This window comes from Cupressus sempervirens, chromosome 8 (genome assembly GCF_028749045.1).
Source record: "Cupressus sempervirens isolate cs-2001-9-10 chromosome 8, ASM2874904v1, whole genome shotgun sequence".
Lineage (NCBI taxonomy): Eukaryota > Viridiplantae > Streptophyta > Pinopsida > Cupressales > Cupressaceae > Cupressus > Cupressus sempervirens.
This window is the reverse complement of record NC_143125.1, coordinates 748,921,596-748,993,684: the sequence shown is the minus strand read 5'-3', so window position 1 is coordinate 748,993,684 and position 72,089 is coordinate 748,921,596.

Sequence of the window (72,089 nt, the reverse complement as noted above, 5' to 3'; positions counted from 1 at the left end):
TCAACCATTTGATTATCAATAACCTTTCCAAATTTATAAGCCTCCATCTCCAAGATCTCAACTCTCAGGTGCTTTAACTCCTTCTAAGAGAACAAATTTCTAATAACAATTTTTGGAAGTTTACTAGGAAACTGAGACATTAAGAGGGGTGGGGGGTGAATCAGTATCACTAAAAATTTTAACCTTCAAAGCAACCTAACTGCATTCACCACATTATCCATCTCATATCTAGAATATGAATAACAAAACTCATAATTTCAAATGTTGAAATAGATCTAACTATGTATCACACTAGTACATTTGGGGGTAATTTTTTATGTTAATTTTTGATGGTAGGCCAATTTGGCTTGTCAAATTCATTTAAAAAAAAAAATTGATCCCGATAACATCAAAATTTTGATGATAGTTAAGTTTGGCATCTCACTTTTGATGTTGTCGGGGATATTAAAAAAAAAAGAAAAAAGAAAAGTGAAACTTCATTTTATATGACATGAAACAGTGCGGGTAGGAGGCTTCAGGCATGACCAATTAAGATATTTTTAGTGCCATCAAGGTAAGGTTGATGGATTCATTTTCATTGTCCATGTCCTCTTCTGTTTGGAACTTTCTTTCAAGGTAAGTTTTCATCCTCTTCTGTTTGGTTGCTTAATTTCAATGTAAGGGTTGAAGGTACTTTTCATTTTCATTGTAAGGGTTCAAGGTAAAATTTATTTTTCTAATTTTAGGGTAAGGATTCAAGGTAATTTTTATGTTGGCCATCAATTATGGCAATTTAAACATTGTTCATATTTCCCAATTTCTCCATTGGATTTTGTAAAGACTTAGCCATCTAATATTTTTAGGTGTTTACTAAACCAAAAAAGTGGCCTTGACTATGATAATAAAATGGGTCTATGCCTTCATGGTATAAAACAATGTCATATTCTCTACACAAGACTCTCACTGGTTGCCATGTAATGTTATTATTGTCAGTGGTTCCCATGACTCTACTACTTTGGCAAATACCAAAATGTTAGAAAATAGAAAGAATTAAAAATGCAAATCAAGAACATAATAATCCAATTAAGAGAAATATTGATTGAGAAAAGATGATAAACATAGGATACAAGACCTTAGAAACATCTCAAATATACTTGATATTGGGATACACTTGATATTGGTTTGCATGTAAAATTGGACTTGAACGTCCTACACCTTTTAATATTCATTCGTGACTTTCTTTTGCATCTTCATTATATCTGAAAGTTTTAATTGATTGAACCTATTAGACTATAGAGATTGGTTCTAATTTGGATGCTTCCTCAACTATGTGTTGAACCATAGGAGTATCGTCGTTCTCTTTTTCCTTTGCATATCTATCATTGCTTCGTTTCCAACATTGGCTTGGTCTATCTCCATTTCTCTCTATTTCAATTTGGTTATCATGTTTCCATCTTCCATTAATGAGCCCTCTTTATGATAAATATTTGTATAGGAATGACAAAGATGGATTTTTTTTGGATAATGATTTATTTCAGAATCTTCAAGGATGTTTTCTATTTAGGAATTTGTAATGGATGTATTTGAAGTTCTCTTGCTTGCATTAATAAATTAAGGAAAACAAATCATGTTGTTTTTGGGTTTTGATATTGATGTGACCTTTATTTGAAACAACTTTTGTTGGAATTCTTTAGAATAACTAAGCGGGGGAGGATGGATCAATTATTGAAGGTCCAGATGTACAAATAAAATTTTTCACAACTTAGTGAATCCATATCCATAAAATATTTCATCATGCATGCATCCATTAGATTATGCAATCACTTAAAATTGTAGGTTACTATCAAATCAATTTCTAGAAATGTAAACATAAAACATAGCAAATTCAATAACACATTTGACACAATGATTTAATGTGTAAACCCAATTTTGGAAAAACCACCAATAACATGCTACTCATTCTCACTCTTCGGAAGTGATGCCCTATGAAAGGCCAACCTTGTTAAAGGTTACAATGCACACTATTAAATGTGACCTAGTTAAAGCATTTCAATCACCCTATTAAGAGTGAGCCTTATTAGAGGACTTTAGATCATTCACTTGGAATGTCACCTAGTTAAAGGATTTACAAATGACTGTTAGGTCAACCTTAATCTAAAGGATTTACCCTAGACCGATACAATTATTAGAGAGTAAAAGTAAGGCTTGATCTAATAACAACTTACGACACACTTGGAGATTATAGATCTCTTTTTTAGTCCTCCATTCTACTTGGCTTTCATACACTTCAACTTTCATAGCTTTTTCACCCTTCCAGCATCCATACCCTTAAGCCTTCTTGCTTTGTTTGCCAATGCAACCTCTTCTCTTAGGTTACTAAATGAAGCAATATTCTAGACTCCTTATCTTCCTTGGGTTCTCGCGCATGAAAAACTTTTCTTCTGACCAACCATCTCTATAAATAGATAATTAAAATCTTTTGTTGTTCATCCTCCATCATCCATAATAGGGTTAGGTCAAATTAGGTAGGATTCAATGAATCTACCTCTCTTTTCATTTCATTCCCTTCTAGAAACTTCTCCTTCAATATTCTTTGAATTAGTTTATCTTGAATTTTGAGCCACCAACTCATCAATCTTTCTTCCACACAGTTCACACAATCCAACAAATCAAACTTGTCAACTAAGATTCATCAAATTATTGATATTTCTCATAATGTTGACACTCGACATTAACTGGCTTCTAATGCTTGGCACATACTACATTGATCAACATCCTCTATCAAAACACTCAACATGAACTAAAGTTTACTAGTACTAGGCATCAACTAAACTTTACTCAGTTTACACTATTTCACTCAGCTTACATTGAAATTGACTTTGCCTGGCTCCAACTAATTTTTTTCTTGGCTTGCACTAACTTTGCTTGGCACCCAGTATCCACTTGGTCAAGCTTGGTAGAAAAAATTCATCTAATTTATTCTTCTAAACTTACTTAGTGTAACCAACCTTTGCAACCTTAAGTAGATTATCAATGTACTATGTACTATAATATCACTATCTTAACTGATTCTTGTACTCCTTTTCATATCATAACTCAACCTTTCCTCTAGCTACTATTGCTACTATTGTTACCTCATTTGATCAAATCCTCTTCATCAATCAAACAAATGATAGTACTTAAATCATATAAGCAATTGTCTTAGTAGCAAGTAGCATGTTTGACATTAGTGACAAAACAATGATTGAAACACATTTATCATACTTCTATCAATCTGTTTTCAACACTTTTAGCTCTAAAACTCATTAATTTCATCTATTTCCTCCATAAGATGCACATCTGATCATTTTCTTGAATCAAGTTTGAAAGTCCTCTTGGCATTTTGCTATAGCATCTTTAGATTTATGGTTATGAGTTATGACCGTTGGGAGAAATCTAGTCTTAATTTCTACCAATTCTGACTCCAAATTTTGCAGTTTTGCATTAGAATAATTGCATACTATTTCATATAACATTATAGTCTAAGCCCTAATCCATCCTCCTTGTGACTAGAGGTTTGGTGTATTTTCAATAGAAGCAACAACATGATCATTCAATGCTATAAATTTTCTTTATACTATTTTCAATCATTTCAAAATCTCTATAGAATTTAATTCCAGCAATAAACACATTCATATCTACTAAGAAAATTTTTCAGTTTATAAGTAGTTCAGGAACAAATCCTTGTGTAATACATTAAGAAAGTCCTTCAGCAATTGAAATTTTTACAACACTAGTCTCACCAGTAATAATAAATTTATTTAAGTTCTTTTTGAAAGAATCTTTCCAAAGCTGCATATTCTTTCTCAAGATTTTGGATAGTATTTCTTTATGAGATCAAGTGACATTAATGATTGCCCATTTTCAAGTTTCCAACATCATAAATGGAGGACCTGAATTTTGAAGAAAAAAACCACTACTCCATCTTGCCTTAGATTATTCCATTGAATCATACACAAACTAGTGAATGTATCTTCCCACTCATTGTGGAAGATGAATAGTCTCTTCCCAAGTTTCTCATATCACTTCCCTCCATTATTACTCTAACTAGATAACTTCCTTATTGCATGTTCATATCATTCAAACCAAAATTACAATCATGTTTGTTGTTTAGATAAAAGATAACCATATATCTCCTTTGATAAAAAACAATTGAAAATAAGAGTACGTTGTATATAATTTCTCAAACCATGAACAATAGTGTGAAGGTAACGACTACTTTCCATCATTAACATAGCAATTACAAAGCAAGAACCATCAAATTCCATAAATGTTCACGATGCTTGGTGCTTCCTATCATTAACATCTATACCTTCCAATATTCATTTGCTCACCTATTTGACTTTCCTCCATGATTCCTTTGTATGATTCCAATATTTTAGTTCCTAAATTTTCATTTGAAAGTAAAGTTAGTTAAATGAGCTAATAAAATTGCATATGCAGATGTATGTATGTATGTATGTGTATATATGTGTGTATGTATGCATATGTATGGATGTATATATGTATGTATGTATATATGTATGTGTGTATATGTTATGGTGGTATGAAGACCAAATTAGCAAGAGTAAGGATTTTCCCACCAAAAGGATTGTTATTTCATTCCAAATTCATACGTACTATTCCAACCCTAGACTGGGTTGAAGATAATCAATTTATAGGTCACAACTCTTGACCTTACAACTTCATCCTTCCATGTTCGATCAAAATAATGATCTGACTGTTACACTTCCAAATTCCAAGAAAAATTGCAAACAGTTGCATGACAACTTTTATTGCATTTTTTGCAATTTTTAAAAATTTTGCACAAACTTCAAATAAAAGATTCCACATGCCTTTAGAACTGTATGACAATATTCAAAAATATTATAAAACATAAAAATGAAGATTTTTGGTCAACTCACAATGTTTGACCAATTGTTGATGAACCTTTAACTTGCTTATAACCTTATTATGACATGTAAACAACTTGCCTAAATGCATGTTTGAGATTGTCTAAACTATCTTTTGTCAACTTGGACACTTATTGATCACCTTCTATACTATCCTACCTAGTGTTTGAACACCTTATTTAGGACCTAGGGCTCCTGTACCAAGATCTAGGATTTCATTCCCATACCCTTTTGACCAATGTATATGTATGTATGTATGTATGCATGTCTATATTTATATAAACAATAAAACTCACTCAATAGGTAGCATGGCCACAAGCTTTTAAACTATATAAGGAATGAGTTATCAAATTATCTAGGTTGATTACAAATTCATGTACAATTTTCATTAGATTAGGTACAATAAAATGAACAATTAGCTATTCCCAGCTACCATTAACTTGACTAGTCTATTTAGAACCATTGATTACTATCACAATATTTAAAACATAACTATATAAGGAGTGAGTTAGGACATATATAGGTTAACCTTACATTAACCATAACCTACAACACAAAGGTTACACTAGGGTAATACAGGATTGTAATTATAGAAAATCACCTAATTCGCCCTAGTGGGTGTATGATGACAATGAGTTGTATTAGGTGAGTAAAGCTCACCAATGGTTATAGGAATACAGCTACATCAAAAAAAAATAGAAACCAAAACTATATATTTGTTAAAGTGAGTAGTTCAAGGATCTTAATCCCATGTATATGAGTATGTAGGAAGCCAGGCAGGTGGAGTATGCCTCCAGTGTATAGACAACTTGGACATAGTTAGGTAGCATGGATCATCACAATGTGGTATGCACTTTCTCCCTTACCTCATGGGTGTAATAATTCAAAAGCTTTCTACCAAGTTGAATGAAGTCTAGAATCAATGTTAATGCTATATTGTTCAAAATCAATGCCAATATTTATATTGTATAATTCATTTGATTTTTTAAGATGCCATCTATACTGAAGAGATAGTAATATTTTATTATTTTATTATTATCAAAAGTGTCTACCTTCAACTTTTTTCAATGCACAAGAACACTACCTCATACATCTATTTGAGGAGATTGAACTGTGTGGACCTATACCAACTAGGTCAATGTAGATGGTTGAGAGGCACTTAAATTTTTTGAAAGGCTTGGTTCAATAGGGAGCATGTCCTAAGGGTTCCATGGTCAAGGGATATATGATCTACCAATCCATGGTTTACATTAGAGAATATCTTCCCAAGTTTGCATCAAAGATCCTTGTAAATCGCATTTGGAATCCCAACTCCATAAACATATTCGAAGGGGAGTACTTGATGGGGAAAAAAAGACTGAGGAAAGTGAGAGGTAATTATAAGATGTCATTGTAGTTAATTAATTATTATCCATCATCAATATAAGTTGTTTCTAACTGGTCTATTTATTTTATACAATTGCTTGTGAGTGGGATGCATTTCATTTGTATATTAAAAATAATATTGATTGGATGATTCTATGGATTGAACGATCTCAACAAAATGGTCACTCATTAACATGAGAAGGTGTTACTTCATTGGTTAAAAAAGCTCATCATAATGGAGATCCCAATGTTACGCCAATGGTAATTGATCTAGCAACTGGTTTAAGAGGTGGAATGGTACGTATGAGTTAATCTATCATGACCCATTTTATTAATATCAACTCAAGGATGGATGCATAATTTTGACATGTTTGAAAAATAACAAGTCAAGCACCATAGAGCTATGTACTACAATGGCAATAAATTTTGCATAAAAAAGGTGGATGATACTAAGAGAACTTTCAATTCTGGGATAATTGCAATGTTTGAGGTCACCAATATTTCATCTACAAATGACTTGCATCCTCAACAATCTAAAAATAAATACTATGGAATTTTGGATGATGTAATTGAGTGTGACTTTAATTCCTTCAAACAAGTTCTATTTGGTGTTAAATGACATAGGCAATGAATGAATCAAAATGATCCTGATAGAACTATTATTGAATATGATAATGGATGTAAAATGATTAATACAAGCTCATTTGAGCCAGTTGGAAATGAGCCGTATGTTCTTCCAAGCCAATGTGAGCAAGTGTTTTACTTTGATGTTCCACATAAACTAAGTTGGTCATTTTTCATTAGACATGATCCAAGAGGAAGACTGGTAAATTACAATGTGATTGAAGAAGAAGATGGAGGAGATGATGATGATGATGGTGAAGATGGAGGAAAGATGATGCTAATGATGGTGAAGATGAAGAAGGGGATGATGATGATGATGATGGAAAAGATGTTCATGATGATGGTGATGGCATTGATGATGATGATGGTGGCAAAGATGATGATGGTGGTGATGGTGATGGTGATGATGATGGTGATGATGATGATGACGACAATGACAATGATGGTCATAGTGACAATCATGATGTTGACGATGGTCATTCTAACGAATTGGATGATGATGGTGATAATGATGATGTTCATGATGATGAGATGGATGAAGAAGATGATCAATGGAAATGTATCAGGTGTTGATTACTTATAATATTATTTTTGTAGAGGTAACCATTTGAAAAATATACAATGTTATGTTTTTTACAATGTATGCATATTGTTCATATTATGTTGTATGTATAATTTGTAGTATAAGTATTAGGTAATTTGTAAATAACTTAAGACAAATGATTTACATATGCAAGAAACTATACCCCTTTAACAAGGATCATACAAAGTGACATGGATCAGGAGGTATAAGTTAATTACATGATTGCTTTCTCTTTACCTTTGACATTAACTTTAGGCAAACTTTATCAATATTAGCCTCATTTTATATCTTGATATTTTGTTCCTTCAACTATATCTCTCATTTGATGGGCTCCAGGTACCACCAAATAGGTATTAGTTAGATTTGTCTTCCTCAAGTGAGGGAAATGTGGTAATAGAAGAGGACAATGATACATGTAGTAGGTCTACGAAAGAGAGACAAACTAGAGAGAAAAACGTTAGAAGAAAATTCAATAAATGCATGAAATTTTTCCTTGCTCAAGGGGGGGGTCATGTTCTTATGATGATGAGACAAAGGGTGACATCAAGGTTCCCTTGAGCTACACATATCTTGAGAAAGAATGCATACCCAAGGAATTACCTCCAATTAACACTAATTTTTGTATTAACGAGAGGATATATCGCATAGCTTCATCATCATTACATGGTTTGGGCCTATTTTCCATGGATGGAATAAAGGTCAGTTATAACAAGGTTTTTGAATTGATGGAGTATGTAGGACCTTGTTACAATTGCAAAAACTAGATGCAAATAGTTCAATATAAGAAAAGTATGCATAGGTATGCACTGTCAGCAAATTATCTACAATGGAAAGAAAATGATAAAAGTAAAAGACTTGCTATGTACATTGATGGAAGGCCAAAAGAAATAGGGCACATTTTAGGTTTTATAAATAGTACACATCCTGGGTTAACTAATAAGCAACCCAATTTCATTTTCAAGGCACGTGAGGGAAATCATGTTTTTGTATGTGTGATAAAATAAATAAGTTTAGAAGTGTTGCTAATAGATTACAATTTGAATTGCATAGATACAAAGAAAGTTACTATCATAGGACTTGTAAGAACTATATATGTAAAATTTAAACTAATTACTTCCAAATAGAACTCTAATATACAATATAGCATTTTAATAATAAGTTTTTTTGCTAAGTGGACTATATAGGGCAACATGGTTGAGCCATTAGATGACAAAGGCTGTGATGTTGCTCTCACCCCTTCTCCAACTCAAGTAAACATTCTGTATAAAAATTAATGCAATTTTAATTTAAAAAAATGCTAGATTATTATGTTACTTTCATGAAAGTTTGGGACTTGTTTTGATTTTTTTACTAGTATTTTTTGTCCCAATTTGATTCATAGGGAAAGGGAAAGGGAAAGGAACAAATTGGACAACAACAATTACTTGCTAATATGGGAGCCACTGTATTATGTGATGATGACATCAGATATAGAAGTGATCCTATTAGTCTATGTAAAAAGACCCTAAAGAACGTCAATCTACAAATTATTGGGCTTATGATGGACCCAAATCCAACATAAGAAAAAGAGGCCACAAGAAATGAATTATGTTGTAGAACATGTTGTCTAGAAGTAAGCAACAATGAGTCTTTTGCTAGGATAATAGTTTAATAAAGATTTATGTTTTATACTAATTTATGGATCATGAACCACAATATGTATGTTTTGTTACAGGATTTTTTGAGACCACATTGAGTTCTTCCACTTGATGAGGGTACCAGTATACGTCCTACAGGTATGTGATTTCAATTCTCAATCATTAGAAGGGACATTATTTCCTTCATGATTATTATTTATGGTTTTATATTATTGTTGTGATGTTCACTCTTCTCCTTTACTTAACCACTTGTATTCATTCTTCAATACTTAAGATAATTGTTATATGTGTAAAACTCATATATTTTCTAATTATAATTGTTGAACCTTTTTGATGATATAGTCTTAAATGTATATCCTCTTGACTAGTTCCATGTCCATGAGCTTGTGATGATATGACTTTGATATCTTTGTTGTACATAACAATCAATTTGAAACTTTATATCATTGCCTCTGATATGATTTCGTTATCATTATCATAAAATATGCCTCTAAACTTTCTATATGCCTTTGGTATATGTGTTGCTCCTCATTGATAATGCCCTTGATGTAATGTCTCATTTTATTAAAATGTGGGAAATAGGTACAAATAACTTACAAAACTCAATTGCAAGAGACTTCTTTCCTTAAGGTCTCAAATAACACTTAAAACTAATAATGATTGATGTAAGAAAATTAGTCTATTGTACTACATTTTAAATGATTGTTCTTATGTTATACATTTGATATGATATATGATACTAATGCCACTACTATCTTTGATAAAATAATTAGGTATATGTAAGATGATTTTGGCCTATATATTTGCACTTAGTCCAATGCAATAATGTTAAGATTATCTTTGTTGTTTCTAATATGATTGATAATAATTATGCAAGGATGGTATTTGATTTGAACTATTTAACTAATGAGATTAGTAGATGTCTTTGATATGATAGTGTAAGCTACAATCTATTCCTACTCTTACTATAATTACTATCACTCATAGTGATGCATTTTCTATTCTTCATCTATTCATGAAAACTTGCAAGTGTTCTCAATGATGTTATCATTGTGTTTGATTTTGATCCTCAAACATATGCAATTATCTTTCAAATATTGCTTATTGTGATATGATGATCTATTGCTCCTAAAATAATGCTATAGGATTGATTCCACTTATAGTGGTACAATTCTTACCCTCCACTTGATAATATTTATTTGGAATGACTCATGGGTAGAGAGTTTCTCCAATAGCAATGCCATTGTTATTTATTATTTATTATTAAATTCTATTAGAGGGAAATAGAGGACATGAAAAATGCATTATATATATGATTATTTTTTAGGTGCTGATGATTTCCATGTGCCTACTTCCATGAGGTCGACCGACACTCTAAGATTGTCGACTATAGGATTGGCAATAAGGAGCATGCAAACATCCACTCCTCCTACAACTAGAGATGGTAAATCCTTGTTTGCTATATTTTGTTATGTGTTAAATTTCATTTGAGTATATACAACATTGATTAACTTTGTTATGTGATAGGTACACCTTGTCATGCTGACGATAGAACTGATACCAGTTTTGCTGATAATTTACCATCCTTTCTTGGAGCAACTCCTATTACTTGTACTGGATCGTTGGAGGCATAATTGTTAATGGCTAAGAAAGATATGATTCCCTTAAAATTTCCTAAGCTTCCAGCTACTTTAAAATTGTAATTATTCAGAGCCTAATTATAGTTTACTTATTCATAACTCATTTTCAGCTAATGATGTGGTGATGATTTTATAGGAAAAAAATATTTTTAATGAAACTTTTTATGATTTGACATTGAAGATATTTGGGCCCACATTACATAAAAGGTATGTAGCTTGATAGAATTGGTTGCTACATTTTTCCATTCATCCTTGAACTAATTTCTTTATCTAACAATTTTGTTTTTTGTTAAAAGCTATACTGACCAAGCCCTTGAATTAAAAGATCATCTCATAAAAACTATGGAGTTCTTTGGTCAAATTATTTTGAACAGAGCCCAACTTCTAAAAAGGCTTGGAAACATCTAAAGACTATGAGAGACTCAACCCAAAGTACAAGAATCCTCCTATGGTGCCATAGTTGGAGTGGAATGAAATCATTAAAGATGCAAAAGAGAAGAGACTAAGGGATAAAGGAATTGACCCACCACCCGAAAAAAATAGGTATGTGTCTCATAAACTTCAATCTCTCATCTATTCCATCTTTCCAAGAGAATCTTCAACATCTCATAAATGCATACCAACCTTCAAACACACATGTACAAGGAGAAATGGTTATGATTCAAACCCATAAGATAACTATCAAGACAACCAAGAAACAATTAACACCTTCCCTAATCCCCATACTGTGAGAATCATATAATCAATGTATTCTTCATTCTAAATTTGCGTAGTATTTAGTATCTAAGCATGAGTAGTGATACCTTTTACCATTACATGTTAGTTATAAGAAGGTTAGTGCATTTTCCTAAATGAAGTGTCATGATGAACGTATGTAATTACAAGGATTTGGAGACATTTGGAGTTAGAAAATATTGTGGTGATAGAAATGCCTATCCAAAAACTTCTCCAACATCCCAAGGAGGTTCTTGATCATTTTTTATGCCTTTTCACATGACCCATAAGCGTGTTTGAGGAATGTTGCAATAGTAAAAGGTATGGAATGAAGGAAAAAGCAATAGATTCAATGAGAAAAGTGAACAATCATTGAAGTTTCAGTGGTAGAATATAACATAGGAGAGAAAGATCATGTATCATAGCCAATCATTAAGGCATGGAATAGTATCATGGTGATTTCATACTAAGAGAGGACAGTTGAGCCATTACTTATTCTTTTTTACAATTTACATGTTTAATTCATTTGTGGATTTATATAATCCAACATATTTCTAAAGGTGCGATTGTGGATTTAAATAATCTAACATATTTCAAATTTTACATATACAGGCTATAGGACACATCGAAGAGAACACAAGCTAGGAAAGAGAAGGTTGATCAACACCATCTTGGCTCTAGTGGATATATGAAAATTCGCTCATGCCTTGTAAGTAGCAGTAAATGAAATTTCATATAATTTTTTTAATATAAAGTTTACAAATAAGAAAAACATCAATTATTGACAATATTATGCAAAAAATGCAGGGTATTGAATTTAATCTAGCACCCACAGAAGAGGACAAAAAAATTAGCTTCAAGCAAGGCTATAAAGTAGTGGTTCCCCACCACTGCATAGATTCCAATGGTCAAATAGGTGTAGAAGATTTGGGTGCAGTTGTTAACACACAAGTTGTGAGGAAACTTGGCAACAAAGAATATAACCGTTTCCACATAACCCATAATAGATCTAAAATAAATACAGAATTAAAATCCACATGCAAGAGAATAGACAACATACCCACAAAATTGTGACACAAGATATACCCTGGGAAAACCATCATTGAGGGAAAAACCCAGCCTCCAAAAGCATCCATCACCATGTATTATTCAGCAAAAAATACCATTGCCATACAACCATGGAAGCCTTCATGGCCATAGCCACAATCGAGAAAATTATGTGAACAAGCATGAATCCACACATCCCATGCCATGCTTTCAACCTTCACAAATGCTCCCTTAGCTAACCTGTCAAGCCTTGTCCCACTCGACTCTTGCCTTTTCTCTTCTCCTTGTCACTCTCACTCTCTCTCTACAACAACTACCCTTGTGGCTGCTTATATAGTAGCAAGTCCCACAAAACCACTAAGTGGTATTACATAAACCATGTGCTAAAACCATGTGCTACCTAACCCACTGACCCCACATTTAATATTGGGCATTTAATTCTTTTCCCCAATATTAAATAATTACATAAAATATTATCACAATGTTACAATACAACTCATCAAGAATATTCCATGGGAATCTTTACATGTTGCACATCCATCTAGGTACAACATTACATAATAAAAATAAAATAACAATATTATGCAATATGTGCAACACCCATTATCTCAACAATCTCCCACTTGTTGTATACATTGCATAGGGTCAATCCATAGCCACATAAAAAATGAACAAGGGAACAATCCCTCCCAGCACATTCACCATCATGGATCAAAATACACCAAGTGCTTCATCCTAGTACCCGCAACAAAATCAAAGTATCCAGCATCTCGAACATGAATGATCTCACCTCCTATTATGCCACTCCCACTAGACATACATAGAAGCCATCCAAAGAGAAAGCCACCCAACCTATCGCATTAGAAGATCATAAAATCTTGTACCAACTAAAATTTCAAGCACAAATAACCTGATCCAAAGGTAATCACATGTATCCGTAGTTGTCAAAAATATCCATAGTTGAAATAACACCCAAAGCAAGTGCCAAACCCATCCAACTATCCATACCTCAAAGGTATAACAAGTGAATCTCATATCATCGACATATCCAATCTGCAACCTGCAATCACAAGCCTCAAGAGCAATACCTGCCACATATATACCAAGAAGCTCCCACTGCAAAAGATAATGTCAAATCTATAACCAATCCACTCAACACATCTCAAAGAAGTGAATCCATTTAGTATCAAGGACATCCACAATACATAATCCAATATCCTACAAGAATAACTCTCATAACAAGTCTCCAATAGTCTCCCAAATTCACCACAACCAACAGAGGAAAGAGAAAGAAATAACCATGTCATCACTCACATGACATACATGAGCACAAACCAGTGATCACAATCTCTAACCAATCTCAAATCCAATGTAAGAAAAACTGAACATCCAGGAAGATAACCAAGACTAGAGAAACCATGCAAATCATAACCTGTATCATGTCCTTCTACACACACCTCTAGATGTAAACTGTGTAAGTATGATCTCCTCCATTAAACCCCAACAAGAAGCCTCAACAACACCCAAACCATACCATATAACTAATCATGGATGTAAGCCTCTCACAAGAAGATCAAACTCAATAAAACCATTCCTAAACCAAGGAATAACCATTCCTAATCCAAGGAAAATGCCCAATATAAAACCATCTCCCAAACTCAACTGGCATAACAACATATGCACATGGAGATAACCAATGCTAAACCATCTCTCAAATGAACCCTCTAGAACTAACTCATGTACCATAGCTCAAGATCCATATCCATGAAAGACAAGCATAAATATAATGCAACTGAGAGAAAAAAATGGGCTATACCTCTCAAGTAGCAAACCGCCGAGTAGACCAAGAGTGGGGAATGAGAATGCTCATCAAGATACCCAAGTCTCTAACCAAGACTCATCTAAGAACAATCTCCTCTCAAGTCCATATCAGGTGACTGCCCCTCAGACTTCCTGCTGAAACCATCAACCGTCCCAACAAATACTTCTCTAGTCCAAGAGAAATCAGCGTCACCACCGTCTCTAAGTATCCATGAGCACCTGTAACCAATCAATCCATGCCAACTCCAAATGCAACATAGAAATATCATGAAGTATCCAGCTTATGACTAGTGTACTCAATACCAAGAAAACTAAACCAAGATCAATGTCAAAGTTCCAACCATGGCCTCAAGAACATAAACATGACAACATGATCTTACCATCTCAACTAAAGAGATAACATGCTCCATATGAACATACCATAACATGTCACAACTCTAAACGCGTATCAAGAGTATACCATGACATAATAATGAAACCATCCTCATACCAAGGATAAAATGCCAAATAAAAGCATAAACCAAACCTTTGTCAAGAACCCTATGAGTCCTCTAGATGCAACCATCTCCATACACCATGAAGAAAACCATCTCCACATACCAAGAAGAACCATCTCCACACACCATGAAGAAAACAAGTGCACCATGCAAATGTCAAAGACACTTCTGCAGCAACAGGATCTAAGACAAACCTCCAACATTTGCAAACACTCAATAAATATATCAATGCCAACAAAACTCCCACTCAACCATGGTACCAAGTCACCTATGGCATTATAAAATCCATCCTCTCCAAACCAAGAAGATATAAACCAAACTAAGAACTAATCTTGCACTGTCACCCCATCACTGTCACAAGCTCCCACTAAATCGTGTATCCAAGCTATCCATGACATAATGATGAAAAACCATCTTCTAACCATGAGAATCAACCAAGGCATCAAACCATCAAAGAACTCAAAGTGCACATCATGAGCTCCTCAAAAGAAACCAAATAACCATGATCCTCAACCAAGAAGATATACCACCATAACCAAATCAGAAATTCAACTAATGAACATCAAGGATGTACCTGTATAACCAATCATGTCATGCCAAAATCCATGACACCATGATCACATCCATGAACTGAGCATCTGTCTCTCAATATGTCCAACCTGTCAGCATAAAATAGTCAACCACAACCCTCCACCATGATTGTACCTGGTAACAACATCTCATCCCTTCAATATGAAGATAAAATCATGTGACTTAGGGTATAGACAACCCAAATCCAAGCCATCAATCTAAATATGCATCAATAATGAAAGATCAATGGGCAAAGACAACCATAACCAAGCTATAAATGCAACCTGTAAGTATAGACCGCTTACAACACTGCACAACTTGTAGACCCAACAAGTCATCATGCATATACAGACCAAACACTGATAACCATATCATCATGAGACCAAACTTGAGTATACAATGACATCAAAACTTAAATCTCCAATGCCATAAACTCACAAGTTACCATAGTCAAAATATATACCATAAACTATTCAGATAAATATATCAACAAATAAATCATGCCAAACCTGCACCAAATCTAAACCAATGTGTAGAGCTCTCCAAGAGCTTTTCGTTGACTACTCGAAGTCCAAAATCCGACTCTGTATGCCCAAGTTATGCCCCAATTTGTGCTCAAAATAAATAACATCTGACTTTAGGGCTCTTAAAACTTGACAAAATTTCAAAATCATAGAACCAAACCTACACCAAGTTGTAGTGCTCTAAATTAGCTTTCCAATGCCTATAAGAACTCTAAAATCCGATATTCTGAGAGAAAGTTATGGCCATTTTACTAAGACAGTCTTTTTACCATTTTCAGTATGATTTTTCATTTTTCATTTTTTCAGTGACGAAAATTCCGACGGGATTAAATTTGACGACCATCATGGGCTGAAACCAAAAAACTCTTTCATTTCCTCTGAACATGGCCAAACTAGGGCATATTATATATCAAATTTTATGGAAATGTCGACCCGGATCCAATGGTGAGGTCTGTTTTTACCTAGGAGGTCATTTCTGCATGCTACCCCCAAAAAACCCTCATTTAAATGAAACATCCAAAAAAATCTTTTTTTCCAACAATTTCACATGCCCAAATCTTTTAACATCTCATCATAACAGCAAATTCAAAACCCTCAGATCTGCAATAATTATTCATATATCTTGCCCTTTCTTTTATCCTCTCATGCATTCCCATGTATTCAATCTAGGGTTACAATAATAAAACCATAGCTCTGATACCACTTGTGAGGAAACTTGGCAACAAAGAATATAACCATTTCTACATAACCCATAATAGATTTGAAATAAATACAGAATTAAAATCCACATGCAAGAGAATAGACAACATACCCACAAAATTGTGACACAAGATATACCCTGAGAAAACCCTCATTGAGGGAAAAACCCAGCCTCCAAAAGCATCCATCACCATGTATTATTCAGCAAAAAATACCATTGCCATACAACCATGGAAACCTTCATGGCCATAGCCACAACCAAGCAAACTATGTGAACAAGCATGAATCCACACATCCCATGCCATGCTTCCAACCTTCACAAATGCTCCCTTGGCTAACCTGTCAAGCCTTGTCCCACTCGACTCTTGCCTTTTCTCTTCTCCTTGTCACTCTCACTCTCTCTCTACAACAACTACCCTTGTGGCTTCTTATATAGTAGCAAGTCCCACAAAACCACTAAGTGGTATTACATAAACCATGTGCTAAAACCATGTGCTACCTAACCCACTGACCCCACATTTAATATTGGGCATTTAATTCTTTTCCCCAATATTAAATAATTACATAAAATATTATCACAATGTTACAATACAACTCATCAAGAATATTCCATGGGAATCTTTACATGTTGCACATCCATCTAGGTACAACATTACATAATAAAAATAAAATAACAATATTATGCAATGTGTGCAACACCCATTATCTCAACACAAGTAAGTAGGCCAAATGAATAATAATAGTAATTGAGAACTTCATGAAAAATAATCTATTTGATGTTAATCTCGAACAATGATAACAATGCGTACATGGCATTTCACTGTAGCCTACTACTCCCAGCATAGATCTTACTTATGATGATGAAGGCATAGATCCTACACATGATGAAGACCTCAATGTGCATCACAATCGTACAAGTACATATTCAATTTCTATTGAAAATTAATCATGTAATTATTAATAAAATTTAACATCTTAAATTGCAATTGGTGTAACCTTTATGTGATATTTTTTGAGTATGCAGAGCATGATGTTAGTGTTGAGCATGTTAAGGTTAGGGCTGAACAGAATGTGATAGTAGATGATGTGGCACTATCAGGTAAAGAAAAATCTCTTTCATGTTCTTTAGATTAATGAAATAATTATAACATTAAAAAAGGTTTAGAATTAAACCCATTTATTTCTTATTGTAGGGGTGCATCAGCCTTATCCTCAATGAAAGGAGATGAAGCCTCATGTCGTAAGATCAAAACTACAAGAGCCATGGGATACCGAAGATAGTCAGGATGTGCCTATTAGACTTTATCTTCAAAAAAAGAAAAAAGAAAAGAAGAAATGAATGTAAAAAACCTTAATTGATTATGAATGTGTTGATGGATATTTATGATGATGAATGTTTCTTATTAATGGATTTTTATGATTGTTTCTTATTGATGATAAATGTTGATGGATTTTTATGAATGTTGATGAATTTTATGTCATGTTATTGAATATTGTTATGTGATTATAATGACTGACATGTTCACAAGTTATTGATGATTGTTTATAGGTATTAATGAATTATATGTCGTGTTAATGAATGTTATGTGAATATAATGATTGATGGGATGCCAAATGAGCTTCCACTTTGGCATGGTTGGCCTTGTTAAGTAGAAAATATGAAAGGATTATCAAAACCAAGTGAAGCTCAAACTAAACTCGTTAAAAGCATTTTAGTTACAACTTATTTTTGTATCATGTCATTATTGACTCTCACATGCATTATTGTCATTATTGTAGATCATGAGGATGCTTGAACTTTGAAGTCTCCAACATGGTATTTACTTTTAGTGGGTGAACATAGTAGGTTCTAGGTGAATGCCTTAAAATGGCCTTAACATAAGTACTATGAATTACAACATTCTACTTTCCCTATAAGTTGTATGTAGATTATGATTTATTTTTGATTACCAATTGCTTCTCTGGTAGAAATGGACAACATATTGCTTTCTCTATAAGTTGTATGTAGAGATGGAGCTACTTTTGCAAGAGATTATGTATCACATTTGTCCACCAAGAAGGAGAAAGTATTTGATTGTCAATATTAAGGTATATTAATCTTCTAAGTTTACTAGCTTTTGGTTTCTTATATTATCTTTGTTACTATATATATCTTATGAGACACTTTAAAAGTACAAGCTATGAATCTGTAGAAGTCAAATGAAGGTGAATGAATGTAGATCGTAGGATGAAAGATGACTCCATTGGAGGGGTATGAGAGCATTAGCCACCACAAACCGTAGAGTTTATTTAGTTGATACCAAGAGTTTATTCTAGGTTTTAATTTATTATAATCCTTATTTTTCCAAAATGAAAAAGAAATCCCAAGATCCATGTTCTCTCCAAGCTCCTTAAAGTCTATCATAGCAAAATTCATGTCTATATTGAGAGAAAAAGGTCAAGAATTCTACAGGTTGTGAAGACAATAGCATGCCTTTGTTAGTATGAAAAAAGTGTAAATCATTACTTTATTATAGTTATTGTCCTCATAACAAGTGGCAATGATATATAATGATGTTTATTTTATGTTTTCCACAATGGTCATGGTGTATGTCATCAAAACATTTGATTATTTGTCATGGAATGACCCTACGAAGTAACTTGCCACTTTCATTTTTTTAAAGTGCTCTCATATTCAAAGCCCTCCTTGATATGCTTTGACATAAATAGACTTATGTTGTCGTAGTTCTCTAATTAAATCTTGTAATGTATTGCCAGCATGTGTATTATTCACATATATTGATGATTGACATATTACATTTAAAATGTGTTCAAAACTCACCACTATTGGATGTATAAGAAGGTCTAAGTTATCAATGATTCTTTGGAATGATTATCATTCTCCTTTAATAGTTCAAGATGGAGTGCGATTTTGGGTTGCAACTCTTCTTCATGCAACCTTTCATTTATCAATAGTAGCTCTTCATAAATGGAAAAACCAATGTGTGTAAACTAAAGATACAAGCCATGCTTAACAAATGATGTCTAATATGTCCTCTTTGGAAGAAATTATATGAATATCAATTATTTTATAGAATTCTACTTGCTGGTGCTTTTTAAAAAAAAACTTTGACTAGTATCGTTATTTCCATGTTTACTGTAGTCAATGGTATAAGCAACACATCAAAACATATCTCCAGGTTGTCGATAGGTCGACACATCTTGCCATCTATGATGTGGAATACCTATTGAACGATCTCCCATAGTCGTCGATAGTTTGATGTTCTAAACTAGTCATTTAACGTCACCATGTGACAATGATGGAAATAATTTTTGATAGATTTTTTCATTGATATATCGACACCTATCTTGTGCATCAAACTTTTGACTCTAGTTTAGCGATGGTAGTTTTTGACATTTTGGAGTCGCAATTTTGATGGACGGGCATTGAAAAATAGGTCCAAATTTAGTAGTGTTACATCCATCAACATGAAAATGTAAACACATAACACGAGATTTTGGTTACCTAGAAAACCCTCCAAGGTGAAGTTAAAACTAGGGTGGGGATGGCACCCATAAATCTTCACTACTACAGTAACAAAGTTAGCCTATTAGGGCTACAAATTTGATCACTTCTGAAGATCTACTCTGAGGGGTTTTCCCTATTAGAAGCTTTATAGAGACTATTAGGTCTACCTTGATTAAAATATTTAACACCTACAATGAAGTAAGGACTTTATTACTTGAGATTTACATAAGCCTATTAAGACCACTTTGTTAAGAGATTTATCCTAATTCACTTTTCCAAAATGATTTAGTACCTAATCCTTTGGTCTACACTATAATGTTGATTATGGATCTCCTCTTTCCTTTATCTAATATGATCTTCTATCTGATATATCTTTACTCTACTCATCACTGCTTCACTAGGTCACTAAACTTTTTATTTCACAATTTTTCTTGAAACATCCAAAACCTAACTCCTTCGCATAAGCATTCACAATACTTCACTTCCTTTATCTTCACACACACACATAAAATAGGGTTTGTATCTTCCATTATAAAGACATTTGTAGAGTCTTCTAGAATTACATCAATGATCTAGATATTTATCTTTTAGCCTCTTCATTTGATTGGTTGTCCCTCCTTTATAGAGATTGATGATCAACATCAAAACACGTAACAATCTCTATAAAAAAACTCTACATTCATTAAATTTTATTTACGTGCTAGCTCAAAACTATTTACCTCAAATTTTGTGCCATTATAGATATTCTTGTTCACACTATGTTACTTGACACATATTGTCTTTGATGCTTGGTTGTAACTATTCTTCTTGCTGATACTCAACCTTAACTAACTTGGCTCCTTCTATATGACTCAACATCCATATGCTCTTTTTACTAGGCATTTACTAAACTTGGCTTCTATAGGAATACTCATCAACTAAAGACTTGCTTGGCCCCTATAGTGCTCAACATATACAAGATTATTTACAAGTCTTTACATGACTTGGCCTATATAGAGTAACTCACTCGCAATAATGACTGACCAACTCTGCCTTGTATATGACTAAGTGTTTGACACTAATAGACAACAAAAATAGAGAGATCAATAGAATCTAGGTCAAAGAATCTTGATAGCAATTTATCTCAAAGGTAACAAGTACACAAGTAACATCTAATCCTAGATGCAACAAAGACACATAGGAAACATATTATACATGTGGGCAAGTTTCATCGCATGAGTCAACTATAAGGTTACCATGCTAGTCTCTCTAGACTCTAGCCCCCTAGTGACTCTATGTTCCATTAGTATCCTTTCTTACAAACAATAGATACTAACAAGGCAAGGTCACAGTGAAAGATCCTCTCTAGTCCCATCCTAGCATGTACTAGCACTCGAGGAATGGGCCAAGTAATACACTAACACATGTTAATTCATTTTAACCCCATTAATGAAATGTTATCACTTATTAATACAACTTACAATCGGTTACCCAGACAGCCTCTATAAGGCTTTGACCTCCATTGCAAGCCACTTCCCAACATACACATAGATAACCTACCCTAAGCTCAAAAGTGTATATCTCGTAAAATCACAATAATTGCATTACTCCTATACAAGCAACTAGAAAGCACCAAGAGAAAACTAATCAAAACTCAAAGTTTATATCACAAAAAGTACAACACATGACCTTACATAACATAACTAGTTCTCACCACAAAAATATGTGAGTACATCACAATGGTTGGGAATAAGAAAATCCTAAATAATCAACATCACATAACAACATCATAAAAGCAATCTATTCTCAAGCCTCCAGTAAACATGCCTATCTGGTCAAACTACTAGGTTTCCCCAAAACCCATCACAAGATAAAACGTGACATCTCAACATGCATTTAAAACAAGTGCAGTTATTTAGTCATTTTGGTCTTCGATATAATTTCATAAAACCTTATTTGAGTAAGAGTTCAAGTTTCCTTTGCAAAAGTCTTCCCACTATATGTGTCTTCCAAGTTTAGATCACCATAATATAATTCCCTATTTTCGTAGTTTAAACAAACCCATCTCTAGTAAAGCTATGATTTTATTTAATCACGATAATAGTCATTATTATTATTTTTTAAATGATAATAATGATATTGAAATTTGATGTTAATGCAAAATCCCATTTGTCAAAATAATATTTTTTAAAAACTATTATAAAATTTAACTAAACTTCTTTTAGCAAATCAAAATCTAGTTTAATACTAAATTAAATTAAATATTATTAAAACTATTTTAAAAATAACATATATAAATGAAAGAGAATTTAATATATTTTATTAATTTAAAAAACTATTATTAAATAAATTTAATTAACAATTTTTTAAAAATATACCTTTTTTAGTTTTAAAACTCCCTTGGGGTTTATTGCTATCACAACAACACAATACTACATCAGCAGTACCTACTACTGCAACAACAGGCCTATCATACAAAGACCATAAAGGTCGTGGGTAGGAGGTAGGAAAGGGCGGTGGTAGTCCTCACCCACCATTAAAATATATATTTTTATATTTTTCAAATAATTTTATTTGAAACAAAATTTCCCAATGCAATTTGAATATAAAGGTTACCATGACCTAATATTTTATTACTATGGTAATATATATGTATATATACATATATACATATATATCTATACGTACATACATACGTACATATATATATATATGTATGTATGTATGTATGTATGTATGTATATGTATGTATGTATATATATATGTGTATATTTATATGTATATATGTATATATATATATATATATATGTATATGTATATATAGACACACATATATATACATATACATATACATATATATACATATATACATATACATATACATATACATATATATAAATACATATATACATATACATATATATACATATATACATATACATATATATATAGATATACATATATACATATACATATATATATATACATATATATATACATATATACATATACATATACATATACGTATATACATATACATATATACATATACATATATATATATATACACATATACATATCTACATATACATATCTACATATACATATATATATATATATATATATATATATATATATATATATATATATATATAAATTCAAACTTTGCAAAGATAATTCTGATAGGAAACTTATGTTCAACAAATCAAAAAAATTTAAAACAATAACCCTTTCTTGATTCAAAACGTTACCCATGAATTTAATTTCTAAAATCAAGCTTTTGATTAAGGGTTTTCAATTTAGTTTTCATAGATGTTTCATTATTGAAGAACAATCAATTTTCCAGCAAGGGTTTCAACTCGAGATATGTTTTCTATAAACAAAATTGATATAATAGGCACAAAGAAGACAAAGGTTTTTCAAGAGATTTCCTACAAAAAAATTTACAAGATTCCTACCTCAATCTGATGCTAAAAATATCGCAATAGCCCAATGATTGCAAACAATCATGTCTCCTAGATCCTTCAAATATTTCCCATCTTTCAATCTAAGAAATTGCTCCTCCAAAACCTATGTGTGTATAAATGAGCTACAATCACTTAATAAAGAATCTAACGCTACCTAGGGTTTCTGTTTTACGAACATGCAAAGGCCTCTCCTTAAAATAAACTTTTATTATTTTAATTTATTCAATTCCCTTGTGCATTTTTTGCCTTTAATTAGAATAAATTCTATTTAAATTATTCCCACTTCATTTTTTTAATAAGTAAAACATTTTTAGAAAACATATTTATCAATTTAACTAATAATAATATTTAAAGTCTATTATAGGCAAGAGCCTACAACACAATGGTAAATTGTGAGCCTCTTATCGAAGAGGTCTTGGGTTTGAATCTATTTGCGATCACACTTAATAAATTATAATAATAATTAATCTTGGCTTCAGCCTCTTACTGATCAAAAAATAAATAAAAAATTTAAAGTCCATTATATAAATACAACTTCTAAATTTATTATTGTAAAATTAAATAGATATAATCATGCCAAATTTAGTATTTTAAATTAAATATTTTATTTTAACTCTTTTATTTAATTAATTTCTCAATTAATTAAATATAATAAAAATTGATTTTTCTTTTTAATTTTTTTGTTTAATTAAATAATTTAATAATCTCTCAATGTACCCACAAACTCAATAAGATAAAACTTGACTAAAAAGATAAAGTATGAATTAAACTCAAAGTTTAAAAATCTTGAATTCATATCACTTTGATGAATTTAGTAAGGTAAATAAATCATATACTTGTCCTTTATCTTAGGGAAATTGGCTTGGGTTTAGGATTTGGACTTGAGAACTATCTCCCATCTTTTACCATTGAGATATTGCGATAGGGCATGCTTATCTTGGCAATTCAGGGAAGTCAATGTCTGGTACCTGCAATCTATATTAAAGTTGAACATGTACATATGCATATATATCTAAACTAAATAGGTAATGGTAGGGAGTGGTACATCGTGTAGATTCTGACTAGCAGGTGACTACGACTCCCTCCCTCAATTACATTAGATATGTCAAACATAAAGTAAAATATACATGTACACCATACACATGAAAGTATAAAACCAAATATAAATCATGAATATAATTGTTATGGGGTAAGTAACCATAAAACCAAATATAAATCATGAATATAATTGTCATCGTGAAAGTAACTAAAATCACTATATGGAGTATGCACAACAACATCATCAACAAAATAACCATGAACACATCAAATATCTGAGTATAAAGTATATCATCAAATATATCATCCAAACATGTAAATAGTATCAACCAAATCAAGTAACAAATTGCCACTAAATCAAACCACATAACCAAGAAAGTTGGCTTAAAATAACTCAATAGTATAACATAAAAGAAAACTAGGGTTAGGTGCTACATCCTCCCCCCTAGAATTAGACTTACTCTTAGAAATCTATAAACAAGTAGGGATATAAATATCACAATCTAGATAGTTAATGACTCATCAATTGGGTAGGCACCACATCCTCGCATTTAGTTGATGACTCATCGGTAGGGTTCCATTGGACCCTTACCTACTCTATGGTTTGACCCTTGATGATCAAATCCCACTACTGAAGAATGAACACTGGCTCCAAAGACAACTACTAATCCTCTACTTGTAACGCATTCCAATCAAGAATATGTATCACATCAGTAATATACTATCTAAGAATAAAAACATGGAAAACTTCATGTACACAAGCTAAGTTGGGCAAAAAGGCAATTGGACCTATCCTCTCAAGAACCTCAAGCTGCCCTACGAACTAAGGTGCTAGATTCGAACCCTTTCCACAATGGATTGGACTCTTCCATAGACACACTCTCAAGAATACCTTCTCTCTAATTGCAAACTTCTTATCCACCTTGTGATTATATGCATACTTCTTATGTCTATCATGTATAGTAGACACATGCTCATGGATGTGCACTACCTATTGCTCCATATCTCAAAGCATCTCAGGACCCAACATGATGTGATCCTCTAAACTATCCTAACTCAACAATGTATGACAAGGATGACCATAGAAGGCCTGAAAAGGTTTCATCCCAATTGAACTGTAATAAACATTATTATATGAAAACTCTACTAGATATAGATAATCCTACCAATAAGTTTATCGGTCCATAAAATACATCCTCAATATATCCTCCAAAACTTGATTCACTCTCTCTATTTGAACATGTGTATTAGGGTAATATGTTGAGCTAAATTTCAACTACACTTCAAGATCATGTTGCAAAGATGTCCAAAATGTAGATATGAATACAAGATCCCTATCAGAAATGATATTTCAGGGAATTCCATGCAACCTCACAATGTCACACATAGAGATATTGGCTATTAAAGTCATTGTGTAAGATAAACTCATTGGTGAGAAATTTTCCAACTTAGTACTGGCCAATGGTGACCATGATAGCATCATGTCGATGAGAAATCATGGGTAATCCCACACTAACGTCCATAGAGATAATATCCCACTTCCATAAAGGAATCAAATTAGGTTGTAGAAACCTTGCAGGATGTTGGTGTGTTAACTCTCTGGCACTCAAGACACCTAACCACAAAATCAATGATATCATGCTTTATTTATGTCCAATAGTATAACCATCACAAGTCTGCATTCATCTTCTTGTCACCTAGATGTGCCTAGTAAGGTGCACAGTGAGCCTTAGATAGGATCAATGTATGAATCACATCCAATAGTGGTACATAAATCCTCCCTGTATGATGTAAGAATCATCTAACTCTAGGACATAGCTTGAAAATATTCCCTCTAAAGGTCTATCTGAATCTATCTCAAAGCTCACTTCTTGATACCAAGTATCTTTCAAAAGTGCCTGAAGTATATAGCTCCTCAAATCCACACTAAGAGTCAACGTTGATGTTTCATGTCTCCTACAACTCAAATTTTTGGCTACCACATTATCCTTCCCCTAAATATACTTCACCTCAAAGTTATACTTGCATAAAAAATCCATCCAATGCCTCTACCTAGCATGAAGATTAGGTTGTGTGAAGATATACTGCAAACTATGATGGTTGCTATGAAGCTCAAAATGATGCCCCAACAAGAAGTGTCTCTATCTCACTAGAGCATGAACAACTACAACTAGCTTGAGATCATGTGTGAGATAGTTCAGCTCATGATTCTTGAGCTTGTGAGACTCATATGCAATCACACAATTGTCCTACATTAGGACTACTCCAATCCCTTCTAGGGAAAAATCAATGCACACCATAAAATCACCTACTGGATCAAGTACTACTAGAATTGTTGTGCTATTCAAAAGCTCCTTGATCTTATGGAATGCTTCTTTGCACTTCTCTATCCAAATGAATTTATTCCCCTTTCTCTAGAGGGAAGTGATGGGGTATGAAACGTTAGAGAGGTTCTGAACAAATCTATGGTAATATCTAGCCAAACCCATGAAGCTACAAATCTTAGATATAGTAGTGGGTGTAGGCCAATCTTCCATTTCCTAGATCTTCATAGGAGCCACTAAGATACCATCTCTTGAAATGACATGTCCTAAGTACTATACCTCAGACTAAGATAAGTCACACTTCACTAAATTGGCATATAGTTGATTGTCTCTAAGGCACTGAAGGACTAGCAGTAGGTGTTCCTCATGTTCTTCCTAAGATTTGGAATATATCAATATGTCATCGAAGAATACAAGTTAAAAAAAGTCTAGGTAAGAATGTAATACTTCATTCATCAAGCACATGAATACTGCATTCGTCAAACCAAATGGAACCAGTGTAAACTTAGTGTCCATAACGAGTGCAAAAGGTTGTCTTATGTATGTTAGCATCATGAATGTGTAGTTGGTGGTACCCTAACTTCATATCTATCTTAGTGGTAAGTGCAAGAAGTTGGGTCTCGCTTTTGAGCAAAAAGTGGAAGTATTTGTCCTATTTTTGAAATTTCTTTTCAATTGATGTCAAAATTTGATGCATTTAGAGATTGAATATAAAAAAATTGTCAAATATAAAAATTGTAGTGTTTGGAATCTTCTTTTTGAATATGTGATTTATTTGTGTACCCATATGATAGATTTGTTTTTTGGTATCAATCTTTAAAACCCACTTTTTCAAAATGTCTGTTTCAGCACCACACCACAGTCGTGTATGGACACCATAATTTGACAAAAATAAATATTTTTTTTGTAAATCCTTTTAATGAAGTACCTAACACACCAAAGATTGATGATAATATTTTTACTTAATCTTTTATTGAATAATGTTTTTATTATTAATTTTTAATTGGCCATAAAGGTAAATTTTAAAACCTCTCGTGTACAAACACCATAATTTGATCAAAATTTCACTTTTTTCAATTTTTTTAAGTTCAAAAGAATTGAATGTAGATTGATGACATATAAATTAATATAAGAAAAATCATAAAATAGAAAAGTTATTTTAGTTTTAGTGAACATTGCTATTTTACATTTAGGTACCATCTTTGATTAAAAAATAATACAAAAATAGTAAATAAAATCATAACACTATAAAATTTATATATCTAAAATCAGTACAGTGAGAGCTCTAATGGGCTTTTGTTTTGTAAAAAAATTTTGATCGGGAAGACCCTCTAAAAATTATGGCAAGGCATGAATCTGTCAGTTTAATGCCTTAGCCAAATCTTGAGAGGCCAAGGCATAGGTTTGGTCTCACCAAGCCTATCCCAAACCAAAATATGAGGTAAGAAAAAAAAATCTTACCTCATGTTGTAAGAAACAAACACTCGTTATTTGGACTTCAAAAAAGAGGTATCCATTTTGAAAAACTAAAAGCAGCATTTAAAATACCCCCCAAAATTAAAAAAATTAACTTTTTTAGAAATAGTCCAATTTTTTAAAAATGGGTAGCCATTTTTTACTTTTAAAAAATGGATACCTATTTCTAAAAAAATCAAATTTTTTATTTTTTCAAAAATAGGTACCCATTTTTTGAAAATAAAAAATGGGTGCCCAAATTTTAAAATCGGGTACCCATTTCTAAGAGGCCTCATTCCATGGATTTGACTTCCATGGAATTGAAACCCAAATTTGTACATTCACCCTTGGAGAACACTTTGGCTCCCTTGATATAGTCAAATAAGTCATCAATCCTCAATAAAGGGTACCTATTCTTTATTCTTACCTTGTTCAACTGCATATAGCCAATGCACAAACATAATGACCCATCCTTCTTCTTCACAAAGAGCATAGGTGGCCCCCATGGAGAAACACTTAGTCTAATAAAACCTTTAGAGAAAAGGTCCTCTAGCTATAGAAGTAGTTCACTCAACTCCTGAGTGGTCGTTTAGTAAGGAGCTCTAGGTATGGGCTTTGCTCTTGGGATGAGGCCGATGTGAAAGTCAATGCCCCTATTAGGTGGCATACCTAGGATCTCATTGGGAAAAAAATCAATAAACTCCTATAGGATAGGATGATCTGGGGTCTTCCTCCTCAAGTTTACTCATAGTAATGGTGAACACCTAACAACCCTTTCAAATGCTCTGATTTAGCTACATAGTGGAGATCATGCAGAGGGATATGGGTCTTTGGATGCCTGCAATCTCATACTCCTTACCTTCATCATCCTTACACTAAATAGTCTTTCTCCTACATTCAATGCTAACTCTATGTAAGCCTATCTAATCCATGCCCAACACTATGTCATATGACCCAAGGGGAATGACTCGAAGGTCTACTAAAGTGATGAATCCTCCTAGGTCCAATGTCTTATACAATTGTACTTGATAGTTTGTGGCTATCCTAGCTCTTGAAGCTAGTTCCACCTACCAACCTATGTCTTGATTAACTACCTTAAGATCACACTTTACAACTATAGAGGGTGATTTGAAGGAATCTATAACACATAAATCAAATCAAATAGAAAGTGGTGTTCCTCTAATCACTCATGTAGTCTCAACTATGGTACTCTTGTGATCTACCTAGCAATGATCTACAACTGTAAAAAATCTATGTGATCTCCCAGTGTCACCAACTATAGCCTTAGATGTAGTTGACCTCTATCCCAAATACTAAGAAGTACATTGTGGGTAGTTGGTTGCAATAAGCTCAAATTTTCCACATGAGAAACACCCTGTACCTCTACTAGAACCTCTCCCTAATGGAGGTGCACTAAACTAGTGTTGATTGCCTCAGTTGGCAAAGGAGTGGTTACTCTATGTAGAGTTGTGGAAGTTCCAAGACTTGGAACCACCACCGTCATTTTATGTGGGAGGGTAAGATCCCTTCTACTACTATTGTTGTTGCCCCTAACCTTGATTGTCTTTGGAGAAATAATGCTATCTATTACTACCTATGTCATGGTTTTGTGTGCCCTTGGATCTTGATGGTGCATGTCCACTAGCAGGTGCACCCACAAAAACATGATGTCCTAAAGTGACATTTTGCTCAACAAATATAGCATGATGAACCACTTCCTTAAAGGTCTTAGGTTGGAATACCTTCACACCCCCAATAAAATAGTTATTCAATCCCCATATAAAGTGTTGTATAATAAGTGAGAAACTATCACTAGTTCTTGTGCAAGGCATGAGTTCAAAGAAATTATGCTCATGTTCTACCACAATTAGGGTAAACTACCTCATATTATGGAACTCGCCTGCTCTCTATTAACTCCACTCTTTAGGTAAGAAATGCTCATAGAAGTTCTCCATAAATAAATCACATGTGACATTCTTAATAACAAGGCCTAACTTATTTTCCTCAATCTTCTACCAAGTTACTGCAAAGATCTCCTCAATCTTCCACCGAGTTGCTACAAAGATCTCAATGTGGGTAAAGGCATACCTTTCTTTGACATTTATGTCAAATTCTTGCACCATAAAACATCTATCTAGCATGATCAACAAATTCTCTACATCATAAAGAGTACTAACTCCTAAAAAATCCTTAAGCTTGACTCTTAGAAGGTCCTTCATCTAATTGGCTTTGATAGCCTCTAGCTTGTCCCCTAAATGACCTCTCCTAGGACTCGTGGATATTTGTCTCTCATCATTCCCTAAATGATGTGACTCCCCTCTCTAACCCCACTCCTGGTTAGGTAGGCACTCTAGAATAATCTTTAATAGCTACCTAGTACTAGGTTCTTTAGATTTTGCATGTTTCTCTCCACTGTTATCCTCCATGTTAAATTCCTAAATAGGACTCTCATGACTAGTCACATGTAGACCGATATCTCTTGCTCACCCACAACCTCTACCTCAGTCAAGTCCCATACGGATAAGAATCCAAAATTCATAACAAGAATCTAGGTTAAGGAATCCTGATAGCAATCTATATCAAAATTACCAAGTACACAAGTAACATTTAATCCTAGAGGAAACAAAGACACGTAGGAAACCTAATATGCATGTGGACAAGTGTCATTGCATGAGTCAACTCTAAGGCCCTGATAGTCTCTCTGGACTCTAGTCCCCTAGCGACTCTATGTGGCATCAGTACCATTTCTTACAGACAAGACATAATAACAAGGCAAGGTTTCAACCAAGCATCCTCTCTACTCCCATCCTAGCCTATACTAGCACTCAAGGCATGAGTGAGTTATTACACTGACTCTTGTTAACTCATTTTAACCCCATTAATGAAATGTTATGACTTATCAATACAACTTACAATGGGTTACCAAGTAGCCTCTTTAGGGCTCCGACCTCCATTGTAAGTCACTTCCTAGCATACACATAGATAACCCACCCTAAGCTCATAAAAGTATATCTCATAAAATCACAATAATCACATTAGTCCTATACAAGCAACTAGAAGCACCAATAGATAACTAATCAAACCTCAAAGGTTATATCATGAAAATCACAACACATGAGCTTACATAAAAAAATTGGTTCTTACTATAGACACCTAAATCTGATCACATGATAAACTTTTGATTTTTGGGATGAATGGGTAACGATGGTTCTACTGTGAATTTCAGTGACCTATGAGGCTAGAGCCCACATGCCCTAAGCTTGTCTATCTCCAACATTCTTCCTACATCTTGGGTTATTGCTTCTTGTTGTCGATGATGGTGGGTGATGTAGTAGGGAGTGGAGCTTGGAGTGTGTGTAGCTGTATTGGGGGTTTTTGGGTGGACATGTGTAGTCGAAGCTAGCTAGGGCTAGACCTGGAGAGTGAGGTCTCATATCTATAGTGGTTTTTTGTGTAGGGTAGGGTGTTGGTGTTTGTGGGTAAGGGGCTTTGGCTAGGGGATAGATTTTTTTGGATCTAGGCATGGGGAAATCAGAGTTCCCTATGTCTTAGACTTTATTCACTAAGATGGAGATAGATGATTCCTCCATACTGAAGTAGGTGGGGGCTAAGGGCTAGACTAAAAACCTCCCATCTGGGGTGAACGCTTCATCATCAAAGGTGTTAGGATAAACCACAAATAGAAATAAAAACTACATGCAAATATAACAAATAACAGAAAAATAATAGAACACATAGAAATGAACACAAGGCACCAAGATTTAACACGGTTCACCCAATCCCTGGGCTACATCCACCAAACAGCAAGTCCGATCTTATTACAATCCAGTGATTACAACCTGATTACAATCTGTAATCCCTTACAGCTCAATAGCACTGCAAGAACCAATTTTGCATCACAACATAATGAAAAATACCCAACCCTAAGCCCTTTTATTAAAGTATTAAACCGCTTTAGGGTTATAACATGTCAGCCATATGTCGGCCATAATATGTCGGCTACCATGTACTTTCCTGATCAGTCACCACAATCTAAAAATCTCCCACTTGGGGACTGATCAGGCTCCACACTAAACAACAATCTCCCACTTGGAGACTGATCCTGTAGCAATACAACTACCACATGGGGCTCCCACTGGATCAAACCACCCTGGACTCTGTTGTTCTTTTATTCGTGTTTAGTCTAAAAGACCAACTGAAGCTGAAGAGGAGTTCAGCTTCTCCCTTGTTACAACCTTTGTCAACATATCTGCTGGATTTTCATTGGTATGCATCTTCTCCAGCTTTAACTGTCCATCCTCCAAAACTGACCGAATGAAATGGTACCACAACTATATGTGTTTGGTCTTAGAATGCAGAGCTGAATTCTTAGCAAGATGAATTGCACTTTGACTATCTGTAAACAAATAATTATCCTTTTGAGGATGTCCCAATTCTTCCAAGAAGAACTGAATCCATATCATCTCCTTGGCTGCCTCTATAGTAGCAACATACTCTGCCTCTGTAGTGGATAAAGCATTAATCTTCTGTAACCTAGAAACCCAGCTCACGGCTGCTCCACCAATAGTAAAGACATAACCTGTAGTACTCTGCCTGGTATCAATATCCCCTGCAAAATTTGAGTCAACATAGCCCTGTAAATCAGTAGTAGAGCCCCCAAAGTGTAAACACTTATTGGATGTCCCTCTCAAATATCTGAGAATCCACTTGACAGCATTCCAATGCTCAAATCTTGGATGACTCATATACCTGCTAACGACTCCCACTGCATGTGCAATATCTGGCCTAGTGCATACCATAGCATACATCAATCTTCCTATAGCTGAAGCATAGGGTACCTTGGACATCTTATCCTCCTTTTCCTATGTCTTGGGACACATCTCCTTAGTCAATTTCATATGACCAGGTAAAGGTGTGTTGAAAGATTTAGGATTCTCCATACAGAAACGTTGCAACACCTTCTCAACATAATCAGCCTGAGATAGCGTCAAGGTTTTGTTCTTCCTATCTCTGCAAATCTTCATACCAAGGATTTCTTTTGCTGCCCCCAAATCCTTCATAGCAAATGCATGTGCTAACTGGCATTTTAGCCCCTTAATATGATGCATGTTAGACCCAGCTATAAGCATATCATCAACATATAGACATAAAATAATGTAGCTATCATCATCCAACCTCTTAAAATAAACACAATAATCTGAATGACACCTATTATATCCATTCTCATGCATAAAACTGTCAAATTTCAGATACCATTGTCGAGGTGCTTGCTTCAAGCCATATAAACTTTTCTTCAATTTGCACACTAAGTTCTCCTTACCTTTGACCTCAAAACCCTGTGGCTGAGCCATATATATTTCTTCATCCAAATCACCATGAAGAAAGGTTGTTTTAACATCCATCTGCTCTAAATGCAAATCTTCAGTAGCCACAAGACTTAAAACAGTACGAATAGAAGTCATTTTAACAACAGGAGAAAATATCTCATCAAAATCAATTCCCTTTTTCTGTGCAAATCCTTTTACAACTAACCTGGCCTTAAATCTTTGCTTACCTCCTTCCTCTTCTTTCAACCTATAAACCCACTTATTCTATAAAGCCTTTTTACCTGCAGGCAACTTGCACAAATCCCATGTCTTATTTTTCAGCAAAGAGTCCATTTCATCTTTCATTGCAGACTCCCACTGAATCTTAGTATCCACCTGCATAGCTTCATCATAACTTTCAGGTTCACCAGCATCAGTAAGTAAAATAGAATACAAAGAGGAAGAAAACCTTTGTGGAGGTCTAATTTGCCTTGTTGACCGTCTAACATTTACTGGTGTGTGTGGTATTTTTTGTTGTAGTTGTTGCACATCATGAGGAATGGCTGGAACATCAGCTTTTGGAGTATCATCCAGCACTACATAATCATCTTCTTTCTTCTCATGTTGCTGCAAAAGATCTTTGTACAACACTTTCTCATTGAATATGACATCTCGACTTCTAACAATTTTAAGATTTTCAAAATCCCAAAGCCTATAACCAAATTCATTAATGCCATATCCAACAAAGACACATTTCTTTGATTTAGCTTCTAGCTTGGTTCTATTTTCAGAGTCTATATGAGCAAAAGCTTCACAACCGAAGGTCTTGAGAAAAGAATAACTCACCTTCTTACCAATCCATGCTTCCTCTAGAATACCACAGCCCAAAGGAGTAGAGGGACCTCTATTAATCAAATATACTGTAGTATTGACAGCCTCCACCCACATGTGTAAGGGTAACCCAGCATGTAACCTCATGCTCCTTGCGCACTCCATTATAGTCCTGTTCATGCGTTTAGCCACTCCATTTTCCTATGGAGTCCTTGGTATAGTTTTTTCTCTACGAATACCATTAGTGGAGCAATAATCTTCAAATTCATGACTGAAATACTCACCACCATTATCAGATCTGAGACATTTTAATTTCTTACCAGTCTCATTTTCAACCAAGCATTTCCATTTCTTAAAAGTTTGAAATACATCAGATTTCTATCTAAGGAAATAAACCCATACTTTTCTAGTTGCATCACCAATAAATCTAACATAATAATGAGAGCCACCAAGGGAAGATACCTGAGCCAGTCCCCATACATCTGTATGCACAAGCTCTAATTTCTCCTTTTTGTTTTCCTTCCCTGTCTTTACAAAACTCACTCTCTTTTGTTTTTCATACACACAACTTTCATAGAAATCCATATTCACACATTTCAGACCTGGTAAAAATTTCTTTGAATGAAGTACTTTCATACCTTTCTCACTCATGTGCCCAAGTCTATTGTGCCACAACGTTGTATCAAAATTTACAGCAGCTATTTGTTCTCCTTGCTCAACTGCAGCAATTGTTCCTGAACATTCATTTTTCTCTGAAACAATCAAAGTAGAAGGAACAATATGACCTGTAGAAAGATATAAGGTGCCTACTTTCACACCTTTTTCTACTACAAGGGAACCTTTTGAAACCTTCCAATTTTTATCATTAAAAGTAACTACACAAACCTCATCATCGAGTTGCCCTGCTGAAATTAAATTCCTACTCAGGTTTGGAACATGTCTTACCTCATGTAGTAGCCAATGATTCCCATTCTGAAACTTAATCTTAATTTTTCCCTTTCCAACAATTTGACAGGGTTCATTATCCCCCAAATAAACAAGCCCAAAATCCCCTTGGACATAATAAATGAAATAACCTCTATGAGGTGTAGCATGAAATGAAGCGCCAGAATCTAAAACCCATGAATCATCAACACTCTCTAAAGATAGAAGCAAAGCATCCTCTTCGGATTTGTTACTTACCACATTTGCCTCCTTGTCTCCATCTAATTTATCTCCATTTTTCTTTTGATTCCAGCAATCTTTCTTTTTGTGCCATGGTTTCCCACTGTACCAGCAATCATTTGGTCCTCTCAATTGAGACCTCCTACCCTTTTACTTTCCTCTTGATTTCCCATGATTTTCAGAGTTACTTCCTCTTTCAGTCGTTCTGCCCCTGCTTTGTGCATTCAAAGCACTTCCTGATATAGATCCACCTGAGGATTTCCTACGAGTTTCCTCACTCAAAACAACACCGATCACATCATCATATTTTAGGGTACTAGATCCAAGAACAAAATTACTCACCGCCATTACCAAGCAATTCCAGCTTTCAGGCAAAGAACACAAAATCAAGAGAGCCCTAATTTCTTCATCAAAATTGATACCCATAGAAGATAACTAACTAGTAATAGTATTAAACTCATTTAAATGATCTGCAACAAATCCACCTTCTGCCATTTTCATATTAAATAAATGCTTCATGAGAAATACCTTGTTTGAAGCGGAGGGCTTTTCATACAGTGTCGCTAGGGTTTTCATCAAATCTTCTATCGTCTTTGCTTTTGTAATATTAAATGCCACTGATGGTGCCAAGCATAACCGAATGCTTCCGAGTGCCTTTCTATCCAAAAGATTCCATTCAGCCTCTGACATAGTTCCCTGATTCTTGGCTTTTCCTTCCAACGGCTTCCATAAATCCTTTTGATATAGATAGTCTTCCATTTGCATCTTCCATAACTGGAAGTTCTGCCTATTAAACCTATCAACCCTCAACTTACCCTCATCTTCCATTGCTCCCACTCGACCGTGAGACTCCCACTTAACTGTGAGACTTTCCTACAGAGGATAACTGAAAGACAACCTCGCTCTGATACCACTTGTTAGGATAAACCACAGACAGAAATAAAAACTACATGCAAATATAACAAATAACAGAAAAATAATAGAACACACAGAAATGAACACAAGGCACCAAGATTTAACGTGGTTCACCCAATCCCTGGGCTACGTCCACCAAACAGCAAGTCCGATCTTATTACAATCCAGTGATTACAACCTGATTACAATCCATAATCCCTTACAGCTCAATACTACCGCAAGAACCAATTTCGCATCACAACATAATGAAAAATACCCAACCCTAAGCCCTTTTATACAAGTATTAAACCACTTTAGGGTTATAACATGTCAGCCATATGTCGGCCATAATATGTCGGCTACCATGTCGGACACTGCCCAAAAAAAAAATTTTGGGGCGATGCCCCGAACCCCACTATTTATGAAGTATGTACAGTACTTTCCTGATCAGTCACCACAATCTAACAAAAGGGTTCTATCTATATTAAGAAGATGGATGGGTGTTTGGATCTATCCGATTATTGACCAGTATTGGTTATTCAACCAGAGTAGATTTTAGAGGATGTAGAGAACTAGGGCAAGCATGCACCCATCTATAAGTTTTTGGGTCTCCAACTTTCTCTTCCTATGTTGGAATCATGGGCACATTAGATTTGGAATCCTGAAGGAGATATGGAGATTCTTATGGAGACCAACAACTATTTTATAGTTATTTTTTCAAATATGATAGATAGGAACAAGGTATTTGAAGTAGGTTCATATTTCTTTAACCAAGTTGGGCTTTTTATCAAACTTTGGCACATTGGGTTCAACTCTGCTAAGGAGATCCTATCTTGGGTCCCAGTGTGGGTTCGTGTTCCTTGATTGCCTCTAGAATTTTAGAGAGAGGATATTCTTCATTCAATCTTGCTTCTGCTTGGAAAATCGGTTGGGTTAGCCACACAAACCCAAGATCGAAAGGTAATTTCATATGCACAAATTTGTGTAGAGGTTGATCTTAATAATCTACTACCTAATTCAATGGAAATTTCCTTAGGCCCTACCTCATGGATTCAACAATTGGACTATGAGACTTTACCTTTTAGATACAATATATGTTGTGAGTATGGGCACTTACAATGAAAGTGCCCCCAAAATAAATTTTCTCAATCATTGAGGGTAAGGCCCCTATGCCAGAAGGTTTTGTAGACAAGGAGGGCTTTATCCTAGTTAAGTCATGTAATAAAGTAAAGGGGCAGAAGAGAACTTGGATGGATAGACAAAATGATGGCACTTTTAATAGGTTTAATGTTCTAGATAATTAAGTACAAGAGGAAGGCATACTAGTTGAGCTACCCTTGGGTGATGGTTCTTTTCAGGGGCCCCAAGTGGAGAAGGTTAGGAATATTTCCCAATTACATGAAGAGGAACAAGGTCAACCAGTTCTTTTCGATGGATTGGATTAGGAGAAAAGTTGTGATGTTCTTGGTAGGTCACATCTTAGAGACACCCCAAATATCATAGCTTCTACTCTCCCTAGCCAAAAAGGGATGCCTGACACCACAAAAGGCTCTAAAATTGTGCCCTCTTTAGGCTTACAGCAAAAACCCTTTTAAAAAGGGACCTCAAAGAAGTCTGCTAAGAGTGGAAGGAAGAATGATCAGGAGAAGGTTAATATGATGCGAGAGACTTTAGTTGAGGCAGGGTTTTTGAAGCCCATTAATTCTCACTTCTCGCAATCTTCCAAATGATTATTTTCTCTTGGAATGAGAGGGGGTTGAACAACGTCCCTAGACAAAAGGTTGTTCGTAGATTGATAGATTCTCATTCTCTAGATATTATTTTCATTCAGGAAACTAAGTTTATAGTTGATGAATTGGATAGTTGTGGGCCAAAGTTGTGGCCCCATGGTAGCTGGTAGGGAGTGGGTGCTCAAGGTAGCTCAAGTGGACTTGCTTGTCTTTGGAATCCTAGGAAGGTGACTCCTCTTTGGTGGATTTTGAGTAGGTCCTCTATCTCTTTCATGGCTTCTCATTTTGAGACAAGAGAAAGGTGCATGCTCTCCAATATTTATGCTCCTAATGATTTGGTGGGTAAATCTCTTATGTGGTCACATATCACATTTGTTTGCTCCTTGGATCCTTTCTTTCCTCGGATTGTGGCTGGAGACTTTAATTTTGTTACTAGTTTAGAGGAAAAGAGAGGCAGGATTGCTCATTTGGACCCTTCTTTTAGTATGCTTAGAGATAATATTGGTAATTTGAATCTCATTGATGTTAAACCTGGCTTTGGTACTTTCACCTAGAACAACAGAAGGAGTGGAACGGAGGCCATTCTGGAAAGGCTAGATAGGTTCCTTGTTTCTTGTTACTGGATGAATAGTAGATGGTCTACTAGATCTAAAATTCTTGATTGGAGAGGCTCTAACCACTGGCCTATTAAGCTCTATGTCACTCCTTTTAAGACTTCTAAGAATCCTTCTTTCAAGTTTCAACTAATGTGGTTGAGGGATCCCTCTCTAAGAGATCTTATGATAACCTGGAGGCATGAGGGTAGGCCTCCTCATGGCACTGCCATGTTCACCTTTGAGAAGAGGCTTCAGCATGTGAAATCTAGGCTTAAAAAGTGGAATAAACAACATTTTGGGAACCTTCAAGACCATTTGAGGGTGGCCTAGGCTAGGCTGGACAATGTCACTCGCCAGATTAGGGACCAAGGAATGACTCTGGATTTAATTTTTGAAGAGTCCTCAACTCTAAGGGCATTAGAGGAATGGGAGCTTCAGGAGGAAATATTTTGGAAGCAAAAGTCTTAGGTGGATTGGCTATAGGAGGGAGATAGAAACACTGCTTTCTTCCATAACATGGTTAAAGCTTGCAGGTCTAGTAATTCTATCACTTCTCTTTTTTTGGCTTCTGGAGATCAACTCTTTTCCAAAGAGGCAATTTCTGTAGAGGCCATTAGATACTTTTCTCAACTCTTCTCTAAGGAAGAACCTTGTTCATTGGTAGAGACAAGGACTATTTTAGATTGCATTCCCCAACTTGTGTCTATCAATATGAACAGGAACCTGTTAAGGTCTATTGTGCTTGAAGAACTAGAGAAGGTGGTTTTCGGTATGAAGAAAGGTAAAGCCCCGAGCCTGGATGGTTTTCCCATTGAATTTTTCCAAGAATTTTGGGAGATTATTAAATTTGATCTTCTTGAAGTAGTCCAGGAATCATAACAGAACAAACAAATGCTCAAGTCTTTGAATGCTACCTTCTTAGCTCTCATTCCCAAGATTGATGAGGCTAACAATTTGGATCAGTTCAAACCTTTTGCTTTATGCAATTTCACTTAAAAAATTATCACCAAATTGATTGCTGAAAGGCTCAAGCCTTATTTGGCTACTTTGATATCTGAGGAATAGGGAGGCTTTGTTAGTGGCAAACAAATTCTTGATGGGCTGATTATTGCTTCAGAGGCTATCCACTCTAAGGCCACTTCTCAAGAAAAGGCTATGTTTATTAAGTTAGATTTAGCAAAAGCATATGACCAGGTTAGCTGGGAGTTCTTGGGTCGTGTTCTTCTAGCTTTCAAATTTGATATGGAATGGGTTGATTGGATTCTTAGTTGTGTGACTTCCCCATCCTTTTCGGTTCTTATTAATGGAGAACCCACTGAGCTATTCTCTACTTCTTGAGGACTTTAACAGGGGGATCCTCTCTCTCCATATCTCTTTATCATTATGGCAGAGGGCTTAGGTAGATTTATAAAATTTCAAGTTGAGCAAGGGCTTGTCCAAGGGTGGAAGTGGCACAATAATATTCTAGTGTACACGCACCTCCAATTTGTGGATGATACTGGACTGATGGGCTTGGCTACTATAAATGAGGCAAGAAACTTTAGAATGATTTTGGACACTTATTTAGAAGTTTCTAGGCAACAAATTAATGAAGGTAAGTCATCTATTTATTTCTTTAATACTCCATAGTCGATCCAGCTTAGGATTGCTAGGATTCTCAGGTTTCAAAATGGTTCCCTTCCTTTGATATATCCTGGACTTCCCTTAGCTCTAGGGACTCAACTGAAGGAATATTGGCAAGGTCTTTTGGACAAATTTTGTAGCAATGTGAGCCACTGGAATCATAGGTGGATTTCTTCTGCTGGGAAAGTTATCCTCCTCAAGACTATGGTTCAGGCTATTCCCACTTACAGGTGTCTTGTGCAAGCTCCTCCCATTGGCGTTATGAAATAATTTGTTTCTTTGTCATGACAATTCCTTTGGTTAGGCAATTTTCTCTTTTCTAAATGGAGCTTAGTCAAATGGGACATTGTTTGTCTGCCTAAATTTTCTTGGGGTATGGACCTTAAATGTATCGCTCTTGGTGTCAAATCTCTAGCTACCAAGTTATATTGGAGGTGGTGTAAGAATCAAGATCAGGATTGGGCTAAGATTCTAGCCCAAAAGTTCTTTCCAAGAGTGGAGCATTAGGATATTCCTAGACTAGCTCTAGATGGAAAGGGCTCCTTTATTTGGGATACTCTTAAAAGGGGAGATCCTCTTATCAAGGAAGGCCTTTTCTGGATATGTAATGAGGGATCAAGTGCATTATTCTGGTAGGACTCTTGGGATGGCCATCCTCCCATTCTATCTAGCTGGCCCCACTTCCTGCCTCTATGTCAGATTTTTATAGCTGCAGGATGGCCTAAGGTAGCTCACTTCAAGATTGTTAAACGGTGTGGCTCGATGGATGTGGCTTGTTGGAAGGATCCTCATGAATGGTCTTTCGGGGGTTCCTCAGAGATTCAGGCTAAGCTAGCTAATCTCCTCTCTATTAGGTTGTGCAGTTCTTCTAAGGATAAAGACATCCTTGCTTGGGGTCCATGTCCTAAAGGAAAATTCAAAGTGGCCCAAGGCTATGCTTGGTTGGATAATCAATGTCATGGAATAAATGAAGTTCCCTAGTGGAAGAAGGTTTGGAATAAATTCTCTTGGCTGAAATATAACCTTTTTTTAATGGTTGGTTGCTCAAAAGAAGTATCTTACTTGGGATAACCTCTAGAGAAGAGGGTTTCAAGGTCCTTCTCTATGTTCCCTTTGTATGTTGAATGGAGAGAATGTTTCTCACTTATTCTTCTTATGTCCTATATCTAGAGAAATCTAGCATAAGTGGTAAGAGGCGTGGTGTCATGGATGCATTCATTTTTAATCTCTTATTGAGTTTTAGAATAGCCTTGGTAGACCCCTGATGAAAACTATGTTCCTCCAGGTGGCTTGGGCTATTGGACCTACTTGTATTCTTTTGAATCTTTGGCTAGAATTTAATCATAGGGCTTTTTGTAACTCCAATTTGGGAGTTACTAAACTATGGTAGATGATTTGGAGTAGACTTCAAGAAACTATCTATGCCAAGTGTGATATGATTGAACCTGTGAATCCTAGTGACTACAGTATAGTCTAGAATTTGGGATTGATGGACAAAGGATTGGGATGCACAAGTGGTAAGAGATCTTATCCACTCAAGAGAAAGGTTTGTAGGGTGGGGAGATGGAGACCTCCACCAATAGATATCCTTAAAATTAATGCAGATGGTTCTTCCCATGGGAACCCTGGGCAGGTTGGTGTGGGGGGGATTAGGAGAGGTACAAATGGCAATGTTATTTTCATGTTCTCTATTTACAAAGGAGTTCATTCCAATAACGTGATGGAGCCTTGGCCATTAAGATAGCTATTGATGGGGGTTTCTCTCTAGGTTGGAGGAAAATGGTGTGTAAGTCAAATTCTCATATTGTTGTGGATATGATAAATAACCAGAGTGTGGATGATTCTAACTGGAAAATAGCCTCTATCATTAGAGAGATTCTTCATCTGAGTAGCTTTTTGGATTGGATCTCTTTTTGTAATATTCCTAGGGAATGGAACGGAGTGGCTGATGTCTTGGCAAACTGGGCATCAGAGAAAGGAGATGGTCGGGATATTTCAGGAAGGGCTAATCTTCCTACTGAATATATTGGGACTTTTGAGCAGTTAGTGGAAAAGGATAGAACTTAATTGTTCTTGGGTTTGTGTCTTGTTCTTCTAGGCCTGAGGCCTTCTAGAATTTGGCTTTGATTGAATAAATTTTTACCCCTTTTTCCAAAAATCTGATCACATAAATTTGTAATCAAATTTAGTCATCTTCTAAAGCATATTTCAAATAAATATTAAATATTAAATTATTTTACTAGTATCCCCTAATTAATTAATGGTAGCCCCATTAATAAATTAATAGACAATCAATAGTATAATTTAGTAATATAATCCCCCTTCCTCTATTAAATTAAACAAATGCAAAATCCACTTAATTTAATGTCCAAAACCCCTCCCTATTTTATTTATTTATTTAATTCAACCCCATGCACTAAATATTCCTTTTTAATTAAATTATTTATTTATTTAATTAAATCCCATGGACCAAATACTCCTCTTTTAATTAAATAATTCATTTATTTAATTAAATCTCATGCACCAGTAATTCTTCTTTTAATTAAATAATTCATTTATTTAAATAAGGTTACCCACCAACCTTTTCTCTAACAAATTCATCCACCTCCCACATCATTCAGTTAACTGATCCTCCTCACCCACCTTAAGTGAAACACATCACCTCCTCTTCCATCTCTAAAATCCCTCTTCAGATCACTTGCATAAATTAAGGCATGATTTGTTCCCTGTGACTCAAGCCTAAGTCCACTATCATGCCACATCTCCCTCATCCATATCTAAACACATAAGTCTATCTCCTTCACCTATCTTAGTTAACTAAAACCTATCTCACCCTCACTCAATTAGCTATCCATCAGGAATTATTATCTCCTCCTCACCCAATTTCCTATAAAATGAACCCTATTCTCCTCACAAATCATCCACCTTCTAAGTAAAATTATTATACCATTTTGAGAGCTAATTACTTTAAAAGTGCTATTTGACAATACTCATGTTTTCATATATCTATCAAATCCATCCATCTTTTAAGCTTGAGCACCAAATTTGAGCACACATCTACAATCACAACCACATCAACACATCAAGGAGGCTACACGGAGATGTAGGTTTACATATTTTTTAATTTAGTTTCCTTATTGGTTTATCATATATGTTTGTTAATTGAATTATTTTTTTAGATTTGTGGCTTTGGATTTCTCTTTTGCATCATGATTCTAACACATACACTTTGGAATGCCCGGTGGGACCCTGCAAATGAGTCATTTTCTATCCAAAATTCATTTTTTCTTCATTTAAGTACCAAACGATTATCTAACACTTTTGTGTTTTGATTCATTTGCATAGTTTCTTGAGTTTTACAGGTCAATTTGATATCTAGAGACTACAAAAAAATCAGATTTATAATTATTTTTTATGATTTTTCATTAAAATAATAATATTAATAGCAAGGTGGGGATTTTCATTGAACATGATTTGATTCCTTTTGAACAAGTTTTTTGTCCAGCTAGGGTTTGTATTCTTCTGAGTAACCAAAAGCTAGCACCAACATGCATAGTCTGTCATTCAAAATGGGGGAACCGGGGACAAAAAAAAATTAGTTCAAGGGTCGAAAGATATTGATAAGTGTGCATCATCCTTAGGGAATTTTAATCTGGATTTTTGAGGTGTTGTTAAAGATTAGATTATGGTATGTGAAGATCATTCAACTGTGGTGGAAAACTGTAAGTTTTGGAAGCATTTTATAATAAATGAATTAGAAATTAGAGTAGCTGAAAATAATATGTTTGGGAACATGGTTGGTTTTGGGTTAGCCTTGGGGGTTTTAGGTGTGCCAGTCTCTCCATAGAAGGATTTGAATCAGAGTCTTGGGAATAAGAGATTTCTTTCACATCTAGAGATTGGTAATGATTTAGGTGAGGGAGTTAATAACAGGACACTGTTCAATAGTAGACAAGTTCAAGGTGAATTTAGCTTAGATCAATCAATGTTTTCTTCTATTATTGGTGATTTTAGAGATATGTAGAGAAAGCTGAAATTAAGGGATATGAATCATAGTCCTCAACATTCTTTCTTCCAACATAAAATAATAGAGATTGTGGAGAATAGGCATCAAGTTATGATTAACAGAGGTTTGGAACAATGTCATTTTGCTAAAAAAATTCCTTTCTATATTTTAGGAGTGAGTTTTAAAGACCAACTTACATTCATGGCATATTCTGAAAAAGTTCATAACATTACATATTGGGATATAATTTGTAAAGGACTAGTTGTTAAGGAATGTCAACTAGGGAATTGGAATAGGGAGAGTTGGTCAGCAAAAGATATAATTATGCATCAAGTTATGTTCAATAAATCTTCTTTGGAGATGTTTGTTCCAACATGTCAAGAGACTATGAAAGTAGTTAGATTGGGAAAAAATGTGGAGATAGAAATTCTAAATTTGGCTAAAGAGATATATGAATTTGTGGTTTCTAAACAATTCCAGTCAATTACAGATGAAATTATGAAAGAAGATAAGTTACAAGAATCAACAATTGTTTTTTGAAGAAGATACTCTGTCAAGTGGGGATATAGAGAGTGATTGGCAAGTTAGTAGTGACCAATTGGAAAAAAACACTTGGTTAAGGTTGGATGGGTGTGATTCCAAATTTGACTTTACACAAACCTTTTCAATAATGCAGTCACCCAGGGAAAAAAAATCTAGTGTCATGTACACTAAAGACTCGTGGAAGGAAGAGCAAAAACATGAAAGCAAAGGAAGAAATTGCAGCTGGTACCCAGTCTACCTTGGAAGAAAAATTTTAGGCAATAAAGAGAATAACTAGAAGGACTAAGTGTCCTCTGGTAGAAGGATGAAGATTATCACATGGAATGTCAGGGTATAAAAACCTCTGACAAAAGAGGTAGGATTAGAACTTCTTGATGATTTGAAAGGAGATATTATTTTACTCCAAGAGAAAAAATTATTAGATGGTAAATAGAAGGAATCAATTGCTAAATGGAAGAATTGGAAATCTACCCATTATCCCAGTGTTGGGGCCTCGGGAGGATTAACTACCTTGTGGAACCCAAGATTAGTTTATAGAAGTTTGGTGGATCAAGGTTTGGGTTGGCAATGTTTTACTTTTTAGCATTTTGACATTTTGATGGTTATAATAAATGTTTATGGTCCAACCAGTGGTTCAGAAAAACTTAATTGTGGAATGTGATTTTTGATAAGATTAGATCTGTTTTAGAACAAAATTGCATTATTAGAGGGGATTTTAATGCAATCAGGAACATTAAGGAGAAACAAGGAGGTGTCTTTCTCTCCATGAAAGCTATGGAAGAGTTTGATAATTTTATTTTTGAAAATGAATTGTTTGAGGTTAGGATATCTAATGGTTGTTTCACATGGCATAACAAAAGAGATGGTTTCCTGCAAATTGCCAAAAATCTTGATAGGTTCCTATAGCTCAAGCTTGAAAATTAACTTCTCAATCCTCATTAGAAATTTTATCTTTCCCAAGTTCTGATCACTTTTTGGTATCTTTAGCTTTAGACAATAATGTGGTTCAGGCCTTGTCAAATTAGAAACCTTCTTTTAAATTTGAAAGAATGTGGTTGAGACATCTTCAGTTTATGCCTTTGATTAGACAATGGTGGGTTAATGCACTGAAGGAAAAGGGTAATAGAATGTTTAATTTCTATAAGAAACTTCAATATATTAAAAACAAAATAAAAGTATGGAACAAACAAGTTTTCAAAAACATTTTTAAAGAGAAGAAAGTAGTGTAGAAGGAAATGGAAGAGATTAATGAGGAAATTATTAGTTATGGATTGAATTTAGATTTATTCTCCCTTCAAAAAGAAAAATAGTCACAGTGGGTGGAGCCATGCAATACGGAGGAAGAATATTGGAGGTAAAAATCAAAAGATTTATTGCTTAGTGATGGAGATCATAATACTAAGTTTTTTCACACAATAGCTAGTCAAAGGAAGGCAAGTAAATCTATCTTTTCAATTACTAAATAGTAATCAGGAAAAGTCATCACAGATGAAGCAAGCATTGAAGTGGAAGGGGCTAGGTTTTTTAAGGAGCTTCTTGATCCTTCAATAAAAATGGAGGAATGTGGAGACCAAGTTAGTTCCTTCTTAGAAGTTGTTCCAAGTATCATAACAAAGCAAGAAAATTTTGAATTTATGAAACCATTTTCTTTGGAGGAAATTTGGAAAGTGATTCAATCCATTCTACCTGATAAAGCCCCTGGTCTAGATGGTTTTATTGCTCTCTTTTTTCAGAAATGTTGGGATGTTCTAGGATGGGACTTGTTACTGACTTTACGGTCATCTAGAAGGAAGGGTATTATGCTTAGGAATTTTAATTCTACAAATGTTGTTGTTATTCCCAAGTCTGGGGACCCTCAAACATTTGTTGATTTTAGACCCATTTCTTTGTGTAACACCATTTATAAAATTTTCACAAAAGCTATTTATATTTCCAAGAATCATCTCTTCAGAAGAAGGAGGTTTTATGCCTAGTAAAGAAACATCGAAAGGGGCTATCGTGGCTCATGAAACTCTTGATCATATCAATGAGAATCATATTCCTTCTTTTATGGTCAAACTAGATATGATGAAGGCTTATGATAGGGTTAAATGGTCTTTTCTTATAAAATTTTTGGAGAATTTTGGTTTTAGTAAGGCTTGGTGTAAGTGGATTAGAGCTTGTGTGTCAGGTGCTCAATTTTTAATCCTTATTAATGGCTCCCTGAAGGGATACTTCAAATCATCTCAAGGAATTAGGCAAGGAGATCCATTATCACTAGCTTTATTCATTCTAATAGTAGAAGCTTTTAGCAAGGCTATAATTAAATCACAATAGTTGGAGCTTTGGCAAGGTATTCATTTTGGAGGTAAGGACTTGGCAATTACTCATTCGCTATTTGCAGATGACACATTGTTGTTTGGATTAGCTAATGTGAAGGAAGCCAAGAATATAAAGAACATTCTAGATTAGTAAACAAAAATTTTAGGATAGAATATTAGTGTTGCTAAATCGAAAAAAATATATGTTTTTTTACTAGTAATGGTATTGCGAAGAATATTAGAAAGATTTTGGATTTTGAGCAAAATCAGCTACCTTCTACATATTTGGGTGTCCCATTCTTTATGGGTAGCAACAAAGTCTCTTATTGGAAAAGTATTATTGGAAGAATCAAAGCTAGAACTATGGCTTGGAAGGTGAGATGGTTGTCACTATCTGGCATTATTCTTTTAATTAAGTATGTTCCTGCAGCTATTTTCATATATTAATTATCTATGTTGTTAGCACCTAATAGTATCATTAAGTAGATAGAAGGTATAATTTGAGATTTCTTATGGATAAATAATATTTTAGGAGTTAGAAATTTTTTTTTAATTTCATTAAAGGAAATGTCTTTTGAGAAATCTGAAGGTGGGATTAATTTTCCAAATCTAACTTTAAGAAATAAAGCTTTTGGTGGGAAGTTGATTTGGTTTATGTACGAGAAAGCTAAAGAAAAATGGTGTAGGATCATGCAAAGGAAATACTTAGACTCAACATATCCTTTTAGAATTTTTACTATGGAAAAGTTACCTAAAGGCTCAGCGATTCAAAATTTTATGGTGGATTCATGAGAATTGGTCACTAGATATCTGTCTTGGAAATTAACAATGGGGTTAAGGTACTTTTTTGGGAAGACTCATGGAATGGTTTCCCATCTTTATGAAAATCTCATTCCTTCATGGCTTAGAGCTAGATATTTTTGATAAATGGGGTTCACATGTTGCAGATTACTTTTAATTTGTAGACCCAATCTCAGGTTGAGTTACTTGGAAAAGTCTAGAGAGTTTACCAATTTTGGAATAGGTAAAAAGGACTTTGTTAGCATGTGTAAAACAAGAATTGTGTTAATGTATAATCAAGAAGATGAGGTGTTATGGGTCCCTCATAAGGAGGGGAGATACTCGGTGAAGTTGGTGTTGGTCTCAGATTGGTTTTGACAATTGAATCTCAACACACTTAACCAATTTCTAAGTTGATGTCAAGCAAAGTATAGATGTTGAGCAAGACAGAATTCCTATATGTTTTGAGCATCAACAATCAGTAAGTGCCAAGTAACATAGAATCAACATATGAGTTTTTGCCTTCACAAACTTATATGTAAACTATTTTTGAGCTAACTCAAGATGAATCTCGAAGGATCTAAGAGATAAAATCAAATCTTTTACATTCCCTATGTAATCAGCGTGCAACCAATCAGAAAAATGGAGAATGCATGCAACCAATAAGAAAAGTGTAGATATTTGATTGGGAAAGATGGATGAATATCATTCGTAGATTCATACCTAACCCTGACTCTTCAAAGCCTTTATAAGGAGGTCGATACCCCATAATTCATGTGTGTAAGAGAGGTATATGGAATGCATGATAGAATACTAGCGAAGTTTAGAGGGGTGTAAAGACTTAGAGGAAGAGCAGCACTATAGAATCAAGTTGTTTAGAATAGAGTATTAGCAATACAAATAGAGATTTATCAAATCAGGAAGGATCAGATCAGATTGAGCAAAACAAGGATCTAGAATCAGCAATTAAAGATTGTAATTCATCAGGACAACACATTCTAATACTTTCTAGCCATTGTATTAGGAATGAAAATCCTATGATGATAGGTTGATCTAACAACCCTGCTGTAAACATTTAACAAGGTGCTAAATCCTTTAACAGGGTAACATTGCAAGTGAGTGTATGTAAATCCTTTAACCAAGTCACTTTTAATAGTGTAAAGCCTTTAACAAGGAAAGCCTTTCATAGGGTAGACCATTGGATGTGGTCAAACTTTGTAACCTTAATCAATCACATATTGCTCCAATGATAATTTTTGGGTGTCATCCCCACCCCAGTTTTACCTTCTCATTTTGGAGGGTTTTTGGGTAACCAAAATGTTCTGTTATCTATTTTTGTGCATGTCTTTACTTTCATGTTTATTAGAGATGATCAAATTCATGTGAATAATCTTAGTTAAAAAATTTAGAGTTTAAATTTAGTTACTTCTAATTCACACCCCCCCACCCCTCTTAGAAGTAAATATTCCCACCTGTGATTTCAACAATTGGTATTAGAGCCAAGTTCTCACAAGGAGAAACCTTATAGCTTGGAGAAAAGATATGGAAATGGAAGTTTAAAAACTTGGGAAGATCATAGAAAACCAAGTTATTGATATACAACTTGCTCTACATGCTATGGAAGAAGCTAGTGAAGAACTGAGGAAATCCTTAAAGAGAAGAAGAGAGATTGTCATAGCTAAGAATGATACACAATACAAGGAGATTGACACCTCAAAAGTGTTTGCAAATGGATATTCCAAGGAGTTTGATGCAGCAATAATATACCTAATGGAGAAGAATAGAGCTCAAGTAGTAAATATTAGAACTCTCAAACTTGAACAAGAATCACAAGCCATGATGCTTTGTGAAGTAATTGAACAGAAGAAAAGAGCCATTGAAGATAAGGCTATGCCAAAAGAGGACAAGAGAAACCTTTCCAACAGACTAGAAGAAAAGTCAATTGAACTTGCAAGAATTTCCAACATGTAGCTAGACACCCTAAGTTAGATGATGAATGCACATAATGAACTGAATGTTAAGGATATTGAGATCTCCACACTGAAGATGCAAAATGAACAACTACAAAATGACTTGAAAAGAGAGAAGGAGATTGTAGAAAGCTTCAACAAACCTAATGAGGCCATCAAATACTTTGAATAGCTACTAAAATCACCAAGAGCCAGCAATGATACTTCAGGACTAGGATACACTAGCACTAAAAAAGGAGAGTCATCCAAGACTGCAAAAGAAAGAAATGACAAAGGTAAGAACACTAAACCTACTTGTCATTTTTGTGGTAAAAAAAGACATACCTCTAATGTGTGTAGGAGCAAGCATGCCCATCAGCATGACAAACCTAAAAACATGGGTCACTATCACAAGTGCAACAAGCAAGGACATCAAGCACATGACTACAGGACTAGGACTATCAAAACACCAAGATTTGAAGATCACTACTACAATTGCAAAAACTATGGACATAGAGCTTTTCAATGCAGATTAAAGCCTATGTGGACACCTAATCAACCAACAAGGGGAAATAATCATGGATGTCACTATAATTGGGACTACAACACTAGGTATAGTTGTCACTATTGTCAAGAGTATGGGAACATCCCTAAAAATTGTATAAGAACACATTTTAGTGGAAACTATAGTAGATGGTTGAGCCAAACCACATGTTTCAATTTTTTGAAGACTAGTCATATCAGAAAAAATTGCCCAACAAGGTCAAAGGCACCCAATTCAAAGTTCAACAAAGGAAAAGGAAAAGTAGATGTTGAACACATTAGAGGAGAAATGAATAAGACATGGAAGAACAAAGATGGAAGCAACACATCTAATGAAGGGATCACTTCACCTAAAAGGTCAAGTAATCACACTTCATCCAACTAAGTAAAAGAAGGTACATGGGATTGATATACAAAGCTTTATCATACACCAGTTCCAAGACAAGTAAGTACTAAAAATGAGAGATCAGCATTAATAGAGATGCAAAGTTAAAATTTCAAGATTTCATAAGTGTTACCGAGTTGCCTTCAGATGCCTAGTAAAATCCTATGTTGAGTTGATTGCCAAAGTTAGTAGAAGCTGAGTAGTTAGTTGCAGTCAAGTAGTTAGTTGCAGCCAAGTTGGTAGTGGAAGCTAAGCAAAAGGAAATTTTAGTTGAAGCTGAGTAGGGGAAACTCTAGTGTATGTTGAGTGTTGAAAGACAATGGAAGCCAAGTAATGCAGAAATGCTTAAGAAGATGAGTGGATAGTTGTAAATGCACTAAGCATTAAATGCTATGAAATAAGGGTATATGATCGCATTTTGAACCATTTTTCTTCATTGCAAACAAAGAGCAAAGACAAAGAAGAGTGCAGAATGACTTCTAAGTAGAATTTCCAAGCATTTGAGTAGATTTCTACATAGATTTAACATAGTTTCATTGATTCTAAGGTATTTATACTAGTGCCAAGTTATGCAATTTCCAATTTCTTTGTGTTTAGACCCTAGATAGAAGAAATGGCCTCCAGTTTGAGGAAACCTCAGGAGAAAGAGTCATTTGAAGTTCAACTTGTGTTAAATGAAGTTAAGCAACTAGATTTTTGGCCTATACCTAAAGTTGCTTACAAAAACAACCCAGCCAAAGCCCTATCCATAATTCCTCCTAAGGTAGTAATGGTGCAAGATGTTAGGAGATGTTATAACTGCAAGATAGGTGCTATAGGAGATATGGAGATTAGAGAAGCTTATGATAGGTTGTGTGAAACAAAGTTTTGAAGGAAGAGTTTCAAATCATTAAAATGAAAGGTTTAACCTGTGCCCTAGAATTCCCTACTATTTTCAAAAATGAATGGATTAGAATAGTGTTGAGTAGGATTCATGATGGAAGTTTATGGTTAGAAGATGGCCTAATTAAAATATCAAAGAGGATTGTTCACAAAGTAACAGGGTATCCAACACTAGATCGGCCTAAGACCCTCAAGAGTGACTCCAAAGAAGTCATTAAGAAGAATACAGGAGCCAAATGGAACAAGCGAGCCATGACCATAGATACTATTTAGGATCCTCTTGTTGACTTTTTTTTTAGAGTCATATCCCACAAGTTTTATCAATCTAGCAAACTCAACAGTGTTCCATGCATTGCAGTAGATGTTGGCTACAAATTAGTTAAAAAGGATCATATCTATGACCTAGCAGAATTAGAACTGTAGCAATCAATGAATATCTAGGAGCTATAAGGAGGACTAAGGGAGCATAATGTAAATTTAGTGCAATTTTGATTTGTATATTTTTCTATGTATAGAATGAATTTCCATCCTTTTGTCAAGTTAGCTGGAAAACCAATAGGTCCATTGTAGCCCAGGTGAATGAATATATTGAACAAATGGGGGGAAATTTTGAGACACTTATGACAAGTTATTTTAAAGATTTCAAGAAATCCATGAAACAGAGATTGATGATACATGTTTCATTAGTTGAGAAACATGTAAACGATGTTTGTTTTCTTATGGATATTGATTATACCTATACTCAAGTAGCTATACCAAGGGTTAGATGGCTTAGACCTCTTGGTTATGAAATAAATATTGATGAGGTATCTGCAGTAATTACAACATTGTCAGCAAAATAAGTGGATAAGAGTGCACTACATTTTGGCACTTATGATGTGGTAAGATCAAAGGTAGATATGGAATTGAAAACTACTTCCACATTAAAGAAAAAAGACAAATTGGTCACAAAGCTCAAGGCCAAAATTGGAGAAGGCACAACAGAGGCAAAGGAAGTGGAAGAAGATGAAGAGGCAAATGATGATGAAGATGAACAAGGGTAGGGACCACCAGCATTAACTCAAGGCATGGGTGAGGATGTTGAGGAAGAAGAAGGTGTCAAGTAGGAAGCACCTAAAGTAGAACCTAAGAAGAGGAAGGCATAGAAATAGTCTGTTGCATAGCCAAAAGGCAAAAAGAAGGCCAAGCCTACTCTAGCAAAGCTTACCACAAGGGAAAATACAAGAGCAACAACTAAGATTGCAAAGGAACAAGAAAAGAATAAAGCTATAGAACAAGGAGGGATAGCAAAGAAAAAGAGAAGAAAATATGTGGCACCCCCAGAGTTAGATGAGGAGAGGACAGAATCTGACAATGACCAATTCAGAGTGGTAAGTCACACCACTAAATCTAATCTTGAAAATTTTTGTGACAATATTAGGCATAATGCAAATTTAACTAGATTGAAAACTATTGATTTCAATAATTTGAGTAGAGAGGAGAAAAACATAGTGGAAGAATCAATCTACACTATGATGGCCACGTTCAAGACTACTCCACTTGACCTTGATAATACTATGCCTAAGGAGCTATACTCCATTGTTGAAAATAAATGGCATTATTGCTTAAACATGGAGAAAGAAATAAGAGAGTCAACTTTGGCTCATGTGATTCCTCACCTCACTAAAGGTCAAATAAGCAAGCTTAGCAAGAAACATGGGAGCAAGTTTGCACCCAAATATAGAGCCTTCAACATTCTACAAAATAAGATTGAAGATGTTGTAAAAAAGTCCACTCTCATGTGGAAAGTTATATATGGTCTCCAAATAGTAAAGGAAGGAAAAGAAGATCCCTTTAAGGGAGGAAATAATGATAAGGAGAAAGAGGAAAATGAAAAGGAGGAAGAAGGAGAAAAAGAGAAGGAAGAAGTTGTAGTGGAGGAGACACAAAAAGGTGATGAGGCAACAACTAAGAAGCAACAATAGGAACAAACTATCCAAGACACACAATTGCCACCACCTATTCCTCCACATGCTACACCTACATCTATAGAAATAATAATTGTGAAAGATGCTCCTAATACTTCAAGTCAGAATGTTAATCCATTGACTACAAAGGATCTTAGAAAGATCCTTCACTAGACCTCACTACAAGCATAGTTGTGTACCAATCCAGTTCTGGTGAGTGTAGAAGAGTTATAGAAAGTAGTAGCTAAAATTACCAAGGAGAAGGTGAATACACTAGAAGCACCTTCACAACCTCCTATAGGTACAAGTGGACAACCACAAGAGCAACAAGATCAAGATGCAACTACTAAGGTTGATTCCACAGCTACAAAGTCTTCAACTATTGTGGAGCAAGCAAAGGAGAAAATAGGACAAAGGGATACCTTTGATCCTATAGCACAAAGCCAAGGAGCACCTCCTCTGATCACTATAATTGATCAAGGTAGAACTAAAGAAGACAAGGAAGAGGAGAAACACCTAAGGAGAGAGAACAAGAGGTAATACAAACTCTATTCAAATTTCCTACTATAGGGACTCCTACTAAGCAATCGAGCACTGATGCAATACCACTACAAATATCAGCACTAGGCTCGAGCTCTACCAAGGTATCAAGGGTACTTCACTATGGAGACCTTGCACTTGATGAACAAATAGTCATACCAAGTTATGACTACAAGACAATGAACTTAGTATAGATCAATGAAGTCCAAGAGGCACTGGAAAAGAAGAAGCAGGAGATGCTTAAGAATGAGTATAGACAAAGGCAAGAATTAATAGAAATTAAAGATATCTTTCTTGATGCAGTCAGCTTGCCATTACCTAATGAAACAAAGCCCATCATGGAGCAACTATCCAACATAGTGGACCAAGTACAAAATGATGACCTTGATACCAATGTCGAATTACTAGAATGGTCTGAGAAGAAATTTTAAATGAAGGTAAACGAGAAAATATTTGGTGAGATAGCACTATCACAAGTGGAACTAGCTAAGAAAGTTGAGAAGTTGAAAATGGTACTTGAGAACATATTCTCATTGTACTCCAAACTCTGTGACTCTTCATATTTCACACAAGAGACTAGCTAGAGGATATTGAGCTTGGAGAGGAACCTTAAGGTATCAAGTACACAACTACCAAAGGATCTAGCTCAAAGTCAAAAGCATTTTTCCACAATGCTTCACACTCAAAAGGAGTTAGCTGTATTAACAATAAATGAGGCTAATATTAAGGCCAAATTAATATAAATCTAGTCTGCAATCACCCCACATATGGAAGTATTGCATAAAGAAATGGCCTATGCAAAGAATGATTTGAAGAAAGATCCAAAGCTTTCTACATTATCGTGGATGCTTCTCTGAAGATTATTGTGGAGGTCAATAAAACCTTTTTGGCTAAGTACTCCATTCATTCTTAGGAACCTTTGACATAAGTGTCAAAAAGGGGGAGATAATACATTATGTAGATAAGGGGGAGAAATACAAAATACATTTTTGAGATAGAGAGATACCCAAAGGGGGAGATAATCAAATTTTAAATTTTGAGGAGTGATAAGGAGATGTAGCCAAAAGGATACAAAAACTACAAGGAGATGTGTAAAAGGGGGAGTACAAACAATGCAGATAGAAATAAAAGCAAAGGAATGATAAGGTAGAAAATGGAAACAGCATGAGAAAAATTTAGCATAAGAAATTTTGGATACATAAATGGAAGATCAGTTCAGGGGGAGTTACAAGTTTTTGAGTTATATAGTCTTCTATAAAATTTTGAACAAGTTTTTGAAGTTTTGTACATATGCCGAATAAGATGTGTATTATACTCATAGAGATCAAATTCATAATGATTAGTTAAGTGTTTTTGCCACTCATGTCAAAGGGGGAGATTATTGGTCTTGAATTGGTTTTGAAGTGTCAACACAATTAACCAATTTCTAAGTTGATGTCGAGCAAAGTATAGATGCCAAGCAAGACAGAATTCCTATATGTGCTGAGCAACAACAATCAGTAAGTGCCAAGTATAAATCAACATATGAGTTTGTGCCTTCACAAACTCAAATGTAAACCATTTTTGAGCTAACTCAAGATGAATCTTGAAGGATCTAAGAGATAAGATCAAATCTTTTACATTACCTATGTAATCAGCATGCAGCCAATCAAAAAAATGGAGAAAGCATGCAACCAATAAGAAAAGTGTAAAGATTTGACGGGAAAGATGTTAGAATAAAACCATGGATAGAAATAATAATTACATGCAAATATAATCAATAACAGAAAATAATAGATCACAAAGAAAAGAACACAAGGCACCAAGATTTAATGTGGTTCACTCAATCCTTGGGCTACATCCACCAAACAATAAGTCCAATATTTTTATAATTAAGTGATAACAACCTAATTACAATCCACAATCCCTTACAACTCAATATCGCCACAAGCATTTTCAAGCAAGCATTTCCATTTCTTAAAAGTTTGAAATACATTAGATTTCTATCTAAGGAAATAAATGTTGGAATATTCAAATAGGAAGAATACTTATGAGAGGGGGGGGGGGGGGGGGGGGGGGGGGTGTGAATCAAAAGTGTCACACTTTAACCAATAAAACTTTTAGGTGGAAGTAAATTGCATGCATGTAAATACAACAAGTAAACATGAAACTAAGACATACATCAACAACACATAACACTGAAATTTGGTAACCCAAAAACCCTCCAGGAATAAGAAGGTAAAACTGGGGTGGGGATGATACCCACAAAAATTATTGCAACAATATTCTTCAACCACTTATGATGGTCTACCTTGTTAAAGGCTTGCCCTATTAAAGGCTTTACACTGTGTCAATAGTGACCTAGTTAAAGGATTTACAAACATTTTACATGAAGTGTCACCCTGTTAAAGGATTTAATCACCTATTTAAAGGATCTATGAAATAGCTGTTAAGCTAGCCTATCACCATAGGATTTTCATTCTAATACAATTGCTAGAAAGTATTAGGTACAATGAACCTGATAGATTACAATCCTTGATTGCTGAACGCAGGCACTTGTTTTGCTTTCTTTGATCTTGATCCTTTCTGATCTGATAACCCTTGTTCTGAAAGTAGATTTCCTTATACACCCTTGTATATTCGCTCGTATATTTTACAATAAAATTTCATCTTCCTTGTAAAGACATTTGAGGATTTAGGGTTAGGTGTGGATCTTCGATCCATATTCAATCTCTATTTCCTGCTCATTGTTTGCACTTCTTCCATTGGTTGCATGCCTTCATCATTTTTCTTATTGGCTACATGTAGATTGCATAGGAAAGATAAAAGATTTGATCTTATCATTTAATCCTTTGAGATTTACCTTATGTCGGCTACAAAAATTGTTTGCATCATAATTTGTGCAATTACAAACTCTTATGCTGATATTCTAAGTTACTCGGCTCCTGAAGCATTACTTATGCTCGGCACATGCTGTTTCTTGGATAACTCAGCACCTAAACAAAACTAGCTTACTCGGCACTTGTTTTATTTTTGTATTACTTGACATCGTCTATGACTCGGCATTTGAATATCACTAGGCACTTTATTCTGCTCGGCACTTAAAGTCATTCGGCACTTGAACTTTACTCGGCACCTGATCTCCACTCGACATCTGAAAACTACTCGGCACATGAAGATCACTTGGCACCTAAAGTCTTTCCTAACTCAACTCATGTTGTGGCTCGGCATTCATGGTGTACTCAGCTCCAATATAGAAAGTACGTAAGTGTATTGGCACTCAAGTGTCAAAAACCATTATGAAGTTAACAATAAACCCATACTTTTCTAGTTGCATCATCAATAAATGTAACATAGTAATGACAAGCACCAAGGGAAGATACCTACGCTGGTCCCCATACATCAGTATGCACAAGCTCTAATTTTTCCCTTTTATTTTCCTTTCCAGTCTTTGCAAAACTCACTCTCTTTTGTTTTCCATACACACAACTTTCACAAAAATCCATACTAACACATTTCAAACCTGGTAAAACTTTCTTTGAATGAAGTAATTTCATACCTTTCTCACTCATGTGCCCAAGTCTATTGTGCCATAGCGTTGTATCAGAATCTATAGCAGCTATTTGTTCTCCCTGCTCAACTGCAGCAATTGTTCCTGAACCTTCATTTTTCTCTTAAACAATTAAAGTAGAAGGAACAATATGACCTATACAAAGATATAAGGTGCCTACTTTCACACCTTTTTCTACTACAAGGAAACCTTTTGAAACCTTCCAATTTCTATCATTAAAAGTAACTACACAACCCTCATCATTCAGTTGCCCTGCTGAAATTAAATTCCTACTCAACCTTGGAACATGTCTTACCTCATGTAGTAGCCAATGATTCCCATTCTATAACTTAATCTTAATTTTTCCCTTTCCAACAATCTGACAAGGTTCATTATCTCCCAAATAAACAAGCCCAAAATACCCTTGGACATAATCAATGAAATAACCTCTATGAGGTGTAGCATGAAATGAAGCACCAAAATCTAAAACCCATGAATCATCAACACTTTCTAAAGATAGAAGCAAAGCATCCTCTTCGGATTTGTTACTTACCACATTTGCCTCCTTGTCTCCATCTAATTTATCTCCTTCATTTTTCTTTCGATTCTAGCAATATTTTTTTTTGTGCCCTCATTTCCCACAGTACCAACAGTTATTCAGTCCTCTCGATTGAGACCTCCTCCCCTTTGACTTTCCTCTTGGTTTCCTATGATTTTCAAAATTACTTCCTCTCTCAATCATTATGCCCCTGCTTTGTGCATTCAAAGCACTTCCTGATGTAGATCCACCTAAGGTTATCCTACGAGTTTCCTCACTCAAAAAAAACACCAATCACATCATCATATTTTAGGGTACTAGATCTACGAATAGAATTACTCACAGCCATTACCAAGCCATTCCAACTTTCAGGCAAAGAACACAAAATTAAGAGAGCCCTAATTTCTTCTTCAAAATTGATACCCACAAAAGATAACTGACTAGTAATAGTATTAAACACATTTAAATGACCTATAACAGATCCACCTTTTTCCATTTTCATATTAAATAAATTTTTCATGAAAATACCTTGTTTGAAGCATAGGGCTTTTCATACAATGCCACTAGGGTTTTCATCAATTCTTTTGTCATCTTTGATTTTGTAATATTAAATGCCACCGATGGTGCCCAGCATAATTGAATGCTTCCAAATGCCTTTCTGTCCAAAAGATCCCATTCATCATTTGACATAGATCCTTGATTCTTGGCTTTGCCTTCCAATAGCTTCCATAAATCCTTCTGATATAGATGGTCTTCCATTTCCATCTTCCATAACTAGAAGTTGTACCCATTAAACCTATCAACCCTCAGCTTACCCTCATCTGTCATTGCTCCCACTCAATCATGAAACTTTTCTACAAAGGATAACTCAAAAACAACTAGGGTCTGATACCACTTGTCAACATATCTGCTGGATTTTCATTGGTATGTATCTTCTCTAGCTTTAATTGTCCATCCTCCAAAATTGATCGAATAAAATAGTACCACAACTGTATGTGTTTGGTCTTTGAATGCAGAGCTGAATTATTTGCAAGATGAATGGCACTTTGACTATTTGTGAACAAATAATTATCCTTTTGAGGGTGTCCCAATTCTCGCAAGAAGAATTGAAGCCATATCATCTCCTTGGTTGCCTCTGTAGCAGCTACATACTTTGCCTCTATAGTGGATAAACCATTAACCTTTTTTAACCTAGAAACTTAGCTCATGGCTACCCCATGAATAGTAAAGATGTAACTTGTAGTACTCTGCCTGGTATCAATATCCCCTGCCAAATCTAAGTTAACATAGCCCTGTAAATTAGTAGTAGAGCCCACAAAGTGTAAACACTTATTGGATATTCCTCTCAAATATCTGAGAATCCATTTGACTGCATTCCAATGCTCAATTCTTGGATGAATCACTTACCTGCTAACAACTCCCACTGCATGTGCAATATCTGGCCTAGTACATACCATAGCATACATCAAGCTTCCTACAGCTATCCTCCTCGTCTCATGTCTTGGGACACATCTCCTTAGTCAACTTCAAATGACTAGGTAAAAGTGTGCTGACAACTTTAGCATTCTCCATAGAGAAATGTTGCAAAACCTTCTACACATAATCAACCTGAGATAGCTTCAATGTTATGTTCTTCCTATCTTTGCAAATCTTCATACCAAGGATTTGTTTTTCTGCCCCCAAATCCTTCATAGAAAATTCATGTGCTAATTGGCTTTTTAGACCCTTAATGTGATCCATGTTAGACCAAGCTACAAGCATATCATCAACATATAAACATAAAATAATGTAGTTATCATCATCCAACCTCTTAAGGTAGACACAAAGATTTGAATGACACCTACTATAACCATGCTCATGCATAAAACTGTCAAATTTTAGATACCATTGCCGAGGTGCTTGCTTCAAGCCATATAAACTTTTCTTCAATTTGCACACTAAGTTCTCCTTACCTTTGATCGCAGATCCCTATGGCTAAGCCATATATATCTCTTCATCCAAATCACCATAAAGGAAGGTTCTTTTAACATCTAGCTACTCTAAATGCAAATCTTTAGTAGCCACTATACTTAAAATAGTACAGATAGAAGTCATTTTAACAACAGGAGAAAATATCTCATCAAAATCAATTCTCTTTTTCTAGGCAAATCCTTTTACAACTAACTTGGCTTTAAATCTTTTCTTACCTCCATCCTTTTCTTTTAACCTATAAATCCACTTATTTTGTAAACCCTTTTTACCTCCAGGCAACTTGCACAAATCATGTCTTATTCTTCAGCAAAGAGTCCATTTCATCTTTTATTGTAGACCCCCATTGAATCTTAGTATCCACCTACACAAGTTCATCATAACTTTCAGGTTCACCAACATCAGTAAGTAAAATAGAATATAAAGATGGAGAAAATCTTTGTGGAGGTCTAATTTTCCTTGTTGACCATCTAACATTCACTGGTGTGTGTGGTATTTGTAGTTGCAGTTGTTGCACATCATGAGCAATGGCTAGAACATCAGCTTTTGGAGTATCATCCAACACTACATAATCATCTTCTTTCTTCTTATGTTGTTGCAACAGATCTTTGTAAAACACTTTCTCATTGAATATGACATCCCAGCTTCTTATAATTTTATGATTTTCAAAATCCCAAAGCCTATAACCAAATTTATTAATGCCATATCCAAAAAATACACATTTCTTTCACTAAGCTTCTAGCTTGGTTCTATTTTCGGAATCTATGTGAGCAAATGCTTCACAACCGAAGGTTTTGAGAAAAGAATAACTCACCTTCTTACCAGTCCATGCCTCCTCTGGAATACTCACCACCATTATCAGATCTGAGACATTTTAATTTTTTACCAATCTCATTTTCAACCAAGCATTTCCATTTTTTAAAATTTTGAAATACATAAAATTTCTATCTAAGGAAATAAGCCCTACTTTTCTAGTTGTGTCATCAATAAATATAACATAATAATGAGAGCCACCAAGCAAAGATACATGAGCCTGTCCCCATATATCGATATGCACAAGCTCTAATATCTCCTTTTTATTTTCCTTTCCAGTCTTTGCAAAACTCACTCTCTTTGGTTTTCCATACACACAACTTTCATAGAAATCCATATTAACACATTTTAGACCTGGTAAAACTTTCTTTGAATGAAGTACTTTCATACCTTTCTCACTCATGTGCCCAAGTCTATTGTGCCACAACACTATATCAAAATCTACAGCAGCTATTTGTTCTCCCTACTCAACTGCAACAATTGTTCCTAAAACCTTCATTTTTCTCTGAAACAATTAAAGTAGAAGGAGCAATATGACCTGTACAAAGATATAAGGTGCCTACTCTCACACGTTTTTCTACTACAAGGGAACCTTTTGAAACCTTCCAATTTTTATCATTAAAAGTAACTACACAACCCTCATCACTGAGTTTCCCTGCTGAAATTAAATTCCTACTCAGCCGTGGAACATGTCTTACTTCATGTAGTAGCCAATAATTCCCATTTTGCAACTTAATCTTAATTTTTCCCTTTCCAACAATCTAACAGGGTTCATTTTCCCCCAAATAAACAAGCCCAAAATCCTCTTGGACTTATTCAATGAAATAACCTCTATGAGGTGTGGCATGAAATGAAGCACCAAAATTTAAAACCTATGAATCATCAACACTTTCTATAGATAGAAGCAAAGCATCCTGTTCAGATTTTTTACTTACCACATTTGCTTCCTTGTCTCCATTTGATTTATCTCCTTCATTTTTCTTTCGATTCAAACAATCTTTCTTTTTGTGCCCTGGTTTCCCATAGTACTAGCAATGATTCAGTCCTCTTGATTGAGACCTCCTCCCCTTTGACTTTTCTCTCAATTTTCCACAATTTCCAGAATTACTTCCTCTCTTCATCGTTCTGCCCCTGCCTTGTGCATTCAAAGCACTTCCTAATGTAGATCCACCTGAGGTTTTCTTACAAGTTTCCTCACTCAAAATAAAACTGATCACATCATCATATTTTAGGGTACTAGATCCAAGAACAAAATTACTCATAGCCATTACCAAACCATTCTAGATTTCAGGCAAAGAACACAAAATCAAGAGAGCCCTAATTTCTTCTTCAAAATTGATACCTACAGAAGATAACTGACTAGTAATAGTATTAAACTTGTTTAAATGATTTATAATAGGTCCACCTTCTACCATTTTCATATTAAATAAATGCTTCATGAGAAATACCTTGTTTGAAGCGGAGGGCTTTTCATATAGTGTCGCTAGGGTTTTCATCAATTCTTCTGTTGTCTTTTCTTTTGTAATATTAAATGTCACCGATAGTGCTAGGCATAATCAAATTCTTCCAAGTGCCTTTCTATCCAAAAGATCCCATTCATCATTTGACATAGATCCCTAATTCTTGGCTTTTCCTTCCAACGGCTTCCATAAATCCTTCTGATACAGATAGTCTTCCATTTACATCTTCCATAACTGGAAGTTCTACCCATTAAACCTATCAACCTTTAGCCTACTCTCATTTTCCATTGCTCCCACTCAACTATTATACTCCCACTCAACTATGAAACTTTCCTGCAGAGGATAACTGAAAAATAACTAGGCTCTGATGCCACTTGTTGGAATTAAACCACAAAAAAAAATAAAAAATTACATATAAATATAACCAATAACAGAAAATAATAAATTGCACAGAAAAGAACACAAGGCACCAAGATTTAATGTGGTTCATCCAATCCCTGGGCTATGTCCACCAAACAACAGTGATTACAACTTGATTACAATATGTAATCCCTTACAGCTCAATACTGCCGCAAGAACCAATTTCACATCACACCTTATGAAACAATCCCTAAGCCTAAGCCCTTTTATACAAGTATTTTAACCATGTTAGGGTTATAATTAATAATTACATGTCAGCCCAAAATCCCAATAAAATAGGGCCAATTTTTATCTTTTTTGGGGCAATGCCCTAAACCCCAAAGAATTTATGAAGTATGTATAGTACTTTCCTAATCAATCACTACAATCTAACAAAAGATGGATGAATATCATTCGTAGATTCATACCTAACCCTGAGTCTTCAAAGCCTTTATAGGGAGGTTGATACCCCATAATTTGTGTGTGTAAGAGAGGTTTAAGGAATGAATGACAAAATACTAGCAAAGTTCAGATGGGTGTAAAGACTTAGAGGAAGAGCGGCACTATAGAATCAAGTTATTCAGAATAGAGTATCAGCAATATGAATAGAGAGTTATCAGATCAAGAAGGATCAAATTAGATTGAGTAGAACAAGGATCTAGAATCAACAATTAAAGATTGTAAGTCATCAGGCCAACACATTCTAATACTTTCTAGCCATTGTATTAGGAATGAAAATCCAATGATGATAGGTTGGTTTAACAGCCATGTTGTAGACCTTTAACAAGGTGCTAAATCCTTTAATAGGGTAACATTCCAAGTGAATTTATGTAAATCCTTTAACTAGGTCACTTTTAACAGAGTGTAAAGCCTTTAACAGGGTAGGCCTTTCATAGGACAGACCATTAGAAGTGGTCAAACTTTTTAACCTTAATCAGTTACACATTGCTGCAGTGATAATTTATGGGTGTCATCCCCGCCCCAATTTTACCTTCTCATTTTGGAGGGTTTCTAGGTAACCAAAATCTTGTGTTATCTATTTTCATGCATGTCTTTACTTTCGCATTTACTAGAGATGATTAGATGCATGTGAATAATCTCAGTTAAAAGTTGTAGAGGTTAAAGTTAGTTACTTCTAATTCACCACCCCCCCCTTAGAAGTAAATCTTTCCACCTGTAATTTCAACAGTTGGGGTACATAGCTTCCAAAAGCCTAGTAGCTAGTGACATGATGTCAAGAGCATTGAAATTCTATTGGAATCTAGTTGTATTGCCAAAGGCAGGCTATTTTTTGCTTGGTTGGCCCTGAAGAAGAGAATACTGACTGGGGATAAATTGAAAATTTGAACATTGTGCAAAATTTGAAATGTTTTTTGTGTTTGGAGGAAGAGGAGTTAGTTGATCATCTTTTCATTCAATACAAAGTGGCCCAACAATGTTGGGTCTTCATTCTTCAAAAATTAAATTTCATGATGCCTTTACCAAATACATTATGGAATATGTTCTAGGATTGGCCATGTTCAAAAAATTATTCTTTTGAATCAAATCATCCTTTTTTTTATCCATCTTCATCCTTCATCCCTTTCTAACTCATCATCAAATCGTAATGTCGAAATTCTATTATGATGAGTTTGGTCATCCCACCTTTCTCCCACTCCATCATGTCCCAATGATGATGAGATTCTCATTCACTATGATGAGTACATTGAAAGTCATAGAGATCTTGCTCCAAACATCCTCCAAAATCCAAATATTCTTCCAAATTATCCCATTATGCCTCCATGCATTCCCAAAAATACTCCTCATCCTACCTTTGACAAGGGAAATCCATTTTTGCATTCATCTAAACCATCTTCCTATGTTTCACCCACATAACCCCCACATATGTCATCCATGTATCCATCTTCCTCTAGAGTCATATCTCAATCTCCACCTTTCCATAGTGATTCTACTAGCAACATCCCTAGTCCAAATCAAGCACCTTCATATCCTCCAACCCATTTTCCAAATCCTCAACTCAATCCTAGTTATGTAGTGCATCAATCTAATTCACCTATTCTTTTAAATACATTCCCATCTACTCTATCCTTCATCACTCCTCCACCTTGTACTAACCTACCATATGCCACCAGACACCGCTATCCTCCCTAAAAATTGCACCATTGACTAAATTTCAAAAAAAACAAAAACATAATGAAATTATTTGAAATTTTTAGTATTTTTTCTTCATGATCTATATATTTTGTGATCAGAAAAAACAAAATTTTGTTGTGTTTTCATGAATCTAAAAAAGAATCATGTTTGACTTTTTTTTGTCTTTGGTGCATTTTTTCTAGAGATTAGCCAATTCCAGGCCACCCCGCTATCTATTACCACCATCACTCCATTCACAAAAATCTGAGCATGTCCATGTCATTTCCATTGACACAATGGGGATTAGGACACTCACAATGCAAGTTGTAGACAGCCATACTTTCACCCTCACTACACCCACTCTGCCACAAATAACTTCCCCTATGCAACCACCACCACCTGCAAGTACAATTCCACCTATAACCAACTACTTAGAAGTATCCACACCACTCATCCACCACCACCTAAAAATAAAAATCCACCTTTCATCAACTACTTTGCAAAGCCACCACTTGGAAGTAGCTACAACACTCACCCACCACACAAGAAGAAGATGAAGATGGGCCCTGCTATCAACTACTTTTCACCACCCACACCTATCATTCCTCTTCCATCTCCCCCATCTATCATCCCTATTTCATCCAACCCACTTATAGATCCCCTTCCATCTCCTACCATCATTGAAACTATTGAATCCCTCCAATTCCTATCCACATCTCCTCCTCCTAACATTATCCAAACCCCATCTAATGAACCTCGTGATTCCATCCTCCATGTACCCGTCCCCATTGAAGAAACTTTCATTCATCTATCTAGATATTTCACCCATACATCTCTTATCACACCATCCACTCCCAACCAATCCTGTCAAGATCTTATCCAAAAGCATGTTGAAATGTCCATTGGTATAAATTATCAACATCCTACCATCATACATATTCCATCTCATGATCCTACCATCCCACTTATTCCCCTACATGATCCATTTTTACCATCCACTCCATATAAAGAGAAGTCACCATCTCTTACATATCAAGATCCTGCCCTTTCATTTGACACTCCACTTCAACATCCTATCGTTTCATTCATCCCTCCAAGTCAACATCCATTTCCACCCACCCATTCAAATAAAGATAATCAAGCCCAATCCCCTCTTCTTCATGATCCTACATCTCTTGTAATTCATGGTAATTCATCTACATTTGAAGAAATAATTTTCCTACCAAAAAATTTTACTCCACCTACTAATCAATTCACATCTTGTATTCCAAATAAAGAACATCATATTGAAAAAATGAAATAAAAGTGTATCTCTAGATGTTGGTATCCATTCTATCCCTTCATAGTCCCAATTCCTTTTATCTTCCACCCAAAGTTCCCATCCATTTTATTCCACATCAATTTTGGGCCCTTATCCTACTACTTTCCATCCCTCCATTTTGGGTCGCTATATCCCTTATCTAAATCCTTCACCCTTTCCATCCATTTTGGGTCCTTATATACCTAATCCAAAACCTTTATTTCCTCCATCTATTTTTGGTCCTAGTCCTTCCTCACTTCCATCTATTTTAGGTCCTTATCATTCATTTCTTCCATCCATTTTGGGAAATTACATGCATCCATATCATGTATTCTAATCCATCACTCCATCCCCTCAAATTCACAAGCTAGATTAAGATCATCAAAGACACTCATCCTTTAATTCCTTCCAACCTTCAACCTCTATCATTCCATCCATAATCTCTCCATATCCTCCATGCTCTTGTTCCTATACCATGGTTAACAGAAGCAAATTGGATGCCAAAATTAAAAAGCATAAATCCAAAAAACCAAGTATCAACATCTCCCATCTACAATAATGTTCAAGAAGAGAAACATCTAATCCAAAAGAAAGAAAAAATTAAAAGGCCATAAAGTCCCAAAATGAAAAAGTCAAAAATCATGTGGACACCCAAGATACTCATAAGAGAAATGCATCCGCAATTGACATCCATTCCTACTGCTCAAAAAGCCTCATGCATTCATAATTTATCCAAATCTCCATATACACATCCTTCATCCCCCTAGTTCATTCTTAGTCCTTATGCTTCTTATCCTACATTGCCAATCCTCGATCTTCCAAATTTACTTTTGGTCCTTATATTCCTCCTACTCCATTTTCTCCTTAATCTTGTTCAACATCATCTTTCCCACTACTTCATCACCCTTCAGGGTGTGTGCCAATGATGATCTTTCCAATTCCCTCATCCATTTACCCACAAGTCTTATTCCTTCTCATCCATTATCTACCAAATCTCACCCATCATGCTACTCATTTAATACAATATTTTTCATGCTTCCTTATCCACCCATCCTACGAATATCTATGAGTAAAAATCCAATGCTAAAAAAAAATTTAAAAAAAGAAACATGTCCAATGGTGAAAACTTGGCAAACAAGTGCCTTGGATAAGTACATGATGAAAAATTGGAAAACAAGCATCATGTGAAATCCTTTCATCCAAATGCTTTGCACACTTGGGGCAAAGTTCTTCTATCCACCATACCCATCCTATCTTCCTACCATACCCACCAAAACTTATCCATTCCACCTCCTCCATCCTTTGGATCTTGATAAAATAAATAAATAAATAAAGGCCACCACCATATATACATGCTTTTGGTCACCTTTTGACACTCATTCTCCCAACACAATGTGTATACACACATTCTTCATTTCATATAATTCATCCTTCTCCTTTCTGTTAGCTCTGTCCACCCATCTTAGTTATCCTTTGTATACCTCCCTCATCTTGTTGTTTTTCTATCTTCCTTCTTATCATGCCCCTCTTAAGTCCTCCTCATGCATGATATATTATAATTAGGAGCATTTTATTCCCTTGAGACCCTATCCCACCCACTTTCCATCTCGTTGTTGTTGTTCCCTTTCCATCTTCATCTTCCAACCCCTATCTTCCCAAATTCTATCTCATTGTTCTTGTTCCATTTCTATCTTCATCTTCCAATCCCTATCTTCCTATATTCCTCTATCCAAATCTTCCTATCTACCATACCCTTTTCTTCCATCCTTGTGCCTCCCAATATCTCCTCCATCTTTTCATCACCTGACATATCCCTCTTCATTGGTATCTCTCTCTATGCTATCCCCATGTAACCTAATTCTACCCATTAATTCATATCCTAAAGCTCCTATTAATCTACCATCACATGCCACATCCCATTATTCCCCTCTAGCTATCTAAAATTGTGCATCAATAAACCAATTTAGTCAAACCCTTACTCTTGTTTCTAGCCTTGATCAAAATACAATCATCATATTTGGGATGCATCCTTTCCAATCCTTTCCTTGTTTTGAGGTATATCATTCCCATCATCCACATCACCCTATCCACCACCGATTTGTCCTGGATTTTTAACTTGATCGGGATACCATCATGCATTTATTTGCACCACCAACATATCATCACAATCCCCTGTATATAGGACCAACATATCCTCACCATCCCTTGTACATAGCACCACAAATCCTCATCATCCCTTGTACATAGAACCAACATATCCTCACCATCTCCTATACATAGCAACAACATATCCTCATCATCCCTTGTACATAGCTCCTATAAAATGTCATCCTTGTAAATATCTTGATCAGTTTCATTGCATACATTATCGTCCTTATAAATCACCAATCATTAGCTCATCGATCTTTAGCCCAATCCTATTGTATATAGCCCATCTTGTGTTAGTCCAGTCTAATCAGGTCTTATAACTCTCACCACTACACACTTTAGAAAGTCCTTATGCAAAATCCTTTGTCACTAAAGTATTCTCCTTATAATTTCTAGTTGCTTTTGAATCTAGATGTTAGGTGCTACCAATAAGTCCTTGCAAGATACATCTTTCCTCATGTCAGACTTGGGTCTATCAGTATTGAGTCTTATTGATCTCTTTGGCACATAATTATTATTTTATCAATTTACTCATTCTTTAATGTTGGATTTAAATTTTGGTTCTTGATTATCTTTTTTGATCAATATGGTTATCCCTCCTCAAGGTCTCCATGATCATTCATATCATGGTGCGCTACGAATGGGGCAATCAGTGAGAAAGGTCTATATTTGTCTTTCATTTTTTGTTTTCTTCCTATGAGTTAGTTGGGTATAACCCTTTCATATCCAAACATATGATCATTTATGATTACATGGTGCACTTTGAGAAATATTGCTTGTTTGTGGGTTACCCAATGTCATTTCCACTTTGATTCCCATCAGGTTCATGTGTGATGCTAGGGCAATCCTTTTGTGTTTGTTTTGAGTCAATCCTATGCAAAATTGATGACAAGGCCTTTATATACTTGGCAACTATTGTCACAAAAATTTGCACCCCTACCTGAGGTATGACCCTTAATGACCTTGTGCAACATGGAAAAAACCTCCAAGTGTGGGACTTGTGCTCTGAGGCTAAATCTCTAGAGAAGGTTGGTTTCCTTACTATTAGGGTGCGCCTAAACTACTTCTTGAGAGGAAAAGGGAGAAAGAGACTAAAATCCAAATGCAGAAAGGGAAAGGGAGGTGATGCACCAAGATAGAATGGTGGTTACGACTCCATCCATGTATGCACAACACATCAATGAAAAGTCCAAAATACACTAGTCTTGACTCTATTCTATCCCCAAGAATCCACATGCAAGTTTGGAATTGTTTGAAGCACTGGAAGGAAAAACATCTTCACTTATACAACAACCATCAATAGTTTGGACACGACATACAAACCTTGAAAACTAGAGAGAAACACCCACCAAAAGGAAAGATACATGCATGTTTGACAAATGGAAAGAAGAGGTAAGGAAGGAAAACTATTTCATTAATGGTAGGCAAGTAATTATATAGCATAGTGATGTTGCAAAAAATGCAGACAGAGAAGAACCCGAAAAAAGTATTTACAACTTGCCTTTATAGATTAGGCATAACTCAAATTTGACTATGAAGTTTGAACCCCAACCAAGTGGAGTTGAGTTTTAGAGAATCCATAAATGAATATTATAACTAAATCTAATCATGAAATACAATCTGTTGTGGAAGTGACAGGAAGGGAAAAAACAAATGCATCCAGCCGTAAGAAATCAAATCCCATGAGATTTGATAATTACAATCATATATGAGGTATGGAGATGCATTAATCCCATGGAACAAGCCCCAAAATATTGGTTCAACATTAAAGATCAATCCTTGCAATGTGCCATGACCGCAACAAATAAATCCACACTGTTGTCAAAGAAAATGTAGGATGGGATAACATGCAAGTTAACCCATTGCAAAAATATAGAGTTGACCCACGTGGAAAAAATTTGATCTACCCAGAAAACACATGAACCATCAATGTAGATCTTCATTCAAATATGTATGGCCAAGATGTTGCAAAAATATCGTCAACAAGTGAATAAAATCCAATTGTAGATGCATATTTTCCTTTATAACTACGGACTGTTGAGATGCACTCAAAATACCCACAAGCCATCATATCTTTGCAAGAGACCCAAGCAATGATGCAAAAATATGACCACCATCTGATCAAAAGAAACCTAGCACAATAAGGATCTGCCACATGGCATGCAATAGTTGGTCGGCACATTCCTTGAACATTCAGTTGAAGAGACAACAACAATTATGTTTAACGCAAAATGTTAACCTAACGCAAAAATGTGTGTTAACACGCAACTCGGCACATGAAGAAAAAATGAGCCAACTCGGCACATGAAGGACCCAATTTAACATGAGATGTTAACCCAATTGAGGATTGTGTTAACCCACATCAAAAGAATCCAACCCATTGAAGATCTCTCAAGTCATTTTTAGCAATGGACCAAATGGGGAGCAAAAATAGCCAACATTCTTGGCAACTCAAAGGGGATGCTTGCCTGCTAAGCATAGACTAGTGACCTTAAGCAATCCATTGGGCATAGATTCATCAACAAGAAATGACGCATTATCCCACCTACAACTTCACAAAATTTTGTAACTAGCCAAAACAAAATTCTAGGGAACACCGAAAAGCTCATAACAGCTCTAGAATAAGGAGCAAATGTGCTCATGCACTTCTTGGAAAGCAAAAAAAAACCTACTCTAATATGTACAAGTATTTACAAAAAAAATTCAAACAAAACCATTGACCAGCTTGTTGTAGTAGCTACTCTTCCTCACAAAATTGATTTCTTTTCCCATGCATGTAGGTAGCTGAAAATAGCAGCAAGTATAACAAACATATTGCTGCATGGAAAACCTCTTTCCCAATGCTAAAGACAATGAAACTGCTCTCTAGCATTAAGACACCTTGATTTTGAGCAAGACAAACTTGCTCCTTCTTGTGATCCTCACCCTCATGCTCTAGAATGGGCATGACTAGGGGCAACTTGCATCATTGTAAAGCTAGATGCCTGTTGGGGCATGCTCTCGATGGCTTCAGGTCTAAGCAATTAGCCTTGACCTCACTATTGTACTCTACAACAGTTGTATCCTCATGGCTAGTAGGGGCTAGCTCTGATGGTGTGGCTGGTAGTATGTGTGTTTCCTCATGTTGCAAAATGGGGGGATTGCTCTGTGTGAAGTGAGCAAGTCTAGGACGCTCTTGCACTTTAGCCACTTGTAACTGGGCAAGCTTGAGCCTTGTCTCCTCCTGGCATACAATAAACCTTCTGTCAAGGTCCTCCTTAAATTTAGCCTTAAACACTCCCCACTTTGGAGTGTGGATGAAGGCCAAAAACTCACTTTCATTCTCATAATATGGGGGGTGGTAAAAAGGGTCTCTACGAAGTAAGTCCATGTGGAAGTATT